Source organism: Rhinolophus ferrumequinum, chromosome 9 (genome assembly GCF_004115265.2).
Source record: "Rhinolophus ferrumequinum isolate MPI-CBG mRhiFer1 chromosome 9, mRhiFer1_v1.p, whole genome shotgun sequence".
Taxonomy (NCBI): Eukaryota; Metazoa; Chordata; class Mammalia; order Chiroptera; family Rhinolophidae; genus Rhinolophus; species Rhinolophus ferrumequinum.
This window is the reverse complement of record NC_046292.1, coordinates 33,539,215-33,610,721: the sequence shown is the minus strand read 5'-3', so window position 1 is coordinate 33,610,721 and position 71,507 is coordinate 33,539,215. Positions and strand designations below refer to the sequence as shown.

At 49.4% G+C, this 71,507-nt stretch overlaps 2 protein-coding genes across 2 annotated transcripts; both read right to left on the bottom strand.

The window, feature by feature from the left end:
- Positions 1-36,033: 36,033 nt before the first annotated feature.
- On the bottom strand, positions 36,034-38,897 carry FOXD2 (forkhead box D2). Its single transcript, XM_033113306.1, has one exon. The coding sequence runs from the start codon at positions 38,588-38,590 to the stop codon at positions 37,079-37,081; it is 1,512 nt and encodes a 503-aa protein (XP_032969197.1). The 5' UTR covers positions 38,591-38,897; the 3' UTR covers positions 36,034-37,078.
- A 21,372-nt stretch (positions 38,898-60,269) lies between these two features.
- Positions 60,270-62,007, bottom strand: FOXE3 (forkhead box E3). Its single transcript, XM_033115318.1, has one exon. It carries the CDS (start codon positions 62,005-62,007, stop codon positions 61,045-61,047), a length of 963 nt encoding a protein of 320 aa, XP_032971209.1. The 3' UTR covers positions 60,270-61,044.
- Between the last annotated feature and the right edge of the window lie 9,500 nt (positions 62,008-71,507).

The following is a 71,507-nucleotide window of genomic DNA, read 5'->3' as shown; positions in this document are numbered from 1 at the left end:
GGGGTGAGAAGGCTGGGACGAGTCACGAAGGACTTTTAAACCACTGTAAGAATTTCACTTTACTCTCAGAGGCTGGGAGGCCATGGGAGGGCTGGGGGCACAGGAGTGGCACGATCTAAAGGACATCTTAACAGACCACTCTGGCTCCAACGCTGCGAACAGATGGAAGGGAACAGGGCAGGCGCAGAGACCAGTTAGGAGATGAGTTTAACAATCCAGGAGCAAGGTGGTGTTGTGTTGGACCCGCATGGCAGTGATGGAGGCTGAGACGTGCTTGGATCATGAATAAGTTTTTGAAGGTAGAGTCAGTAGGGTTTCTGACAGAGGATCATACAGCTCTCCTGCCTGGTTATTGTGAAGTCTGGAGAAAGGTGTCTGGAGGGTCTTCATGTTTATGCCGTGCTGCCTCAGGCCTGACCCACTTAGCAGAGGTAGTAGACACTCAATAAATGGGCTATTGGGACCGGATGGAAGGCACCTGACCAGGAACAGCATTCCCCCTAAAAGCCTCTCTATTGCAGCCAAGCAAGAAAGGGGTGTCCCCTGGGGCCTATGAGCCTCTCCCCACCACTCCCTGCCCAGACAGGACCGCAGAGGCCACAGGTTACGGAGAGGGAGCTCACACCCCGGCAAAGATTGATGCCTTTTAAACAGACCCAGAGTGAGAAGGACAGAGAAAGTCAATATTTGTCTGAGCAAGCCAAACAGGCAGGCTGGCCCAGGAATGTGAGGGAGGGAGGGAGGGAGGCCCAGAGCCCAGAGAACATTATTTCAACAGACAGATATTTGGAAACCGTCGCTGTCCTGGGTGTGGGGGCAGGGGGCAGTGCACCCAGCCCTCATTTCTGCCCAAGGATGGATAGGACCAGGCTAAGAAGCCAGGGGCCGAGGGGAGGCTGGGAGAGGGAAGGCAGACTCACACAATCATGGCAGAAGAGCTGGCCACCTCCTCCCTTGACTAGAAATCGAGGTTCAGGGTGGGGAAGGGATTTGACCCAGTACATGCAGGTACTCCCGCCCCAGTGATTCTTCATATCTTTCAGGGTGAAATGCAGCCGTCTTAGCCTGTTCTATGTGGTTCTCCATGACCCAGGCCTGCCGACCTGTCTCTCTCACCCTCACACTGTCCAGCCAATCGGAGCAGTTTATGGCCCCCGAAACATTCCAGGTGCTACATTTATTTTCACCACCATCCTTTTGCACACACCATTCCTCTACCTGACACACCTTCTGTTAACTCTGATTCATTCTTTAAAACCTGATTCAAGGTTCACCTCCACCAGCCAACTTCTTGTTTTGAGGTTAAGAGTTTGAGATCTGAGACCAGGCAGTGCTAGATTTGCCCGTAACTGCCTGAATGACTTAGGCAAGTTCCTTCGCCTTCATAAACCCTAGTTTTTTACCTGTAAATTGGGGTAGTTGGCTGAATAATGACCCCCCCCCCAAAGATGTCCACATCCTAATCCTTGGAACCTGTGAATAAATTACCTTAAGTAGTAAAAGGAATTTTGCAAGTGTGATTAAGGATTTTGAGATGGGGAGAGTATCCTGGATTATCCAGGTGGGCCCAATGTAATCACAAGTGTCCCTATAAGGGCAAAGCAGGAGGGTAACCACAAGGAGAGTAGATGTGATGACAGAAGCAGAAATTGGAGTATTGCAAGGCCCACCAGATGAGAAATGCAGGCAGCCTTTAGAAACTTAAAAAGGCAGGGAAATGGATTCTGCCCTCCAGAAAGCACCATTCCTGCCACACCTGACTTTAGTCCAGCGAAACTTGTTTTGGACTTCTGACTCCAGAATTATAAGATAATAATTTTGTGTTGTTTTAAGCCACTAAGTTTGTGAATTACCAAACAGACTTGTTTGTTGTTATAGCAGCAGCAGGAAATGAATTCAGATGAGTACAACATTCAGGTCTACCCGCTGGGCCTCTTGTAAGGACCAAATAACATTCCACATCGAGACCCCATAGCATGGTACCTAGACAGAGAAAGGGCTCACGGTTGTCGGAGTAGGTGCTACCATAACTCCCGACCCCTTCACAATCCCTGACAACTTGATCATGAACGGCCTGTTTGACTTTCTGTCTGCCCCTCCAAACTGCGAGCAACGTGAGGACAGGCTCACAGTGTTTTACAGTATCTCCAACTCAGTCAGAGCACGTAATCAACAAGTGTTGAATGAATGAATGAATGAATGAATGAATGAATGAATGCTAGCATTTGTCCATATACAGTGTGGCTTTAATTGTACAGTAGACTCCCAAACAGAGTAAGACAAAATTATAGAATCCATGGGACCAAACCTCAGAATCCGACACACCAAAGAGATCTCTGGAAATAGTTGGGTCCTTCCCACATAGCAGACGGGGGATGTCGGATCACCCAGCTGGTCCTGTCTCCACTGTAGATTTCCAGGTGACTTCTCCTTGCTGACAGTGTTAGAGGCAGTGCCCAAGGACGGTTTACTATATCTGGATGCAGGTTTGCATATCTGGCTGCTGCCTCCAGATCAGAAATGGTGGCTGTCAAGGCAGCACATGTGGTAGGCAGCTTCAGGCCTGGATCGTGGTGACGGTGAAGTAGATGGTCACCATCTAATGGCCTTTACTATGTGCCAGACATGGTGTAAACTGCTTTACATCATTATTTCATTTCATGCTCAACTGTCTATGATTACTCTCGTTTATCAGGGAACAAACGGAAGTTCCGACAGGTTACACAATCTGCCCAAAGTCACACAGCTCACAAACAGCTGGACCAAGTGTCAAACCCCAGTCTTTTTGCTTCACGAGCCTGTTCTTATAACCAGCACCCTCCACTGCCTATCAGGCTGCCTGTTCTCAGATTGTGTTACCTCTTCTCTGGAAGCTGATGGGACCGCAGCACAAACAATTTGGTATAACTTGTCCGTGTCCCCCTCTGATTCATTCAACAAACATTATTGGTCAAACCTCCTCTGGGTCAGGACTTGCTCTGTTCACTGGGGACAGAGGCAGCCCAGTCCAGTGAGGGAGACAGATCCTGAACAATCACAACACAGTGGGAAGGCTTGTGATAGTAGGAACCAAGAGGTCAAGAAGATACAGGTGTGGGCATTCAAATCGGATGGGCACCAGGAATAAAGCTTCCTTGTAACAGCCAAACACATTGGCGGGGGAAGAGGTACACCATGTGAAAGGGAACTCCAAGCCAAGGGAACAGCATATGCAAAGGCCCAGAAGCAAGAGTACGGTACATTCAGGAAAACACAAGTCATTCTGGGGTGGCCAAAGGGTAGTGGATCAGGGAGTGACAAAGCTGGAGCACGAGCAGGGGCCAGGTGTAGACCCCTCACTGAGCACGCACCTGAGTTTGAGGACAACAGACACTGTGGAAAGGGTTTAAGCAAGGGAAGATGTTGGTCAAATGCTATTATACTTCTAAAATAATAACAACATCTATCCAGTACTTGTTGCGTCTCAGCCACTCTTCTAAGCACCCTGCATAGATTAACTCACTTAATCGTCACTATGACATCATTCCTAACACAGAACATCACCAATTTACGGATGAGGAAACTGCAGCACAGACAAGTTGAGTAATTCGCTTAAAGTCATACAACTGGTAAATAAGTGGCAGAAATTAAATTTGAACCCAGGCAATCTGGCAACAGAGCCCAGGTGCTCACTCTACTGAACTGTTCTCCTAGGAGGCAGGGTTTAGACTTGTCTGGATGACACCGGGACCAGCACAAGGCAAAGCAAAGAGGGTGTCCAAGAATTCTGTGCGAGGCTGCCCTACGAGTGGGGCTGGCTCAGGGAAAGGGATCCAGCTCCCCATGCTGTTTAGACCCCAGGCAGCTGATTACCTACACACATCCCAGCCTCCCTGGCACTCACTCTGCCCCAGCGCCCGCCCGCAGTGCTGCAAGTTCCCAGGGCAGCGCCTTATCTTCCCAGATTTCTGGGGTTTCTCCCAGCTTTGCGTTTCTGGAAGGCCTTTCTGCTTTGCTAAAGATCCTATCTCCCCAGCATGTTTCCCATTAGCAAAGCGATTAGCACTCATCCATTTGCATAAGCACAGGGCCCCCTACACACAGACCCGCGTGATCCGTGGCCTCTGCCTGGCTGGAAAGGGGCTCCCTCTGCAAAACCTACCCCGTGCCTTGTCAGTAGTCTCTTGTTGTCTTGAGGGGCCTCAGTTTCCTCATCTTTAAAGTGGGGTTAACAATATCACATACTTCACAAGGCTCCTGTGAGGACTGCTTGTGATGATATACATGAACAATGCGACTATACATAGGTGATGTTACTATCATTGATGTCATTGCCACTGACATCCAAACAACCATTGCAGTTAAAGAAAAAGAGGTAGAGTGAAAATTCAATTCTGTCACAGCCATTCTGAACAGCAAAAAGGAACAAAACCACATTAATCACCAAGAGGCTACTACTTGGCAGGTGGTGAACCAGGAGCTTTCAGATGTTCTCCCATCTAATTCCCACAATTTCTCTGACATAAAACTCGTCCCCACTTTGCAGATGGGAAAACTGAGGTGCAGAGATGTAGGGTCAGTTAACTGAGGTCACATACCTTGTAAGTGACTTTGAACCCAGGTCTACCTGGCTGCATAAGCCTGGACTTCCTCTACTGGACCATGCTGTCCAGCCTACTTCAGACCTAGATCTGCCATGAAATACAATGAAAGCAGTGAACCTTCGTGGAGTTGCCGCTGACCCCAGTCCTAAGACTCATAAGAGAGACTGATGAGAAGTGTTGTGCAAAAGAATACAAATGAGAGGCCAGCATTTATTAGACTCTTACTAGATGGCAGCATTCTCATGAATTCAGTTCTCACCACAACCCTGTAGGTTATCATCCATTTTGCTGATGAGGAAACTGAGCCCAGAGGGGTGGCGTGACTTACCCAAGGTCATACAACTAGTGGCAGAGCCAGGATTTGAACTTGGGTAGTCTGGCTCCCAATGACCCAGGTCACAATATCACCTTCCACTGCATTGTATCCGGATGTCCCTGGATGAGAGTACCTGGGGTATTAAGTGCCTGGGTTCCAAGGCACAAGGCTCCCAAGGCCAACTGCGAAAGGAGCCATCCCTGATGCACAGGCAGCCTCAGGGCCCCACCTCCCTGTCAGTCCTTGCTGCTAGTCAAGTACAATGGGCCTCAGATTGTGCTCGTGTTATGAAGACTTGCTGCTGCTTTCCAGAGCCCTCACCATAGTCCTTTTGTTACCCTTTAGAAGCAACTCAGGGGTCCTGGCTGATTTGCCTGGGAAGGAGACGTGTGGGGCCATAAGTCTCCCTGCACCCAGCAGGCTGTCTTTGAAGAAAGAACAGCTCTCCAGGCCTCTCAGCCTCCGCCTTTCCCCACAGATCCTGGGTGCCTGGGCCCTGCTCCTCTTTTCCAGGGACAATCTGGGAACCTGGCAGGCCCGGGAAATGCTCACCACTCCATACATGCAATGCCCAGACCTCAGGGCCATCCACTCCCATCTTCAGCATCCCAGGACCCAGGCTCCTCCCAGACTCAGGGGGGTCACCTGAGAACCCCAACACAGCAACTCCAACACGACTGGCCTTTGAAGATGACAAAGATTTCTAAGACTCCGCTTCCAGTGACTTGAGTAACTGGCAGAACTGGACAACACAGGCCCTGTCTACACAAGCAGCCCAAATTGAAAGAAGGAGGAAAAGAAACTGTCTTCTGCAGGTATAAACACAACTGCTAGGAAAATGGCCTACTAAGTGCTGAGCCCAGCAGAAACCCAGGCCTCCATCATCTCATTTATCCATTTGTTCCTCAGATGAGTGCCCACTGGACAAAGAAGCCAATGAACTGAATTCAACACAAACTGAGAATTCTAGCATCTCAGTTCTGTCACTGGCTTCCTAAGTGACCTTCAGAAGAGCCTTCCCTCCTTGGGCCCTGTGAAATGAAGTCTTGGCCTCTGCACCCTGCCAGAATTGAATGACACAAGATGTCAAGGGCTCTGGTCTAGCATGACTGCTCTTAGTATCAGCTCCAGATTCTCTGAGAGACACTCACTAGTGGCCATACACGATCATAGAAAGTGGTTCCTCCCCATCTCTCATTCCAGTTTGCCCATGTCTTGTCCATTCTGGAAAGAAAGAAAGGAGGGAGGGAGAGGAGAAAGAAGGAAGGAAGGAGAAAAAGAAAGAGAGGGAGAGAGAGAGAGAGAGAGAGAGAGAGAGAGAGAGAGAGAGAGAGAGCGCGGGAGGGAGGAAGGAAGGAAGGAAGGAAGGAAGGAAGAAAGAGTCCTGAATTCAAGATAGGCCAAGAGAAGATTCACAGGACGTCTGCGTCTGCCAGGGGGTGGACCTGTTGGCTGGAAGCCCCCTGCCCTTGAGTCAAGCAATTGTCCCCTTAATTAAAGACATGCTCTGGATTATGGAGAGAGCCAGTGGGGACTCACTCATTTACACTCAAACCATGAGCCAGGCTCTGCTGAGGAGTCTGCTCTGGCTCAAGAGAGGAGGTGGACCTTTTTATGGAAATGATTTGAGCTTTTCTCCCCTCAGGAAAAAAATGTTTTTCTGTGTGTGTAGTAAACAAAACAGGATTCTGCTGTAAATTCCAAATCAAGAAGTCCAAGTCTCATTCCAGCCTCCTACCCTGAGTCTCCTTCCTCTGTGGGAGTTCAGGCTATGGGGACAGTGGGGCATAAAAGGACAGGATTCCTCAGGTAGAACTGCAGCTCCCATAACCAGAAGCCCACAACATGTCCTAGAAGATGGTGGATCACCCCCTTCCCACGGCCCATTGCCTCAGACACCCGCTTTGCTTCAGCTCCATGGTGTCCTGCCCCCTTCCAAACTGCCATCTCTAGTCTGGGGAGGCCCAGACAAGGCCCAAATTCCAGCCTCCTAGGAGCCCTCCAGATGTCCCACAAATATCTCAAGCTCAGCCCATAAGTTGAACATATCGTGTGTCTCCACAGGGTTCCCCACTGTCCTGCCAATCACCTCAGCCAGAAACCCTGGCTTCCTCCTCAACTTCTCACTCTGCATTACATCCCACGCCCAATTGGTCCTCTAGTCCTGTCAATTCAAACTCCAACAAGCTCCAAAAACCATCCATTCCCTCCCCCCTAACAACGCCATCCTGCCATCCTAGCCCTTGCAACCTCACTTCTTGCCTGGGGCACTGCCACACTGCACTGCACTTCGTCACATCCCCTCTGGGCCTCCAACACACCCTTCACATGGGGCTAGTGGCTACGGTGATTGGGCTAAAGCCCAAGTCTGAGCAAATCTCTTCTCTTCTGAATGCACCAGTGCCTCCCCACACCCTGGAGGGATGAGGTAGAGCTGCCGCAGCCTGACAGACCCTATGGACATCTCTGTCGCTCCTGACAGGTCATCGCACTGCGTGCCCAGTAACACTCGTCTGTTTTGTAGTGCCCCCATTTCATGCTTCCCATCTTTGTGCCTTTCCACATGCTGTTACCTCAGCTAGAAATGCCTTTCTCCCTCCTCCCAGAAGCTCTATGTGCCAGGCTCTGTGTCGTGTGTATAAAAGTCAGTCTCTTTAATAGAATTACAGAGTGGGTTCAAGAGTGACAAAGTGATATCCAGCACCCAGCAAAATGCCTGGAACAGACTCAGTATTCAATGAGAACTTGAATGAATGAGTAGAATGAATGAATGATAAATGGAGTACTAAAGGTAAACTCCAGCTGTCTTTACCCCAGTGAACCTCAAACCATCCAGGAGTGACCAAATTTTAATGTCTTTATTAAAAAGTCATGATTGGCACCTCCACTGCACTTCTGTTCTTCTTTACCTGTAGCTTATAGGTAATTTGTTCTCCTAACATTGAAAACGGCCTTGCCAGGTAACCAGATTCGCTCCTGCTCCCCTGGATCCTCAATTTATCTTGTTCTTTGTAGGGATGGGGACATTCCTCCCTGTCCAGCTCCCTACCCCCTCACCTCCCTGCTCCACACAGCTGGATCTACGTGGCCTTACTGAAAAGATCTAGATCCTTCCCTGGCCTGAAACTGGTCCTTGCTGAGACAGCCGTGGAAAAGGATCTCTTCCTATATACATCCTCACAGGACCTAGCTAGGGTTGCGATAAACCAACCTTGGCATTCTTGCCCCTACTTTTCTTCAGGGATCCCCCAGTCTGACAGAGGAGACACAAGCAGCCCACCCTACGGAGAGGGTGCTAGGAAATCTAGCCAAAAACAATGGCTGTAGTTGCAGTCACAGATAGAGATGATGGGCCTTGAGAAATGAAGGAAAGGAGAGAATGGTGGGGGGAGGGCCCCTGCTCATTGAGTTCCAAGTGACCCAGGCAAGAGGCTTGCCAAGGGCCACCTCCCACTGAACGGAGCAATCAGGAGAACCACATGTGTATTTGCATAATGTTTGCATTCGATTTGCTTCTGATTTACATAAATCCCCTAGCCTGGGCCCATCTAGGGGAATATGTCCCTCCTGTCCTGGAAAGAGCCAGCCTTGTCTCAGCACCTCTGAAGGCACCTCCCTTAGCCTACCTTGTTCACCTGATACATGGGTCCGGGGTGGCTTCCCAAGGATCAAGCCTGCCAGGCTGGCCAGTGCCCTGTATGAGGACACACGGTTACGATAGAGCCCCAGGAGAGGTGGCAGGGGAGGGGAGGTGCCATCAGTCTCCACATGCCACCTCTTCCCACTTCCCCTCTCTAAGTCCCCCTTCAGCAAAGTACTGAGACAATCAGAACAGGGAGCAGAAATTCTGACGAGGGTGACAAAATCAAGGAAGATTTCAGGAAGCAAGTACTTGAGCAAAGCTTTCAAGGAAAAGTAGGATGTGAATAGGGAAATGGAGACCACAGTGGTGAGGGGCAGAGGCCATTCACCCAGTGTGACTTCATGATTCAGTCAACAAATCGGATGGATGGATAGATAGATAATAGATAGATAGATAGATAGATAGATAGATAGATAGATAGATAGATAGATAGATAGATAATAGCAAATAAATTATTGATAGATAATAGATAAATAACTGGTAGATAATAGATACAGAGATAGATGATAAATGATGGAAAGACGATGATGAGAATCATGATGATGAAGATGATGAACAGACAGATAGACAGACAGACAGATAGACAGATGCTACTGCCAGCCCAGCTCTGTGCCAGGTACCAGAAATGCAGTGATGGATTAAGCATGCTCCCTCCAGCCAGTGAGACAGACAAGCAAGCACTTAATTAAAATTCAGAGTGGTGAGTGCTAGGCTAGAGAGATGTACAAATTGTTGTGGGAGCACAGAGAGGGGACTATTAATTCACCTGGGAAAGGTGATGTGGAACAGACAGTGTCACAAGAGAGCGATGTTTGAACTGAGTGTCCTAAAGGATAAATAGAGGGTCACCAATAGGAGAGGGTGTAGGAAAGAACATTCCAGAGGAAATAAGGAATCAGAAGAAATGATCGTCTGAGACAAAACATAAAGGTATGGATGAAATACAGAATGCCAGGCATAAAGGGAGAATTCGAGAAAGAGACAATGATACTGAAACTCTGGAAAGCAAACTAGCAGCCAAGGAGGTCCCTAGTGGAAGGACAACTACAGAGTCCATAGAAACCTCTCTGAGTTAGAAAAGATGGTTACAGGTGCTTTGTGGAAGGTATCTACAGTTTCAAAGGGACATTTCTAAGTTGGAAGTCTGGGAGACTGAGGAGTCCACTCAGAGAAATGGGTTAGCTGAGGTGAAGAAATGATATGGGAAGGAAACAGGGATGGATGGATGGATGGATGGATGGATGGATGGATGGATGGAAAATTAGATCGATTATCTAGCATATCATCTTACAAATACTGGATGGATTAAACTGGTGAATGGGTCATTGCTGGTGGGTGGATCAGCATATATGATGGAGAGGAAAGAAGAGAATAAAGCAGAAAAAGAAAGAGGAGACAAAAAAGGAACAAAGGAACAAAGGAAGGCAGTCTTATTGAACAGTTGAATGTGGGTGAATGGATGACCCAGGTGTGGGAGAGGAACCTACTCATCTATAAGGAGATCTAGGAAAAGAGAAGACCCCCAGAATGATAAAGGAGTTACTTTCTCACTTTGAGGGAGATAGAGAGACCCTATTAAAAATAGAAATGGTAATGGTGAAAGTTTACCTTTAAAGATAATTCTTAAATTTGCAAAGAATGCCTACATATTTATTTTGATTCATCAAAAACTTTAAAAACTGCGAAGCTCTGGTTTGATGCCCTGTAACTACCTCAATTGGAGGTTGTGCGGCCATAGTGACAGCACTTTCTGCACTGAAATTCAGCATGCCTGGCTGACTCCAGCTCTAGGTAACAGAGTGACAACAGAATGGAATATATGACACAGGTATCATCCTGGAGAATCTTGGAGTGGTGATGGCTGTCAGCGTGGTTTTAGGCTACAACCAGTCAGTGACAGTAAAGTTCTGACCCCAAGAACCGTCTGGGGCGGTTCACGAGGTGGGATGGAGGAGGAAGGAGTGTAGTGTGTGATGAGGGTATATGAAAAGATAAGTAGAGGCACACATATACCCCCTAGACGAAGGCCACACAGAGGAGGCAGACCAGGTAAGCCTGACATGACCAGAGCCTGGCAGAGTGAACTGGGGAGGCTTCCTGGAAGAGGTAACACCTAAGGTTAGGTGAAGGATGGTGCCTTTTGCTGAGACAGGAACCCCAGAGGAGGAGCAGTTTGGTGGATGAGAGAGGTAGAGGAAGCTGAGGGGGCATGGAGTTGGGAAATTATAAATTCAATTATCGACTAATTGATCCTGATGTCGTTTCTGTCCACGCTTTTGCTTCTACTGAACTTGCCACCAAATGGACCCACCTCCTCTCCTTCTTTCCATCTGCTCCATCTACCTAAAAGTCTTCTCATCCTTGGAGCTTTCCAAGGGCAAAGATGAACTGGTAAAGGGTGACCAGGGACTGTGCCCTGGAAAAGCAAACCCACAGCTGGAGGGAGGAGGCTCCACCCACTTCATGGCTTCTGCTAGAGCTCATGTCTTTCTGCACGTCTTGGGCCAGCTCAGCTGCCTTCCCCTCTTTCTCTTTGCCAGACTTCCCAGTCAGCACTCCTGGCTGCCCACACTCCCCAGCTCTCTTGGCCTAATTGGAAAGAATTCCTGTATCCTCCCTCCAGAAAAAACAAGGTTAGCTGTGTGACTATATCCAAGTTAGGAACCTCTCTGGGCCTCAATTCTTTTGCCTATAAAACAAACTTAATAATCCCATCCCTGCCTGCCCCACAGGGCTCTTATAAGAATGAAATAAAATGCAAATTGTCACCTACAGTACATCTATTAAAGGTAAACAGGGTTTTTTTTAATATGTTTCAGTAAAAACCAAATATGAAATAATTACATTCTGCTGATTTTTCATTTCTCCTCTCTTTGCTCATGGTAGTTTTTAATATTTTTACAGTGAATAAGAATTACTTATTTAATAAGATAGGAAAACTAAAGTTTGAAAACATAAATTACACCTAGGAATTGAGAAATGTTTAGCAGTTTAAAATTATACAGGAGCATTTCCTGTTTTGCTATTTCTTGTGAAGAATCTCTTTTATAGCTATTCTTATTGTTCCCATCATCATTGATTATGGATTATTGTCATCCTCTTACAGATGAAGAAATCTAGACTCAAGAAGAAGAGGTTACTCTTCCAGACACACATAGTCAATTACTTGCTAAGCCAGAACTCATATCTTTTGTCTACAAATCTAGTGGCCTTTATATTAGAGAAAAGACTGTTGTATGCCATCTTCCTGACGTTGACAGTGCTGACATTCCATTTTTAATTATCATGTGTGTCCAATTGCCACATATCTAAATATATATAAAATGAAACTTCTTCTATCTAGAACCTTTGATTAAATACATTATTCCAGATACCTGAGCTTTTGGATAGCTACAGATTTAAGCATCAACTTTAAAAAAAAATAATCATTCTTAGAAGTTGTTCTTTAAAAATATGATATTCTTTCCCTGACTTCTTAATCAGAATATACAGAAAGTCGTGTAATCTTTCCTTAATGCCTGAAGGCAACCATTCTAATCCCAACTTGGCTTGAATGCTGTTATCTCATCATATCCCTTCCTTATCTGACCTCTATTTTCTCAATAATAATAACTAACAGTTATTAAGAACTTGCCACATGTATCGTTCCAAGTAAGCACATGTAATTGCCCTAACCCTGGGAGGTGAATGCTGTTACTCCTGTTTTATAGACAAAGAAAGTGGCGGGAGGCGGGAGGTGGGGGCAGGGGGCATCAAGAGGTTAAATAACTTGCTCAAGGTCACAGAGCTGGCAGGTCATGGTGTCAAGATCTGAACCCAGGCTGTGGAGATAGGACCCGGTGCTTCCAGTCCTGGCACGTAGGGCCTCATCTTCCAAGCCCCAAAGGCGTTGGATGGGTACAGATGCCTACCCCCAGCATAGCCACGGCTCGGAGGAGAGAGTATACCCCTTCCTCCAGAAAGCTCACCCAGCCGTCCACAGGCCACTGCAGAGACTACATGGAAATTCTTTCTTTTTTTCCCCAGTTCCCAACTGTTGCCGCAGCTGATGAGATTCAGACACCCTCAGCCCTTCTGTCCGCCCTCCCCGCCCTGCAGTTCTGAACTTTATAACTTCAGCCTTTTTCTGGCTCTTGACAAATGGAAAAAAAAATTCATTCTTAGGATTGGGTGTGTGTGTGTGTGTGTGTGTGTGTGTGTGTGTGTGTGTCTGCCATAGGAAAAAAAAAGAAGGACATTTTGGCCCTTCCCTCAATTCCCAGTTGCATAACACCGGAAAAGACAAGGGGCTGGACAGAAACTCAAGGAGGCGGCCACAGCCTCCTGCCCACCCACTCCATCCACCATGGGCCACACAGCAAACCCCTCTGCTGCCCAATCCTTTCCCCTGCCCTTCTGCAGGAATTACTGTGTCGGCCTCAAGCCCAACCTGGAAAATGTAGCATTCCTGCCCACCTTCCAACCTCATCGCCCGCAACTCCCTGGCACAAGCCCTTTTTTCCAGACAAACCAAGCTCCTCATTGATCTCCACATATGTTTCATTGCTTTCCTACCTCTGTGCCTTTGCCCACACTACTGCTCCTCCAGGAATGCCCCTCCTTTCTCCTCTCCCTATATCCAAATGTACCATCTTTCAAGGTCGTGCTGGAGACTAGTACCTACTATGTGCTGGTGCTGGGGCTACAGTGACAAATAAAGCAGGTAGGGTTCTGCTCTCACAATAGTCATTAAAAAGTAATTCCACAATTGCAAATGATGAGAAGCGTTCCCTGGTACACCTTTGCTCACATCTCCTTTGCCTGGAGTGCCGCCACCATCACCTGGGAGTGCTCAATAATATGCCAGCTTCTCTCTTCCACCACCATCTCCACTTATGGTGATGCTATTAGAACTTTAAGGCCTTCAACAAATGCCCACTTCCTCTAGGGAGCCTTCCAGAATCCCCCTGTCCAGATGCGATCACTCCCTCCTCTGAATGTATCCTCTGCTGGTTTAGGTGGACCCTTTCTGTGGGCAGCCCTGAATCTCACCATTGCACTTACCCAGGGTGTGATCAGCCCCAGGGCCTCTGAGTACAATCCCCTTCCACTTACCTCAGTGTGCCAAACAAAGACCATGATGTTCTATGTATGCCATTTTGTGGCAAGGTTTGGAAGCACATCTGTGAAGCCATGATGTTCTAGGGGCCATCTGATGTCACAATACGCTGCTGGACAAGCCTTAAATATTTGATTATGAACTGCACAGATCTAGAAGTCTGTACTGAGCAGTGTCATTCTTCTGGTTAAGTCAGGTCATTTTATAATTTTTCTATTTTGCTCAAAATTACCATCTTGGATAGTTTTTAAAAATATCTTTTGAATAATTTGTAAGTGGGTTGTTTAACAGACAAAATGCAGTGTGGCAAACAGATACATCTTCAACCAGCAAAAATCATCTTGCCATTTACTATCCGCAGAATTGTTAGGAATTGGAACAATGAAAATTTTTCATTACTGTTCAAAAAATAATTTGGTAGGTCAAGGTAAGCTCAGTGAGGAAAAGGCCAGGTCTGGGTAAGGCAGTGTTCATTGCAGAATAAATTTAAAAGGGGGTGAAAGCTAAATCAAATTCTGTAATTACAACAGGCACTAAGGAGCGGGACAGTAGCTCACAAAGATCATGAAAAGCCAGACCAAGATGCAATCATGTCTCAAGATCCTTGAAGAAACTGTTCAATTTACCTGGGGTATTATTTCCTCAGAGGAGGTTCCTGCCCAGCCCTCTTTTAAACAGGATGGATGGGTATGTGAACTGCTGAGAAATAGGGAAGGCTTTGCTGCTGAGTGGAGTGTTGGTATAGTATTGCTGCCAGCCCACCATATTGTCCTCTGATGATCCCACAAGATGACCACCCAGGCAGCTGCAGGGGAGATGCACAGGCAGCCATAAGCCCCTCTGAGGATGATCGCTCCACTCAGCCAACTGCTTTAGAAACCACTGTCCTAGTGGCAGAGCACTTGATCCCACATCAGAAGCGCAGGTCTCATGGTCTGAGGACTCACCTCCCTCTGTACACGTGTGCTTGGAATACCCAACACCCTTATCTACATGCAGAGAGTGCTCTAGACTCACCCAACTTCTGGACCTGTAACCAAAGATCCAGAAGTTGTGGAGAAGCAGAAAACACCTAGAACACCAAGGAGTCCTCTAAGATGGAAGAACTCCTTGTTGCTTCTTCCAACCAAGCACCTGTCCAAGATAGGATCACAGCAGGCAGGACTTTTCATAAGTGAATTCAACATACAAAAGCCAGTAATTGAAGAGAAGTAGTGAGATCCAAGATGGCAAAGTAGATAAACACTGTGCTTGCGTCCTTCCGTGAACACATTAAAATTGCAAATAAATTATACAAAAATCAACCTGCAGAACCATCAGAAATCTAGCCAAACAGAAGTCCTATAACTAAAACTATAAAGAAGAAGCCACATCGAGACTGGTAGGAGAGGCGAAGATGCAGAACAGGCCTAAACCTCCGTGTGGTGATTGAGAATCAAGAGGGATATCTCAGCCAGCCACAGAGGTTCCCCACCCCTGGAGGGAGCGAGGGACCCCAGCCCCATACCAGACTCCCCAGCCTGGAGTACCGGTGCCAGGAAGAGGAGCCCCACAGATCTGGCTGTGAAAAACAGTGGGGGTTCTGACTCGTCTGGGTGGGACGGAAGGCTGCGGGAAACCCAGACGTCCTCTTAAACAGCCTACACACAGACTCACTCGCTCGCAGGTACTCACCCTAGGCTCCAGCAGAGGGATGGTGACTAGGAGGGTGCAAGGGGTGCAGACTGAAGTGAAGGGCTGCGAGGGCAGGGCAGGAAGCCAGTCGCCATTTTCCCTGTCAGGGATCCTGCACAGGTGCACCCAGCACGTGGGCGCCATTTTTTCCTGTGTTGAGCCACCCCCACAGGCCACATCTGAATCTGATTGGTCTGGTGAGCTCCACTGCCCCACCCTGCTGACTCACTGGGACCCCGCCCCATCCAACTTCCCCAATGCCAGAGGCACTTTGTCTTGAACAGCCAGCCCTACCCACATGATACACTTTCTTGGGAAACTATGGGAGGCCCCAGCAGGCCCCAGGCAGCTGGCAACTGGCCTTGGTGTGCTCTGAGACTTTTGCTGAGTTGCTCCAGGCTCAGCATTGGCACCAAACCCAGAATTACATTAACCTGGTGACCATAACTCTTTCCATTCTAGTGACTCCCTGAAATCCTGCCTCACCCAACTTGCATACTGCATGAGGCTCTATCAGCAGCGGAACCTTAAGGGAGCCAGCAGGTGGCAGCAGGCCTCAGGGTGTCCTAGTTTTCTGAGGAGCTATCCCAGGCCTGGTACTTGTGACATATATCCTCGGTGTGCAGCATGGCCTCTCCCACCTGCCTCCAGGTTTAGCATAAGCAGTGAACAACTGTGCATCACTTTGTAGTTCCTACTATGTAGCCTCTGGCCAGTCATAGGCAGTGGGTGACCTGGGCCTGCACCAGAGCTTAAAAACTGGGGGGAGAGGGGAAAGGCAGCAGGAAGGGAGGCTAGGAGGGGGGGAAGAGGGAGGAAAAAAAAGTAATGGAGGCAAGCAACCTACCAGACACAGAGTTCAAAACAACTGTTATAAGGATGCTCAAGAAACTCAGTGAGAACTTCGAGAGATAGCAAGCATAAAATAGGACACAGAAATCATAAAAAAGAACCAGTCAGAGTGAAGAATACAATAACTGAATGAAGAATGCAATAGAAGGAATCACCAGCAGAGACTAGATGAAGCAGAGGATTGATTCAGTGATTTGGAAGAAAAGGTAGCAGAAAACACCCAATAGGAACAGAAAAGGAAAAAGAATCCAAAAAAATGAGCTACTCTAAGAGACCTCTGAGACATCAAGCATAACATTCCCATCATAGAAGTACCAGAAGAACAAAAAGCAAAGGACTGAAAACCTATTTGAAGAAATAATGACTGAAAACTTTCCTAACTTGGTGAAGGAAATGAGACATACAAGTCGAGTAAGTGCCAAGAGTCCCAAACAAGATGAACCCAAATAGGCCCACACCAAGACACATTATAATTAAAATGGCAAATATTAAAGACAAACAGAGAATCCGAAAAGCAGTAAGAGAAAGGCAACTAGTAACTTATAAGGGAGCCCCCATAAGATTGTCATCTGATTTCTCAACAGAAACTTTGCAGGCCAGAAGGGATTGGCACAAAATATCCAACGTGATGAAAAACAAGGATCTACAACCACTACTGTACGCAGCAAGGCTATCATTTAAAATCATAGGACAGATAAAGAGCTTTCCAGACAAGGAAAAGCTAAACCAGTATTACAAGGAATGTTAGAGGGACTTCTTAAAGATAGAAAAAAATATCAAAATTATGAAGAATAAAATGGCTATAGCTACATATCTATCAACAATTACTTTCAATGTAAATGGATTAAATGATCCAATCAGAAGACATAGGAGAGCTGAATGGATAAGAAAACAAAACCCTTACATATGCTGCCTACAAAAAAATTCACTTCAGATTGAAAGACACACACAAACAGAAAAAGTGTGGAAAAACACATTTCATAAAAATGAAAATGAAAAAAAAAAAAAAACAAACAAACCTGGGGTAGCAGTACTTAGACCAACAAAACAGACTTTAAAACAAAGGCTGTAAGAGACAAAGATGGACCCAGTAATCCCACTTCTGGGTATTTATCTGAAGAAACCCAAAATGCTACTTCGAGGGGGTGTGTGCATCCATATGTTCATTGCAGCATTGTTCACAATGGCCAAAATGTAGAGGCAACCTGGGTGTCCGTCAATGGTAGAATGGAAAGAGGAGGTGGTAGATATACGAGTATACACAATGGAATATTGCTCGGCCATGGAAGGGAATGGGTTCTTGCCCTCTGCGGCAGCATGGATGGACCTGTAAGATATGTACTGAGAGGAGTGTCAGACAGAGAAAGACAGATGCAATGAGATTTTGCTTAAATATGGAATCTAAAGAACAAAACAAAGAAACAACAACGAAAAACAGAAATAAACTCATAGATGTGGAAAACATTTTGATGGCTGCCAGATGGGAAGAGGTTTGGAGGTGTGGGTGAAAAAAGGGGAAGGGATCAAGAAGTACAAATTGGTTGTTACAAAGTAGTTATGGAGATGTCGTATAGAGCATAAGAAATATAGTCAATAAAATTGTAAGAACTGTATGGTGTCAGATGGGCGCTAAATATGTTGGGATGACAGATGGGAGGGGGTCGGGGCATAGGGTGGAAACGGTGAAGGGATTAAGAAGCACAAGTTGGCAGATACAAAATAGTCATGAGGATGTAAAGTAAAGAAAGCATAGGGAGTATAGCCAATAATATGGTAATAACTATGTATAGTGCCGGGTGAGTACAAGACTAGGCATGGGGATCATTTTTTAAATTATATAAATGTCTAACCACTAAGCTGTACACCTAACATTAATATAAAATAATAATGAATGTGAACTGTAATTGAAAAGTTTAAAAAGGGGAAGGGAAAGGGGAATAAGGGGTCCAAATTTCCAGGTATAAAACAAATAAGTCATGGGGATGTAATGTACAGCACGGGGAATATTGTCAATAATATTGTGATAGCGTGGTACAGTGTCAGATGGTTGGTGGACTTATCATGGTGATCACTTCTTTAGGTATATAAATGTTGAATAACTGTGGTGTACACCTGAGACTAATAAAATATTGGCTGTTAGCTATATTTGTAATAAAAATCTTTAAAAAAAAAAAAAAAAGAGAGAGAGAGAGAAAGAAAGAAAGAGAAGTAGGACCACAGGCAAGAGCATTAAGAAAGAGATCCTTGAAGAGAATGGAAAGCAGTAGAAGTCACGGTTATTATTATTAACTGTTATCACAATATTAGCTTGAGGAGGAGGATCAGAGAGATTCACTGCATCCTTCCAAAAGAAAGCTAATATTCTGTTGACCATGAAATAACTTGAGCCACGGGAATGAGGCTGCTGGAGAACATGGTCCCTTCCATTTCTCTATGAGCCTCCTTCCTTAAGTGTATCTGATTAAGAAACATTTAACATGGTGCAGGAGGAGGCCAACAATAAAAGCAGTACAATCACAAGACCTAGAGGACCCTGTAATAACTTGTCACTGAAATGTAGGAAAAGATGTTTGCTACAATATTGCGATCAGACGGTAATCACTATATCAGTACAGATGATGCAGTAATCCAGCTCCCAAAAAATTGAAACAGGATCTCAAAAACTGTAGAGAATAAATGAAGCAAAATCTTGATAATAGTTGACTCTAAGTGGTGAGTCTATACGGAATTCATTGTACTGTTCTCTCTACATCTGCATGTGTTTGAAAAGGTTTATAAGAAAAAGATTTTAACGAGTGGTCTAAATAATTCAGAGGCCTGATATAGCCAATGCACCTACTTTTTAAACATTGTTGAAGTCTTTGTGGTTTAGGTGACTGTTGACTACACTAGGCTTAGAACTATCCTCTTTATAGTAAATGCAAAATAAAGATTCTTGTGTACTTGCAGAAAAAAAAGAAAGAAGGAGGGAGGGAACGAGGGGGAAAAGGGGAGGAGAGGAAGGGAGGGCAGAGCCAAGCAGGGGAGGGTACAGCAGAAAGAGCATGAGCTTTTACATGAGCTGGACCAAATTCCCATGCCAACTCCACCACACTCTAGCTGTGTGACAGTGGGTACATGTGTGGGACTCTCTGTGCATATTCAACGGCAAAAGTAAGATATTGTCTTTCACGTGCTTATTGGGACATTAAACAGCGGATGCTGGCACATAGTAGGCACTCAAGACATCCTGATTATTACTATTTTATAAATATCTGTATTTTACAAAATAGACATATTCAGGAGATTCTTTGCTTTACAAAAGAATTCACCACAGGGTCCCTTTAAGCCCTCAGTCCTGCTGGTGCATTTTAAAGGGGATTGAGTTTGCAGAAAACCATTTACACATGACTTTTGAAGAACACAGCAGCCAAGGCACTAATGGAGACAGGCGGTTCTACAGAGAGAGCTCCCGGGGCAGACTCTCTTAGATCCTGTGCAGTAGGATTCTCTGAAAGACTGGAGACTAAAAACATCTTCTCTGAAAACCCACAAAGACCCACTGGCTGCCCTCTGGGAAGTCTTTTTTCCATTCATATGTGGAAGGGCTGTAGTATCTCCAGCTATGGGTCCAGCATGAAGACAGTAACAATAGGCTAACAACACTAGCGATCATTTATTGACGGTTTCCTCTGTCAGAGGCACTGTGGTAATTCCCATGCATCGTCCCGCACGAGGCAGTAAAATCTAGGGTCTATACAACCACAAGTGCTTTCAGATGAAAGAAGTTCCTATAATTCCTTACAAAGATCTCACAGGGTATTATGATCTCTGTTGGTTGTTTTATTTTTCCAGATAGAGAAACTGAGGCACAGAGCAGTTAAGTCATTTGCATAAGGACATCCAGCTGTAAGTGGATTATTAGAAGCAGTCTAGCTCAGAAGCCCACCCCGTTACAGACCCACTGCTCCGTGCCTCCTCCCCACCAGCTCTCCATCCATCAGACACAAGACTCCCCGCTGGAGGTGCTGCCACTCCCTCTGCACCCTCCCCATCTCACTTAGCCCTCCACAAGCTATCCTCAATTGCACTGAAGTATTTACAGCAACCAGCGACCGCTGACACCTCTGTCCACGTGGGCTATAATTTGATGCTCAAGTTGTTAAACAGCCGCTTTCCAGCGCTGAGCTCTTCATACATGAGTGTCTCTCCCAAGAGCCAGGCAGGCTGGCTCTCAGCCGCTCCTGATGCTTGCACACCTCTCCTGCTGACCCCAGGCGTGTGCACACATATGCACACATGTCAAATACACCATCACACAGACACCTCCTCACAATTCCCGTCACAAAATGATCCGAGTTCCCTGTTCAGGACACACACACCGACACACATTATATGTATCACAGATTCCCAACTCTCCCAGTTCACACACCTCTTGTTATCAACACACAAGACACGACAAAGACAATGGTTGAGGATATTCTGTGTACAGCAGATTGCACAAGCGAGTGGTTGCTAGTAATGCCCATCCCATGTGTATGTCCATAAAATATGCTCTCCCCACATAAGTATTTATGGAAAAATTATCTACATTGCCAACTCTGCAATAGTGTATAACCAGAAAAATACTAAATATATATTTTCACTTACTTGTGCTAAACACGGCTGTCACTTGGATATACCTATATGTGATCATTGTTTTATCTAAGTGGTGGGTGTATAGAGAGTTCATTGCACTGTTCTATTTCTGCATATGTTGGAAAATGCTCCTCCTGGTGTGTATACCTAAACTCCTGACTCTCCATCTGTGTGTCAGTGCCTGTGTGTTGTGGGGTGAGGCGGAGGACTGAGGGGTGTGCATGTGCTCACACACTAGTATATCTGCCTCTGTGTGTCTGTTTGTACAGAGCAGACCCAGCACTTCAGCTCTGTTGAAGGCCTTCTCCCCAGGGAGTCTTTGCAGAGTAGGGCTGCCCTCTGCATAACTATCCAAGAGCAAACACATAGAAACCAGATCCCCCCACCTCCTCCCATTAATGTAGCAATGGGGTGCAGTTCTGAAAGAGGCCAGGGAGCAGGGGATAAGGGGAGGGAAGGAGGAGGGTGAGGGCCATGAGAGCAGAGGAAGAAACTGGGGCCCATCAGCCCAGAGGAGAATAGATTCAGGAACACTTGCTCATCTGTAATCCCTGAGATGGCCCAGGGCAGTGGAAGGTTGAGGTGGACACAGGTTTCTAGCCTGTCTGGAAGCCTCCTGAGTCCCTGGTCTGTAAGGACAAGGATCAGCTTTAGTCCCCTTCCTGGAGGTGCTGAGGTAGGGATGCCCAGAAGGCTCCATTGGGTGGAGGCAGCAGAGTGAGCCTGCGCTGAGAAGGCACGCTGCCCATTTATGGAGGTCTGGGCCTCCTGAGACCAGAAATTTAGACTGGGCACCCAGATAGGCCACAAAGATAAATGGGGGGGGGGGGGAAGGGGGATGAACAAGGGAGGGAGGAGGATGAGAGAGGAGAAAGAATGTGAGTAGGATGGATGAGAAGACTGAGGCACAAAGGGGACCTAGGGCTACACTGAAGATAACAGACAAAAACTCTCTTGCAGCAGGAGCCAATGAAAGGACCCAGGACTAGGGTCTCTCCTGCCACCTTTGCAAGCCACTGATGAGAAGTGGGCCTGCCGCTGAGCCCTTAAGGAAGCCTTCCTGGCCCGGACCAGGCAGAGCAGGGGTAGGGGTGAAGCAACCTCCCTCAGCCACCCTGTAGCAGGACCTGACTGGAGGCCCAGGGAGCAACAGGAAGCCGGTGGGGGAGGAAAAAAAAGAATACATTCAAGTAGGGGCAGGGGAGCAAGTGGATCCATGAAGTCAGAAGGTCGGAGTTCAGTCCTGATACTGTTATTTACAGTTGTAAGCTTGCCCATCAGCCATGGACTGCACCAAGTCTCATAAGGAAAATAGTGGCTACAAGGCCCATCTCTAGGCCCTGTTAGGACTAAATAAGACAACGGGGCTGGAAATACTTTCTGGTGAGATCTGTGAGCCCTCCTCATTGATCAAGAGATTGCCAGTAGGGGAGAAGTCAGGAGATTCAGGTAGACATTAACAGGAAGCAGTTACCTGCCCCACATGGAGATTTTATTATTAATACTTATGTATGCTGTGTGGCCTGCCTCATTCCACAAGGGATTTGAGTTGGCTGGGCGGAAAAAATCACTGACAAACCAAATGAAGGACCAGATGGATGGACAGAGGTGATAAGAAGGCAAGATACCTCCAGGGAAAGAAGGTCATTCATTCATTCATTCAAGTCAATATTTATTCACTAAACATCTACAATGTTTGATTTCAAGTAACTTTACCCAGGCATAGAGGTATGGCAAAGTAAGTTTGTTCTCTCCCTTCCACACACACACTCATGGGAGCTTCTGTCATGCACCCATGTGCCACATTCCAAAAGGAGGGTCAGTCCCAGCAAATCCTGTGAAGATTGAAAGAGGAGCAGATGGACCAGTATTGGTCCATAGGCCAGTCTCCATCTGGGAATCCGACAGCCTGCTGGGAGCCAAGGCTGTTTTGAATCAACTCGCTGCCTAGGGTAGGCCATAGTAGGAGTGGAGGTGGCAGTGATTGGGGAGAGGGATACTTGGCTCTAGCAGCCACTCAGCACAGGCTGGAGCCAGAGGTCTCTGTGCCTCCTGAACTGGACTTACCGGACTTCGAACTAAGGAATAGTTCTCTTTTTCTCTGTCTTCCTTCCTCTCCTTTTCAAGATATAGGGATGATGCCCCTTGTATTTTCCAAAAAAGCCAATCCCAGTCTCTCACGTGGATCCATCCTTAAACAACTGAATGGAACAGAAGACTCAAGAAGAAGGCATGGCAGAGGCAATGTTGTGTGATCACCAAACGCAATTACTTTTCCTCCTGCACACACAGCTAGACAATATTTCCCAATCTTCCTTGCAGTTAGGTGGAGCTAGATGACTGGGTTGTGGCCACAGTAAGAGGTCGGAAGTGGTATTTACCATCTGCAGATCTGGCTCTTTAAAAAAGTCTCCCCTGGAATCTTCTGTTCTCTCTCCTCCTCTGCTAACTGACTTAGACAGATCCAGTGGACTATGCCAAGAGCTTAGAGTTGGGGTCCACAACCCCCAAGGGATCAGTGGATTTCCTTTACTTTTACGAACCTCTGAAATTCAGCATTTTATTCAATTACTAAGGGAGGCAACAAACCACAGCAGTATGCCCTATACCTGTAATTTTGCCACCCACAGAAATTGCAGGTATTTTTCTATATCATGTTAAGTTATTGCAGAAATATCCAAAGGTCATTTATATTGAACTACAATTGTGCTGGTAATCCTGTTGCTATTTTTTATTTAATTTATTACATTATTATTATATCACAAATTTATTCTATTGTTTTATCATACATTATATTACAAATTTTTTTAAGTATTTTGATCATTGAAATTCAGTACAATTGGTTTCTTTTGTAGTCCTGTGAACTGGATTGTATGCATTGAAAAAATCTTTATCCTTAGGGCCCATAGGCTTCACTAATCTGTCCACAGCACAAACAAGATTAACAACTCCTCCCCTAGAGAATGATGGAGCCCCTAGCTGGAAGGCCCTGGGCTTCTGAAAGACTGTGGAACAAAGTCTTTACCATCTCCATTACCATCACCACTGATCCAACATTTGCATTATGAGATGGATGAAAAATAATCTTAATTTGTTAATACTACAGGAGGAATGCAGGGTAGACCTCTCAGCTTAACTTTGAACTCACTCTTAGCTCTCCTAGATTCTCTTGCTCACAAAGGATGGAATGCCCTGGGTGCCCACACCTCACCTTTCATTGTCCAAACTCTCCCAAACCTTCAAGGCTCAGTTCAATTGCCACTTCCTCCAGGAAGTCTCCTTTCCCTACTTCCTCATCACAGAACTTATTGCTCCTTACCTAAAGCACCAAGAGCTGGCAACATCAGACTAGGAGCTTCCCCAGGGGTAGGAAGCTGGACATATTCCCTCCCTGCTCCCCGCTCTTACAGTGAGCCTAGTCCAGGAATGCCCACCCACAGTATGGCCAACAAATGTTTGCTGCCTGGAGGCAGGTGGGTGCTCAGGGAACTGTTTGATTCAGCTCTATCCCCTCTGACAACCTGATTCAGCTCCACGCAGAGTACGCATGTTTAAGGAAAATATATGATGTAAGGTGGTGGGGGGGAAGGGAGACTACTGCTTTCCCCACACTGGGGCCTCGATTTCCTTCTCTGAGATTATTTCTGCCACAGTGTGGATTTCGAACCAATATATTTGTCCTCTAGGTCTCTGTAGTCTGGGTAGCCAGGCAAGACTGGAAGTCATGAAGGAGTTAAAAACAAGATGAATCCTCTCCAACTCCGGTTGAAAGATACCTCCTGTGGGTCCCAGCTGAGTCAGCCTCTTTGTCCCACCCCTTGAAAGCCACTCCCTCTGCCCACCCCCTTCCTCTCCAACCCTGCCCCACCCCCTACAAGCACTTGGAGCCTCTGCCCCTGGGTAGAGAGCACTCATCTTCTCTACACAGCTCTGGAAACTCTGGTCTGCTCCCTGGACAACTACTGCACCATGGGAAAGTGGGGGTGTTGGGGAGGTGGCTCTCTGGCCCCCTCCTTCAGAGGGTACTCACCAGCCCGTGCTCCTTTTGGAATGGAGCCGAGAAAGGAGCTGGACTTGTTTGACTAAAGGCCCCCCTCTCCCTTCAGGTTGTCCTACTACCCTGCAGCTCACAGTCCCTGGCCCCTGCCCTGCATACTGCTGTGCTCACTTCGCCTTCCCCACCACACCCGCTACCGGAGACCATTATTGCTTTATTGAGTCAAACTCCTGAATAACATTAACTCCACTTGTCTTTGGGCAACGCAACACGCTTATGGAGCACTTCGAAACGGTGGTTGATTCATTCACTCATATTCCAGGACTTGTCCATGTGCTGGGCACAGAGTAATGTATTGGATTCAACTCCTGCCTTCAAGGAGCTCCCAGTCTGGTAAAGGAGGTAAAGTACCGCATTTCCCTGAAAATAAGACCTAGCCGGACAGTCAGCTCTAATGCGTCTTTTGGAGCAAAAATTAATGCGAGACCTGGTCTTATATTACATTATACTATATAAGACCCGGTCTTATTTTACTATAAGACCGGGTCTTATATTAATTTTTGCTCCAAAAGACGCATTACAGCTGATTGTCTGGTTAGGTCTTATTTTCGGAGAAACAGGGTAGTAAGCAGAATTAAATACCACAAGTTCTTTAAAAGTGCCAGGGGTTGTAGTTCAGGGGACAGGACCTAACCCAAGGTTTTGGAGGAAGGGGGCAAAGGGGAGAGAAGGCTTACTAGAGGAGGTGACACCTGAGTTGGGAGTGAACCAGTTAGAAAGGGAGAGAAGGGACCATCTGATACATACACCACAGAATCACTGGCTCTTGGGTCCATCAAAGGGCAGACTCCGACTCCCAGAATCATTCTTTTAATGAACAACTATTTACTGTGCCAGGTGCCATGCTAGGTAAAGAGCTCGCAGCATTGAAGGGATCTCATATCCCAAAACAAGCCTGGCCTCCAAAACCTGCACTTGAGGAACAGACTGCTGCTTCTAAGACCCTGGGGAGAGGAAAGGGGTCTGAAGATGTCCTTTGTGTCAAAATGAAAGGTCACTTCCTCCTGGTGGTGTTCAAGGAACTCTCTGGGACAGAAAATGGCCCAGGGAGGGGACCCTGGCTCCCTGAAGCTGTAGTGACTGGTAAGACCAATGGTCAGAGCTCTGTTGACTGGAGTCACAGAGTCAAACAGGATGGAGTTTTGGGTAATCGCCCATCTTCCGAACAAGTTCCAGCTTGCCCGAGTCAGGGAGTGATTCACCTCCTAAGTTACATCTTCTAGCTATTCTCTCTCAAACCCCCAGCTATTCTTCCTTCAAAGCCCGTATCAGTTTTAATTAGATATGCACTTGTATGTTATTCCTCTCCTCCACTAGATTGTCACCACCCTGAGGCCAGGAACATCTGCTTTGTCCACCAGTGTTTCTTCAGTGCAGGGCAGAGACCCGGCCCAAAGTGGGTAATAAATTATTGAAAAGACCTGAGACTGATGAGGGGCTATGGAAGGACATTCCAGCAAATAAGGAGCAGCCTGCACCTGGCTGATGTGCTCATTTCATTTCACAGAGAGGGACACTGGGCCCAAGAGAGAATGGAGTTGCTCCAAGACAGAGGTGCCAATGTATAAAGAGGGAGAGGGAGGGACAGGGCCTCTTGCTAGGGTGGGGACACAGACACAGGAAGGCACTCGTAGCCCTGGCCCCCAAAATGCCCCAGCCTCCACAGAATCAGTTCCCTTTAGGAATTCTCCCTCCCTGACCTCAGCCACCTTCTAGATGGTATAAACTACTTGTCCTAGAGCTGCAGGGCATGCACAGTCTTCTCTTCAAACGGAAGTCCCAGAACTGGCCTAAAGAGACAGATGGGAGAGGGATAGGGCAGCGCCCAGTGTTAGGGTGGGGTGTCCTGTTTCTGTGCCAGATCTGGGGACCTACCACAAGGACTGAACGGCCTCAGCACCTAGTCTGTGCAGGTAAGCCTTGAGAGCAAGAGCACCGAGCCAGCCCGGTTAGCCCACACACATCCCGTTAGCAAGGATGTGCCAGGGTCAGTTTAAGGGCACGCCTGTTAGCGCAGGGTCACCTTTTTAGCGCTAGATCTGCCCGCTTTGGAATAAGAGCGTCCTGGGTTGCACAGCCATCCTTAAACTGAGGGTCAGACCAGGCGGGGCGAGGTCACCTCGCTTGCCGCCGGTAAACTCCGGGTACTTTGGGGCCAGCGGCGCCCCCAGGTGGCTGGGCCCCGCCTGCGCTAGGGATCCGCATCCGGAGGGTTTCGGGAACCTCGCCCCTCTCACGCTCCGCAGGGAGTCCTGCGAACTCAGGTCCCGAGCCTCGGCCTTCCTGAATTGCTTCGGCTTCCGAATTGCTTTGTATGCATGTTTGGTGCTCTTTCTGTTCATAGACTACAACTGGGTGCGCGAGTGCCTTTGGGACCGAGAATCTTAGATGAAGGCGGAGAGGAGACAAGTCACTGGGGAAACTCCAGCCCCAGCTCCAGGGTAAGGGACGACAGAGCCCGGTCCTTCCCCTCCCTCCCTCCCCATTCCCCTGGGTCCATCTGTGGACACCCACTCTGTAGATTTGTCTCTGAGAGCGGCGGTCTGACCCTACACCCAGGCTTTGGGTCCTTTCCCAAACAACCCCACAAAATCTGAAGTTCTCAAGTTTGTCCTAAAACAACAGGCGACACTGGGAGAGAAGGCAGAGTCACAGCCCCTTCCCCACTCTGCTTGGTGACTATTCTCCTGCACATGACCACCACCACCTACACAGGTTCCAGTACTCCAGCTTCTATGGAGTGCCCTGCCTCTCATCTCCCCCTAAATACTCAAACACTCCCCAGGGCTTCCCAGAAAAGGGGTGTGGGTAGAGTGAAGAGAGAGGAGTAAAAAGGTGCTCCGGTAGAGTCTCCCAGTCACATTTTGGCCAGCCTCTTCCCTCCATACACCCTTTCCCAGTGCCATCAGAGGGACACAAATGGGCAATGTGAGAGCTCCACAGGCTGCCAGTTGGCAAGTCACCTTCATGCTCGCCCACATTCTCCATCCTCCATAAAGGAGACAGGTTCATACAGAACTGAGGGACCAAGGTGTCCACAGAGACTGACCACCCCTCTATGGCCCTGCTGGGGAAGGAGAAATCCCAGGGTCAGGGGTAGAAGCCCCTTGGGTCCAGAAAGGAGGGAACCAAGCTACCCCACCACCCCTGTATGCAGTGGAAGCCCTGAGGCAGCCACCTGGGCTGTGTCTCCTGAGTCACAGCACAACCTGTGGCAGGCCATCACTGTCCTACAGTGTACCCTCACTGCAGAGGGAGCTGAGGAAGGAGTTGAGAACTCTTCAGCAGACTAGAGAAAGGAGCTGGAAGAAGTCAGTGACCCCAGACCAGGAAGGTAAATCCAGGCTAACATATTGCAGCTCCATTTCTCACACAGAGAAACTGAGGCTCTGTGAGAGTACGAAGTACTGGGCCAAAGTCACAGAGAGCCAGCAGCCTAGCTAGAATCAGGAATCCTCTCCCCTCCTCCCCTTCTCTGCTCCCAGTATTAGATAATTCATCATCTTCAGGGTAGGTGCTAAAATGAAAACTCATAAGGAAGGGGAAGAGGCATCAAAGCTCTGGTACCTTCCAGGGTTAAATATAATTCAGAATTCCCATGGTGTGCGTATGCACGCATGTACGCATGTACACACACACACACACACACACACACACACACACTGGCCTATACCCCCAGCCTATCCCTTCAGGCCTTAAAGCTTGACCAGCACATCCGGACCCAGGAAGGAATGGCCCCAGCCAGGACAGCCTCAAGCCTTGATGGCTTGGATTTCTTCGTTTATTCTCCACTATGCGAAAATTCTAGCGTCAGATGGGGCACAGAAAGTAAGGCTTGGAGTAGCATGGTAAGCGAAACTGGCTGACAGATTCGCCCATAGCACACTTACAGAAGCAGGGAGGGAGGGGTGCTACTGCCTGGACAACTGAAGGGAAAGAGGCAATTTACTCACAAACTCGGACCATTGCCCCCCAACCCCGTTCTCGAAGCCAAGCTGGTAACCAACCTTCTGTGTGGCCTGGGGCAGGGGAAGGATTCAGCTGCCTGCCCCAGCCCAGGAACCCAGAGTAGGGTGGAGGGCAAGATGCTCTTGCTCACCCTCTGAACTGCTGCCAGCACCTTGCTCATGTTAAGAGTGACCTATTTCACGCCCTGATTTATCCAGATAATTGTCTGCTATTCCACACCTTGATCTCAACTTTCCTCCCATCCTGCCACTGGGAAGGAAGGAGGATTCAGAAGCATCCATAGCCCAGACAACACTTAAAATTTCCCTACAAGGAGAGATGCTCGGTTTTTATTTTGCTCAAAATATCTAGCCAAATGCTTTAATTATCAGTGCTGGTAGAGGCTGCAGGCTGCAACTTTCCATCTGCATGCTGCTGAGTAACTTTGGGGAAACCACCCTCACCCCTCCTCCAGACCCGGTTTCCCATCCTTCAGTGTTAGTCTCGGAACCTTGCAAGTTCTGGAGTTACAAACTGCACCCCTCCCTCGTTCACTGTGAATGGGAGGGAAGGCTACAAAGCCACTTAGGACCACTGACCAAGTCTTTGTGTGCGGGCTGGAAGGCAGGAGGTTCATAGCACCTGGCAGGAGAGCAGGTCAGAGGCCAGACAATGGAGACTCTTGGCCACTCTAGCACAACCTGGCAGAGTTGGGAGGTTGAACCCAAGGCAGGTTAAGGGAGGAAGCAGGAGCTATGGGAAGAGGCCAGCCTGCTCCACTACTAGCCAAGTCACTTTGCCCTTCAGCACCTTCATTGGGTGCTCTGCATTCTCAGCTTTGTCTGCAGTGGAGAAGGAAGGAGGAGGAAGGTGGACAGGTCCCAGTCTTTGCTAGAAGAATAAGGGAAGAGGCTCCGAACTCAGGCCTCCTCCTCTACACCCCTCCAGAGACCCCTTCCTAACCATTCCGCCCTAGTCCTCCACACCCACAGCCCTCCAGCCTCTGCCCCAGCCACCCAAGGAGAGGGGATCGCACTCTCAGAGTCACACTGATACAGTCACAAATACACATGTATAGCACAAACAGAATCACAAACACATACTGACAAATACCAGTCCCCTCTCACTCATATACATATACAGTCGCAAATACCCAAATACCCAAAAAGTACATACACGCCTGAGGACTGTGATACTTGGAACCATCACCATCAAGTGGAAATCTACCATCCTTAACCCTTAAAACACCAAACATGTTTCACCTCAAATATGGTGATAATCACTTATTTTACCTTTCCTTCAGTTCTCAACTACTGGAGTTAGATTACTTGTAATGATGCTAGGCAGACATTTGTTGCTTGTACTTCCAGGAAAATGCCCAGCACACAATAAGTGGTCAATAATATTTGTGGAAGGAAGGAGCCAGAGAGGAAAGAGATCTCCAGAGACAAATTAACTTGCCTGTGTTTGATCCTTACCAGGTAACTCCTCAGACAGGAAAAGTGTTCTTGGACACAGACTGAGCCCTGATGCTGGCCTCATATTCTTCAGATGGTCAACAGAGGGACCGAGGGACCAAGATTCAAGGTGTAGATCAGAGGCCAGAGCAGCTGCCTGGGGCGTATCAGAACCCGGAAGCAACCTCGCAGTCCGTCTGCCCTCGCATTGCTATATGGAAGATCCATGGGTTTGCAAAAAGGACACTTGGCATAGTCCTCCATCCTCCCGCCTGCCTGGACCTCCACAAAGTGTGGCTGGCTGGGGCAGCCCAGACGGCAGGAGCTGGGCACAAAGCCGGCCCACCAGTGCCTCTCCAGCCTTGGGATCCAATTCCTTGTACCGAGAGTCCAGGTTCTTGGATCAACTCCCTGGGCTCGCAACCGATCCGCTGTGTGATCTGGGCCTGGTCCCTTTCGCTCCAAAGCAGAAAGTGGAGCCGTGTGGTCTGTAAGCCCTTGTAGGCTGCTGCCATCTAGGTCCGAGGCTAATTTAAACGATAACTTCACCAGCTGCCCTCTTTGACTGGAGTGACTAGGTGCAAGCAAGAACTAGCTCAAAAAGATTGGGACATTTGCATGGGACTCGCCATTGAGACACGAACCGATAGGGCCCAGTGAAGAGGCGGCCCCAAGGGAAAGCAGAGTGGGAGTGGGGTGGAGGGGTGGGGTCTCCTACACCTGGCACATCCGCATCTGAATGGGATGGGGCATCTAACAGGGGATCCTAATGGCACTGACACCTGCTGGGGGAGAGAGGCGCACAGCGAGGCCCTCCGTAAGCGGCCTCTCATTAATTTGTACAAAAGCCCTACACGCCTGTACCCTCAGCGCCCCAATACCCCGACACACACACACACACACACACACACACACACACACAACACACATTTGGCAATGTCTACACAGATCATTTGAAATACGCTTTTCAGGGCCGCGGTGATTTTAGGGATCAAACAGACGAATCAAATGTTTTGTTTCCCCCAATAATTCGTCCTTTTCAGTCCTAAGATCCGTGCAACTACAATTTCAAAGATACTTCTAACTACGTAGACCGAAATGCCCCGGAGGTGAGGCCAGCCTGAAGCGATTTTCCAACATCGGGAAAACAAGCTGGGAGGAACAAGGCCCTGGCTCCTCACGGCAAAACGAGCGGGACCCTTCCTTATAGCAGCAGCTAAACGCATCACCCCTGCCACCCGCGCGTGCAGGTCTGACGTGCACCCCTCCGGAGCTGCGCAGGTCCGGTTAGGTGGGCGGGAGAGGGGGGTGGACGGGACGAGTGAAGACCGGGACCCTGTCGACACCCTCCAGGAGGACGAAATTGCGGCGACGAGATTGGCGTGACCGGGAGGAGGGCACCCGGCGCGGATCCCTGCCGCACGGAGAAAAGCAAAGGTGCGGACCGGAGCAACTTCCGCTTGGAGTCCGTGTGGAGCGAAAAGAGAGCGCTCCGCAGAGACCCAGGACTCGTAGTTGGGAGAGGAGCGAGGGTCCGAAACAAGCCCGGGGGGGTCCGCGCCCAGTCCAGCCCTGGGGCGCAGGCACCCAAGAGGCCCGCCTTCCTTCCTCAGCAGTCCAAAGCTTCGGGGCCTCCCGAGCCGCCGCCGCCGCCGCCGCCTCCCGCCTCGAGGCTCGAGCGGCTACGAAAGGAGGCGGTGCCCGCTCCGCCCCGCGCCGCGCCCACTAGCTGGCGGAAAATGCTTTCCCGGGCGAGAGCTGGGAACCTCTGTCCTCCTTTACAGCGTTCTGTGTTGGTACGTGTCTGTGCCGACCTTAAGGAACAGAATAATTCCGCCCCAAAAATCCAATTAACATTTGTTTTGCTCTCAAATACCCTGATAGACGAAAAGTTTAGGAGGCCAAATTATCCTGTGTGACTTCTTCCCACTTTCAGCTCTCTTTCACCGTTTCTCCAGAAATCTGACTGCCAGCCCCAGGACAATTGTGAGCTGGGTGTCAATTGAGATAGAAGTATCTCATCTATCCATGGTCCTTCTGGACACATCTCCGTGTCCCAGCCTAAACAATCTTTTGAACCACGTATCCAAATAATTTAGGCGCAAACCCAAACTCTCCTAGCTTCTCTTTGGTCGTATGCGCAGGGTTTGAATTAAACTCCGAATCAGGTCCGTAAAGACCTATATCGAGCTGCCTCCTCCCACTGCCCCCTAAGCTCGAGATCCTACAAGGCACGCTCCACTCTCAAAATCTTTTCTCTCTTTCTCCCGCAGGGTCTCTCGTTTAAACAGCGTCGGCGCCTTTATTCGCCTGACCCTATGCGGAGGAAAACCCGCCTGATCGGTCATTGTCTGGTCCGAGACCGCCCCCACCCCTGCCGCAATCAGTGTCACAAAACGCCCCTTTCAACAGATTCCAAACCCTCTTCACCCGGGCTCACCGAGCCTTCAACTTCATTAAGTGCGCGCTGCGGCGGCGCTGGAGGAGGCGAAGTTTAAATAAACCCGAGCGGAGAAGGAGGAGGGGTGAGCCTGGGGAGGGTTGCTAGTTGAAGGGGAGAGAGTGAAGTGTTTTTGAAAAGGGGAAAAAAGTCATCAGGGGAAAAGCGCTTTGTAACCACGAAGACGCGCCTGCTGTGGCGAGAACAAATTGGATATGGAGGGGAAGTGTCCGCCCCCACCTCAACTCCCGCTCCTGGGTGGTCCGGGGTGCCCCAGGAGAAAGAAAGATGGGGAGGAATCGGCGGTGAAAAGAATTAACCACTTTAATTGGGCTGCAAGAGAGAAGTGGGAAGGGGCTCACCGATGTGCCTCGATCACCCAAACAAAATACCCTTCAATAAAATAAAATAACTGCCCTTAGCGGTGGCTGAAAGAAGAATGTCAAAGTTTGAGAATCGAGGCTGTTCTCAGCCATAGAAAGTAAATCTGCAAGATGGGAGAAATTCTGCCCGGAAAGACCCCCATCCCCCTCCTTGTGGCCTCGGGCCTCCCGGCGCCGGATGAAAAGGAATGAAATTGAACGAAATTGAACGAAATGAAGTGAAATTGACCAGTGAAATTCGCCAATTTTCTTCCCCTTTAAACTGCCCGCTCTTGGCAGCACTCTCTGAACCCCAGTCCCGATTTCTTAGCATTTTTTTCTCACCTCGAGAGATGAAGGTGTGCCCTGGATATTTTCTTATTATTGTCACCGATTGTTGGGGCCTACAAGGGCAGAGGCTCAGCTATCTCCACCTAGACAGCCAGGAAACCCACAGTAGCCGCTGGAGATGGGATGGCCTATTTCTCCTCCCAGTTAGGAGGCTGGCCTCCTAACTAAGCCATCTTCCACTGAACACCCACCCTGTGCACCCACAAGGTGGGAGGGAACCACTTACAGAGGCCCTTTGGTCCAAGGGGAGGGGGAGGAAAGCTGGAGGACTCTACCAGACAAATCTGAAATTCCCTCATCCTTCTCCTTGCCCCTCCCTACAGTCCAGGTCCTAGGTGGGCTTTTGCCAGTTCCTAATGAACAGGTCACACAACCTAAAGGAGTACCAAATTCCAAACACCCTCTTCCCCTGCCTTCAGCACCCAGATCTCTCAGGAACTTTTTCTGATATTTTACAATGCCAGTTGGGCATCAGTGGCTTCTTTCTGATCCCAGGCCTCATCCATAATTATATCTGGCCCATATCTGTCCTTCTTGATCCTCAGGGAAATTCAGGTCTGAGTTATAAATCTGAGGTCCCAAGCTCCCTAGAAGTCCCTGAAAGAGTGCATCTCACTCTTCCCCAGTCCTGATTTCTACCTTTTCCTGATACAGACCCTCTGACACGCACTTAAACACCAAGCAATACATTCAGATAAATTCACACACACACATTTTCACAAACTCACACTGAGGAATACAGAAAGATCTGCTGCTTTTCCTCCTGGAAGTAGCAATTGTGGAAGTATCTTATCTCATCTATCCATCATCAGATATAAATTGTGGCTGATTTAACTTTCTCTCTTCGAGAGAGGAAAAACCAGTTGATAAAAGTTTTACTTGAAGCTTGAACCTAATATCTGGGAGTGACATATTCATGGTAAATGAGATCATGTAAGCCACAAAGAGTTTTATTGAGGGCAAACACACACGGCCACATTCAACCTTCCTCAAGTGAAAAGAAATTAAATCAAACTCAGCACCAGAAGTCAACTAAGCAGCCAGAGACCCTGATCCCAGTATCAACAGACATTCCCTCTTTTTACCATCGAATCTAGCCTTATCTGGACTATTTAATAAAATCGTGGAAGGTGGCCCACTGCATGCAATCTCCCTCCACTCCAGTCTTTCAACAAGATGGAGGGAGAGGGCACCTCACCTCTGGCAGAAGAGCTGCATTTACCACATGCACCTCGAAGCTTGTCTGTCCTCCACTGGGGAAGGGGCTGACACTTAGGAGTCCCAATCACTCTTCCTCAGCCCTAGAGTGTTCCTCCCACTCAGATTCAGATTCCTGATCCTGAATCTGACCCTCTTATGATAGGGCACTCTGTCTCTTCCTTCTCCTTTTCTACTATCGGTAATGCCTAGGAGTCTGGTTAGAGAGACCTGTATGGCTTCTCTCAGCCTGACCCTCTCAAGCTCTCTACATGTCTTTTTCCTTCTCTCTGTCACTTGTCTCCCAACGCTTGCCCTCTGCTTCTATTTTCCTTGAAGGCTTACCTGCCTGTTTTTCACCTCCATTATTTCTCCTTTCCTATGACCTCAGTTGAATGTACAGAGAAAAGAGTTACACAGTAACCATCTTTGTTTTACCCAAAACATCACCTCTCACCCAATAAGCTTGCAAACCTGGCCATTGGGAGTCCCGGGCACAGGCAGCGAGCTGGGAAGCTCAAAGGACTTATGGCAGACTCCAGCCAGTCCAATGGCTTTGCACTCAGGCAATAAGTTCTAGCCATGAGCATGGCTCCAGGGTTGGGGAGGTTTACCCTAATAGAGTACTACTGACCACACTCTATCCTTTAGCACATACTGCACCTCTTACTCCTCAGGCTAGAAAAGCGAAGGGTTTCACAGTCTCCAATTCAGGCCTTTCACTCTGACTGTTCCATGAGGGAGGAGAGGAAAGAGGATCAAAGAAGGCCCCACAGTGGCCAAAGAGAAACCTCTCTCCTCTTAGGGACACAGAAAGAGACAGTGACAGAGAATCACAGAGTCACACGTCCACGGACACACATAGAAATAAACACATAGATAACCTGAAATACAACTCACCCCCCCAACCACCAAAAAAAGGACAATAAGGCACAGATAAGTGATGACCCAGACAAACAAATACAATCACAAGCTCCATAAAAGCCTCCACACACACAAGCACACAGAGGAATACGGAAAATACATCAAGAGACACAGTCATTTAAATTGTACTTAAAGGGTGTAGTGTCCACGATCACTGGACACTAAGATCTGCCCAGGCCATGCTGAAGTCTGAACTTGAAGGAGATGAGACTCCCCAGGCGCAGGTAAAACAAAACCTCTCTGCGGAACCCCAGGCAGAAACCTTCCTGGAGCAGAGCGAAAATGAAAGTGCTAGAGGGGTCACAGGCCTCCCAGAGTCCAGGCCCATTAACAGCGAAGGCCAAGGCCATAGTGTACCCTGTACCCGACAAGCCCCAAACCTCCTCTGCCTGCCTGGGCTGCTCAGGGCCCTTCTCAGTCCACCTCTGCCCCAAAGCAGGGGATCTTCTGTGAGAGCCCTGACTGGGAAAAAGAGGAGTGCAGGCAAGCAGACAGAGCTGGTGACGGCTGGAGTTCACATACATTTATTCAATTGACACCAATAGGGAGTCGGGGGAGACAGATTTTTCTTTTCTTCCACACAAACCATCAGACGATTTCACAGAGTCTCCCTGTAGTGGAGAAGTCTAAATCAATGCACACCCAGTGGACAGAGAACGCAGATAGCAGCCCGCTATACAGATATTTACACATAATTACAGGACCCCCTGCCACAGGATGTGCCCTGCCCACCCCACCCCCACCTCTCCAGTCCCTGACCCAGACCCTCCTCTCCCACCCCAACCTCATTGCCTTTAGCTACAATAAATATCCCAGGGCCTGGGACAGAGCAGAACGCTGAGAGGGCTGCTGGCCCTGGTTGGCTGGACCCAGCCGGCCACGGGAAGGGGAAAAGTTCCTTCAAAAGCACCCCAACATAAAGAGGATGCTCCTTAGTGGAGTGAGATTCAGGGTTGCCGCAGGGATTGTGCAGACCCCTGGCTTCACCTCTCCGTTCAGCTTCGCCTGTGTAGATACAGCTTTAGGCTTCAGAGAGAACGAACTTTCTTGGAAAACAGCGGGGGGAAAAAAGTTGAAATTTTCTTTTAAGCACGAAGCGAATAATAGGTGTCTTTAAATTATAATATTGGACAAGCAGGGCCTCAAAGTCGGGGAAGGAGGGAGAGGCAGAGAGGAAGACCTCTTGGCGCAGTTGGTGTTTCTGGCGGGATCCTCAGGGCCGGGACAGGCATCTCTCCGGGAAAGCATTCTTCCGGGGCTACCAGAGGTGCAGAGTCTGGGAAAAAGCGAAGACTCCCCCCTCCCCCCTTTACTGCTCAGACTGGAATGGGATCATGGCTTGCGACCTCGTCGCGTAGACCCGGGCCTCTCCCTGAGAGATGGAGCCCGCTTCGTCCCAACTATCAGATTCTGAGCGTGGAGCTTGAAGTGCCAAGTCACGCGCGCCGGCCCAAGGTCTGGAGACTCTTCATAAATAGACTCCCTGAGTTCCGCTGGGACCGCAGTTCCCGGGAGACACTGAGGAGTGCGGGCCTAAGTGGCCCTGAGCACGAGGCAGTTCAGAAGTGGCAGCCACTGAGACCCGCGACTTTGCCGGTAAACGGGGACCCTGAGGACAGGAGCGCGTCCCCGGGGTGCGAGAGGCGGATGTGGCCGGCCACTGGAGCCAGGGCCGGGGCAGTCAGCATGGCCAAGACCTGGGCTTGACCCCCAGGGCCCGTCGCCGCCGCGAATGGCGATCCCGGCGAGCCCTCACCTCCGCCCGGGGGTGCTGCCCCGCCGCCACCGTGGCCCATGATGTGGTCTATAGAGAAAGAAGGCCTCTGACCGGCCCCGGCGCCTCCGGCACCCCCGGAGCCCGCACCACCGCCCGCGTCCGTCTTGAGGCCCTGGCGCAGGAGTGCGGTGGACAGACCAGCCGCGGTGCCGGCTGCGGGAGGGCTCAGTGACGCGGGATAGAAGGCTTTGGCGCAGCCCAGCTCCGCGCCCAGGAAGGCGGGCAGGCCTGCGGGACCCGGACCCGGGCCCGACCCTGTGCCCGGGGCAGGCGCAGGGGCCGGTGCAGAAGCTGCGCCTGCGAACACCGCGGCTGTCGGAGGTCCGGGTGGAGGCGCAGCGGCACGACCTGGGGGGACCGACAGCTGGCAAGGGGCGGCCGCGGCTGCGGCGGCGAAAGCAAAGGCGTGCGGGTGCGGATGTGGATGCGGGGCCGGGCCTGGCGGGGGGGCACCGTAGGCAGGGAGCGCCAACCCATAGCCATAGCCGTAGGCGCCGTAAGCGGCGAAGCCCGGCAGGAAGGCTCCGGGGTCCCCTGCCGCCGCAGCCCCGCCACGCAACAGCAGCTCCGGGTGAGGGTGCGTGTGTGGATGCGGCGGCGGTAGCGGCTGCCGCTTGAAGCGCTTGCGGCGCCGCAGGAAGCTGCCGTTGTCGAACATGTCGGCCGACTCCGGGTCCAGCGTCCAGTAGTTGCCCTTGCCTGGGTTGCCCGGCTCGCGGGGGATTTTGACGAAGCAGTCGTTGAGCGAGAGATTGTGGCGGATGCTGTTCTGCCAGGCGGGGAACTTCTCCCGGTAGTAGGGGAAGCGGCCGCTGATGAACTCGCAGATCTCGCTCAGCGTCAGCCGCTTCTTGGGGCTCTGCAGGATGGCCATGGTGATGAGCGCGATGTACGAATAGGGCGGCTTCACCAGTGGGCTCCTCGTCGCCGCGCCCCCCGACGGCGGTCCGGGCCCGGGCCCCGCTGAGCCTCGGGCCCCCGCCGCGCCTGGCCCGGGGCTTCCTGCTGCGGCCGCCGCCCCCCGGGGCGCTAAAGCGCGGGGCTCTCCGTCCGAGCAGCCGCCAGACTCTTCGTCCTCAGCTGCGTCTCCTTCGGCTTCCTCCGAGGGAGGCTCGGGGCCGTGCGGGAGCACGTCCCGGGGGGCGCGGGGCCCGGAGCGGGCAGGGAGCTCCCCGCCACCACTGCCGCCGCCGCCGCCGCCGCCCACCACGTCTATGTCTGCGTCGGCCTCGGACAGCGCGGCCGGGGAGCTCTCGGAGGACATGATCTCGCAGCAGCAGCTGCCCAGGGTCATGGTGCCGCCGCCGCCACCGCCGTTCTCCGGCTCAGCTCCGGCCGCGGCTCGGGCTCCGCTGCGCTGCCTCTGGGGCGAGTGTTTTGCGCGCGGGCGGGGAGGGGGCGGGGGACTGAGGCGGGCAGGGAGGGGTGTCCCCAGCTCCTAAGCGCCCCCTCGTGGCCCAAATCGGCCGCTCTCACCTCTCGGTGAGCACCCAACTAGCGGCTTTTTCCGCCGCCCCGGGAGCCCGAATCGGGCCCTTCACCCGGGGCGCGGGCGGAAGGAGCTGAGGCCTTCCCCTCACCCTGACCGTTCTCGGCCCCGGGTCCCCCCTGAGGTGGCGGGCGGGCGGGTTGGGGGGGGTCAGGGGATTTGTCCCTCCCGCCTAGCTGCTGCCTAAGGCGGAAGAACGCGAGCCCGGGGCGGAGCTCTCTGAGCGGGGTGGGGCGGGCGGGAGGGGACTGACTGAGTGCCTCCGCGGAGGGGCCCGGCGGGAACAAACAGCTGCCGCGGCGGGAGCTCGGCTCGGGTGGCCGGAGGCGGGTCCTCCTCTTCCCCGCAGACTCCGCAAACCCTCTGTTCCCTGGAGCCGCTGCCTTCAGTGCGCTCAGCACCTGGATGTTAAGGTTCACGCGGGCGCTAGCCAGAGCCGAGAGAAGGATCGACAGCCCCCACCCTTCATCTCTCCCCCAGGCAGCGTCCGGACCAACACCGTGGGAGCAGGGCCCGCCGGAGCCGGAGCGGCTTCCGGCCCAAGGGAGACGCACTTGAGTGATCGCGAGGAGCAAACTTCGAGCTCTCCCTGGGCCTCGGAGAGGTGAGAGATTCCGACTGCATCCCGCTCCTCCCTCCGAGGCCGAGACCCAACCACCAGTCCCCTTGTCGCGCTGCAGAACTCTGGACGCGGCAGTGTGCGCAGGGAGACCCGGGGAGTGCGCCGCCTACCCGTCGCTCCCTTCCCGAAGCTTCTCTGCGGCACTCGCATTCCGGGAGCGTGGACCTGGCCATCGCTCTGAATTTGCCTGTACTCCAACCTTTTTCTGTCTTGGTATCCATTTGTCTCCAGTTCTGTGACTCTGTCTTTCTCGCCCTCGGTGAATCTTTGTTGCCGTTTTCTGTGGAAACCTTGCATTTGCTTGGAAGTCTTTTCGTGGGTCTGGGAATCCCTCGCTCAGTTTTCCCCTCTCCCCCACTCCTAGTCGCGCTGAAGGTCTGCCTCCCAACTTTCTGGCGGGACTTGTAGGCTCTACAGACAGGCAGCAGGACCCCCACGGAGACCTCCCTCAATGAACCCTGACCACAGCCGGGGCCAGTTTAGCCTTCATCTCAGGATCCTGTGCACACAAGGTTGGTCCTGTGCCTTTTTTCTCGCCAGCTAGGTTCCTTCCATCCCATTAGGCCTCTTTCTCCTCCTGGTCTCCCTCCAGGAACCCAGCAACGAGTAACACCAGCACAGACTGGGCCCATCTCAACCTCTAGGGAGGGGAAAGGGAAGATGGGCACTGGACGCGGTCGAGAACTGAGCAGATGGACGGGTTGCTGCCCCGACAGCGCCGCGCAGTGGTCAAAGCTCGGGCACGTGAGGCCTGAGACCCAGCTGCGCTCCACGGTCACAAGGCTGTATGACAGTCAACAGGTTACTTCCCCTTCCCAGCCTCAGTTTCCTGCTCTGCATAGTAGTAAAGATTTGGGACCCTGGAGTCAGGCTGCTGGGAATCCCAATCCTGGCTTCACTACTTACCAGCTCTGTCACCTTGGATAAGTTTCTTAACCCTTTGTGCTTCTGTTTCTAACTCTGTAAAGATGAGATTAAAAACACTTTTGTCATGACTAATATGCAAAAGTAAGTAACTAAATCACTCTGGGCTACTTTTGAAGAGGGTATTGGAGCATTTTACAGACTCTTGGCAAGAGAGAAGGGGGTTATGGATGGTGTAGTCTCCCGCCTGATCTCAAGCCCTGGTCCAGTCCCCCACTGGTTTACCACAGCCATCTCCAGCCATTGTGCTGAATTAGGTCCCCTGTAAATAAGCATTGAGAGCAGAGTGGGAGGGAATTTGCAGCCCCTGCAAGCTGTATCTCAGCAAGAGTTTATGTGAGGGTGAATGAATTCTCCCTTTCATCCAACAGCAGCCGCTAATCTATGGAATAATCTAATGTAAATCTAACTCCCATTCCACAGGTGGGGCAACAAGGGCCCAGAGTGGGGAAGGGCTTTTCCTAGGCTTGTCCAAGACAGAGCAGGGCCAGGTGCAACCCTTGTCAGGGAATCCTCATGATAAAGTTTTCCATCCTCCCCAGCCATTGGAAGGTGGAAGGCAGGTCTGGTTGCTCATATCCTGTGAGAGCAAGTCCTCTGCCCTACCGTCCCAGACCAAGAGAATCCAACTAGTGTGCTCGGCCTGCATAAACACTGTCCCTGGGAAAAAGGGAAGAGGTCCAGTCTTTAAGCCACGGACAAGAAATTGGGCAGGGACTAGTTGCCATGGAATTGAAATTTCCTAGGTGATAGAGCTCTCCAGAAAAAAAAAAAAGGCTTTGGAGAGAAGTTTCCTCTTAATGAGTCCAGATAAACTCACATACCTAGGGTTGCTAGATTTAGCAGATTAATTTTATCTGGCAACTCTACACATACCCCAAGCTTGCTTGTTACTGTATGAAGATCTCTGTCACTTCACAGACACCCCACAGTCTACCATATACCGACTCCAATCCAGCTTAGCTCTGCTAGTGTCTTAAGTAAACGGAGAGAAAAACAGGTCTCGCACAATCCTATTCCATCTCGCCTTCACAATGTCTTCATTTATAAAATGTCAAATATGAATAAGTAGCCTCCTTCCTTGCCAGAGCTCTCCTGGTTCCCCAGGCTCCAGGCCCCTCCCCAGCTTCATGGTAAGACTGGCTGAAGCATTGCTGCCCAGATATCCTGGTTCTAATGCTCCAAGCAGAGCTCTACAGAGCAGTTGCAGCCGTCAGCCCCTGTCTCTGCCTGGCTCAGCTCCAACTGTGTTGCTGCTGAGACGCAGGTTGGTGAAAGGGGATACAGACACCCCGACCCCACCCAGCCCCTGTTCTGCAAGATGGGGGTGGGATGTGATCTTAAGGAATCATCCAGACCCTTCAAACACACACTTTTACAGAAGTGGAAATCTAGACCCAGGAAAGCATCTGACTTGCCAGGGTTTTGAAGGGCCCGGGTTGGGTTGGATCCAGGTGTGGGGACTCCCAGCCCAGACCTGATCTGCTTATCCAAATGACTGCTTAGCCCCTGACCCAGCTCCGCTCTTGCCCTAGGAGAGGTGTTTCTGGGAGCCTCTTATCCCTCCCAAGGTTCTGGGCCAGTTTGTTTTGAACAATGCCAGGAGTAAATTAACTGAGCGCTGAGAGAAGGGAGAGTCGGAATTCGTTTAGTTTCCGCTTTTCTCCGTGGCTCCAGCCTTTCTCGCCTCTGCGACCCTGCGTGAGTCTGTCAACTCCCTTCTGTGAAAACCTCGGCGCTTTCCCAGAAGCTTGGGTCTAGCACGCATGCCTACAGCCTCCAAAGAAGCAGGAGGCAACAGGCTCAGTTGATGTTGGTTACAGTGTCACTCACTGGTCTTGCCCAGCCTCTTCCTTAGTCAGCCTCACTATTTGGCAACCTCCCTTGAGCGGGAGGGGGATGTCTCTTGAGGAGTTTTCTACTCCAGTACGTTCGGGTAACCGGGGAGCTGTTGCGTGTTTATTGAGATGCGTTGCTATCAGTGGCGTCCCTCCCAGTATTGTTCCTCCCTTCCCTTCTTGTAGTCCCAGTAAGCGTGCTGTTCTCGGTTGGAAATGAGAGCTCTCAGATGATTACGAGAATATAATTAAGTCAGTCGTGAACCGGGTGAAGAGCGGCACTGAGCTAGCTAGAGCGGAGGCTGAGCGGACCGATCGCACGCGGCCTTCCTAGGGTTGGAGTTCCGCTAGCGCGGAGGTCCGCCCCTCGGTGCCGCCCGGCGAGGCCTGAGCTGGGCAGGGGTACACCAGGCCTGCACACTTCTCTCTTTTTTTTTTTTCACAAACCTGGCCCGCCTCAGGGAAAGCGGTGAGACCTGCGCAGCTACCGCCTCTTCCCTCCCATTTACGGGGCTGCAACTCTGGAGCCAGCTGGTTGTTTGCAGCAGCCGCCACAATGCCCAACCCCAGATGTTCGCCTGCTACAGAGCAATCGGCGCCTTCCTCCCGGCTGGGAGGCAGGAGAGTCCAAATCGTAGGACCTGAATCGGGCTTCCTGGAGCAGGACTCCGCATCAAAGTTCAGAGAAAGGACGGGCCCTCTGCAAACAGCACTGGCAGGGGCTCCATCGTGTGCGTCTTCACCGCCAGTCCACCTGCCCACCCTCATGAGTCAGGCACCTCTACAGCAACTCCCATAGCTGCGTACCCTCCACTTCTCGGAGGAGTGTCTCCTTACATTACACCTGGCCACGGACCCCTCCCAGCCCCACCTATCCTGGGACTATGTGGTGGGGGACTCGCACCCTACGGCAAGAGCACTGCGTGGCGGTGGTTGAGACCACGGCGAGCTGCGGGGCCTGTCGACTCTCCTTCGTGGGAAGAGGGTTGAGGGCTCAGGAGACGGTGAAAACAGCGCAGCTCCCAAAACACCGGATCTGGGGCAGGCTTCGCAGCGACCGCGGTAGAACAGGCTCCACGCTCTTGGGGGACGTGCAGGGGGCAGGGGAGTAGGGGACGCTTCCAAGTGCGTTGGAGAGGGAGCCTCAGGTCTAAGTGCCCCTGATGTCTAAGTGCGTCCTGGATTTCCCGGTCTGAGGGTCTGTTTCATTGTCCGTGTGTGTGCTGTGGGTCTGCCCATATGGGAGACAGTAGATCTGGATGCCTGAGTATTTCCCTGCGCGACCGGCGCAAGTCCTGAGTCTTTCCCGCCCGAATGCACGATCTGTGCCGGGGAATGCCCCGAAGGACCCGCCTTTACCCCAGGGCCTGAAGAGACTCGACCTGCTCGAGGAACTGCAAACCCGCTCCCAGCCCGCAGCGAAACCCCGGCAAAGGAAGAAGAAGGTGTGAGGGTGCGAGCCTGGGTAGGGGTCTGGGACAATGCCGAGAGAGGCGGGAGGGCGACGGGGAGAGCGTACGGGGACGGCGCTGCAGACAGCGGACTGTCGCAGCGGCTTCCTTGCGACCGATTACACGCCGCCTACTGGAGCAGCAAACCTCGGGAACCCGACGGCCTTCCGGAGCCTTGAATTAGAGCAGGGCAGGAGGGGGAAGATCCGTCGGAACCCAGCACCCTAGGCAAAAAAACACCACACACACACACACACACACACACACACACACACACACACGCCGTGGCTTTTAGCCTTTCGGAGCTCCAGGCAGGGTAATCCGTAAGGCTTGCCTGGGCGGGGAAACACTGCGGGCTGCTCGAGCCCTCCGGAGAGACGCCGAGCCGAGTAAGCCCCACAGAAGCAGAGCAAGGGACCGGCGAAGAGTCCTAGCTTTGCGGCGCTGACGCTAGTGACGGATTCCTGGGGAACAGCGCCCTCTGGAGGAGCCGCACATCCACGCAGAGTCAGGAACTGAACCACCACTTCTGGGACCAGAGTTTCCCTTCCCCACCCGACCCCTTTGGCAAAGTCATCCGGAGCCTCTTAACCTCCGGACCACTCTTTGCGCATGCTTGCTTCTTTTCCCAACCGGTACCCATGCTTCAAAACCCTGCGCAAGTCCCTCCTCCAGAAAGAAGCCTTCTCAAGAGCCCAACCCATATTCCCCTATTCCTGCTCTGAGCATCTCAGAACCTAAAGCCTGAACCGTCAACTCCAGTGCTCGCAGCCTGCACTGCAGAGCCGACCTTCTTCCTGCCTTGCCCTTCCCCAAAGAGACAATTCATCCACTCCACCCACCCTTTGCATTGCATTCTGAGTGTGTTGCCCCCCACACACCCTCAATAAAGTAAGACTGAAGTCGTTTATCCCAAAATGGGACATTTCAAAGTTTGTTTTCCATATGGGGAACTTGAGACCCAGAGAGGAGGCTGACTTGCCCAAGGCCATACAGAAAATTGGTAGCAGAGGTGGGACTAGATCCCTACTCTTCCGTTTCCCAAACAAGTCCTCTCTATGTCACCTAGATGGGGAGCAAGTAATGTAGGGGAGGGCTCATTTTAAGGGGTGAGGACTGGTTAGGGGAGTTTTGATATAGGAGAGGGGAAATGCAGGAGGGAACTTGTGGGGGGGGGGTTTCACTGCTCTAAGATAGGAGCAGCAAGTAAGGGAGAAGTTTCACCAGGAGGTCAGACTGTTCCTTCTCCCAATCCAGGCCAGAGCAAGCTACTTTGAAGGGCTCCAAATTTCAGGGGTTGGCTGAACGTCTTAATAGGCAAGTCAACTGGAGGCTGGGAACAGCCTCAATTCAGGGAAATGGCACCCTCCCCTCTGTCATGGGAAGGGAGGGATGGGCTGAGAAACCTCTGCTGCTAATACACACTCAGAAGTTACTGCTGAGATGCTAGATCAGCCTGATGAAGCCATCTTGTTCTTGCAATGATAAAGTTAAGGGAGATGCTTGGAGGGTTATTTGCATGTAATTTGCATGCGGCCTCAGTGATACCTGCCCTGCAGTTTGAAGCCTTCTCAGAGATGCTTCTAGTGTTTGTCTGCACAGACTACCAGGCAGCCTGGCCCCTGCATGCATGTCCAGCCTTACCTCTAACCCCTGTACTCCACTCACACCTGATTTGCTCTTTCTCACCTCTTCACTTTTGCACTAGGCTCACTCCTGCCTGGCCTACTCCTACTAATCCTCTGTCCATTTTAAATGTCAAGCTTTATGAGCTGCTTCCCCCAACAACACTGTACACTGGCCAGGCTGTGAGGGGCTCCTCCCTCTGCTTCCAAAGACAACTCCCTCTGTTGTCATGATTTGTTTTCAAATCTGTCATCCTCTGTCAACTGTGAGCTCCTTCAGAGGTCTTCATCCTCATCTTTCCTCTACAAAATGGGGGAAAGAATTGTACCTATGTTACTGAGTGGTTATGAGGATTAAATGAGATAATGTGTATAAAGCACTTAGCCTAGTACCTGAAACTTTGAAAGAGCTCAATAAATGTTTCTCATCATTCTCATCCTTATCATCATTATTAATCATTCTACCTTCTGCCAAGCACAAAACCCAAAACATAGCAGGTACTCAATAATTCATTCATGTGGTCACATGAATGAATGAATGAATGAATGAATGAATGAATGAATGGTGTGACATATCTCTTCCTCTTGTCTGAGATTCCCCAGAAAGCTAGCTTACATCATCAATAGAAATATGTGTTCTCTGAGGACAGACATTAAACGTTTCTCCCCTATCAGTCCTCATCCCTGAAGGGAGAAAAATATGTCCCCCTGTCAGAGAGAGTTTGTCTATGGTCCCTGACCCCAGCAATCATTGAATTTCTCTCTTGTGCTCTCTGCCTCAGTTTCCTTCTTTTAAAATGATAGTAACAAACTTCCAGTTGTAAAATAAGTCATGGGGATGTAATGTACAGCATAGGAAATCGAGTTGATAACATTTGTAATAACTTTATATGGTTACTAGACTTATTGTGGTGATCACTTTGTAAGGTATATAAATGTTGAATCGCTATGTTGTATACCGGAAACTAATATAATACTGTATTTCAATTATAATTAAAAATAATAAAGTGTTTAAAAATAAAGTGTTTGTACCAATTGTACCAGTCAAACCCTGCCAAAATCTCACAGGAGCTCCCATTGCTTATAAGATAAAACTCAATCTCCTTTGTATGGTGAGCTGAACATGTTTACAATTTTGGGGTGTCCCACCTCTCTGTTGGGTAAGACCTCCCGTATTCAGTGTCATCCTGATGAGAATGTCCAATCTCTGCCCCTCTCACACGTACCTCCAGGAGCAGACAGGTAAGCTGGCTGGATTGAACATAGCATTCCAAGTCCGAGGCCCAGTGATTGGTCGAGGCAGCAGTAAGTAACCTAAACTGAGCCAATCACTCCTACAAGATTTGATGTATGGCCTCTGGGACCCGGATATATGGATTCTGGAAGGGGTGCTTCTACTTTTGGATCAGAAGATAAGCACACAGGCTTAGCTCCCAGAAGCCATCCTTCCTGCCATGTGGAGAGTGCTGTTTGACATCAGAGCCCAACCAAAGAGGGAAACAGCCTCAAGAGAGACAGAGCTTAATATCAGTGTTGAATCCCCCAGGTTTGCTGAAACTAGAACTCTTAGACTTTCCAGACATTCTAAAGATATTCCCCCTTTTGCTTAAGTTAGGTTGAATTGAATTTCTGTTAGTTTGAGTTGAATTTCACAAACAGCAGAGCCACAAGAGAGAAGGATCCTGGGTCCCTGAGACCACTGAGGTGGCATACCACCCTGAACTGCCTGCATAGACTTTTATGTGAAAGGGAAATAAACTTCAAACTTGGTTAAGCCACTGTTATGGAATTTTCTTTGAGAGGTATGCGGAGTCTGTTACTCACACTTGAGCTTAACCCTAATTAGTACAGGCCGGGATGGGAAGATATCCTATAGACACAAAGGAATGGTCTGGGGTTGTTAGCCTGGAGAATAAAGGGCTCAGTGTTGACATGTCCACCATCTCCAAATCTGTACAGGGTTGACCTGGAGCAGAGAGAACAAGGCAAAAGGGAGCCTGAAAGTTGTAACGAGACTCCATTTCTGTGACTCTGTTGAAGGAAAGCATCCCAACAGGGCTGCCTCTCAGAGCTGCAATAGTCTACTTGATGGTAGTGAGACTCCATCACAGGAAATATGTGATTAGAAGCTAGGTAATCGCTGGGTAGGAATCTTAGAGGCATCCAGGTGCAGCAGAAAGAGTATAGATCTTATGGGTTCAAATTATGCTCCCACCATTAATCTCCGACAAGTAACCTCTTTAAGCCTCAGTTTCCTCATTTGTAAAGTACAGACAGCTGGGTTGGAGACAGAGACCAAGGAAATTTCCTAGCTTGCCACCTCGCAGGGACTTGTGAGACCTAGTACTCTACTTAAAACCAATATGGGTTAGCATGCCTCGGTGAGTTCCTCAGTCTCCTCTCCAACCTTGACATTTTTGAGGGTGCCTGCTCCAACCTGCCAGGAGAATGCCCCTCCCCTGATTTGTTCATATACCTGGAGAGGAGCGGTGGAGCCTGAATTGAGAGGCTCAGGATTGACTTCCGGTTCTGCCTCTTCCTTCCTATATAACCTCAGACATGCCTCTGCCCCCCACACCCCCCAGATCCTCAGGTTCCTCATCTGTCATGTGAGAAGTAGATCATCTGTCTGGACAATCTGGCTTCAGAATCAGGGCTCTTAACTACTGTGCCCAACCTACAATTCCAAATGGGTCACTTGCCATTCACCGCAATAATAATAATCATGTTTCTGCACAGCCTTGCCCTGCCTAGGCACCTGCTCATCCTGGCCTAGGTCAGCTGACCTCACAGGTCTGGGTCAACCCAAAGGTTCTCAGGCTGCTGAGGGCCTTGTTTGCAGCCATGAGGTTTGCCTCCCTCTTAGTGACATGCATGCCGCTAACAGGGGGCTCTGCTTGTTGTCCCCTGATCCATTTCCTCCCACAAAGCAAGGGCCACTCAGGTTTGGGGAATTAGAGGCAATAACATGGGAAATCCAAGGCCAGAAAGGAGTGGATCTTAGAACATGATTCTCTGATCAGCAGAAGGGAGTCATAGTTGGGGCCCTGGATGGGGCAGGCAGGGAAGAGGAGATGGCAGCGCTTGGCAAGAGGCCAGGCAGTTGAGATCAGAAGAGGGAGCTCTTTCAGACCTCAGCTGCCACTGACGCCCAGAGCTGTGGAGTAGAAGGCAAAAGGAGCCGTCACCTTGGTTGATGACAAGGGCACAGACCCCACCCAGGATGGAGGTGGCAAGTGCCCGGGCTTGCCAGACCCAGAGGCCAAAAGAGCTAGTGAGAGACTCTGATGGAAAGGCCACTGCGGAGGGAGGGTAGTGAGGTTTGAGAAAGTGAAATTCAGACCACGGTCAGCAAAGGTCCCTTTGAGAAATAAAAGAGGACAGCTGCCAAAAATGTTAGTGTGAACACACAGGGAGCTTGGTGTCCTGACAAAGGCTGCGTGGAAATACACTTTAGGAATTTTTTCCTGCAGATGTACCTGCACACGTGATATATGTACAAGGTCTCACTCACTGCAGCTGGTTTGGGAATGTCAGAAGATTGGAAACAATGTAAACGTCCATCAGTAGGGGGCTGGTTCTTCAAATAATGGCACATCTCTATAAGGGAACAGTATGCTATGTAAAATAAAATAAAGAAGTTCTTTGCATATTGATCTGGAAAGAACTCCAAGATCTATTGTTAAGTGGGGGAAAAAAAATCCAAGATATATAACAGTGTAAACATTATGCTTCCAATTTGTGTGTGTTTAAAAGAGAAGATAATGTATATGTGTTTGGGTTTGTATATACAAGAAAAATATCTAGGAGGGTGAATAAAAACTAACTGATTATCTGTTGAGACAAATGAGGAACAATAATGGAAAAGAAACTTTTCACTGAGTACTTTCTTATACTTTTACAACTAAGTGACTATATTACCTAGTCAACAATTAAATACATACTTTAAAAGAAACAATGAAATCATTTGAATAAATGAGTTTGAGTGTGCAGAACATAAAATAAAAGCCATTACTATATGCTGAACACAGTCTATGGGCTCCAACCCGAAAATAGGGCCAGCAGCTGTCGTGTTGAAGGCAGGGCCATGAAAGCCCGACCTCGTGGGTGCCTGTGAGCCTTGGTTTGCTGCCTTTCAGGCAGGAAGTAGGTGAGTCTGCCAGCTAGGACCCCAGATTTTCTACCTTCTGTTATTCTTCTTTCTTTGGCTCCTCTTTTGGTCCCACCAAAATTGCTTTAGAAAAAAGACTTTTTCAGTCTGCCAAGCTGGACAGGGATTAGGATGGAGGAAAGGGGGTTTCATAGGAACTGGAGCAGCAGGCTCTCTGCTCCCTTCCTTCAAAACCTAAACCAGAGCTCACCTTCTTCAAGAAGTCTTCCTCGTGAAGCCCACAAAGCCCCTAGCCTCTCCACAACTCAGAGAGAGAAGCTGATGCCCATTGGGGGGCCTGTGTCTCCCTCAAGCAGAGTCCAGGCCTCTTGTCTCTAATTCTTCTTCACCCCCTAAACCCCACGTCCAGCCTCCATACAAGGAGAAGCTTAGGCCAAAGCCTGATGTGCCCAGCCCAGCCAGGCTCCCCAGTGAGGGAGACAGTGGACAGAGAAGACACAGGCCCTGTCCTGGCACACCTGCCAGCGGGGTAAGGTAGAATATACTGACCCCTTCTCACAGTGGTTTTAGCAGTTACGAAGGCCATCCCACACAGGCAGAGAGGCCAGGGCACATTCTCCTTGTTTTAGAGGCGGCTGAGGCTGAGCTCGGCGGAGGCCGGAATTGGTGAGTGGCCAAGGTAACCTAACAGTTCCGTCATCTTGTCGCCACTCCGCACACTACTCTCGCCCACTAATATTTGACTGCCTGAGCAGGGTAAGTGTCGGATGCATCTCTGAGTCGTCAGCTGGGGAGGGGCACGTAATCAAGGAGCTTAGAGAGAGTTGTGAATTGCTGTGAAGGACAGACAAAGGAAAGGCCTTGCTTAAATGTTTGACTGAGAACTAGACCTGAGGTTTCATGACCCCAGCCCAGCACACTTTCCTCTATTTCCCTCTTACGTAGTAGATAAATTCTCTGCCCACCCCACTCCCATTCCACCCCGTTTACAGTGGGGCAGCTACCAATAGCTGCCAAGAAGAATAGGGGAGGACAAAAGATCTGGGAGGATTCCCAGGGGAGGTGGGAACAGCAGCCAGTTTTCCGCTCCCACACCAAATAATTGGGTTCCACATTGGAACAAGTGCCTCTCAGCCAGGAGAAGCCACCCCAGCCCAAAATAGCATCCAAGTGGATCCTAGCTTCATTCCACTGATTTCCTGCTCAAATCAGGTGCACTCAGGTGGCCAATAGGTGGCGCTTTTGTCTCCACAGAATTGATGAGCAAAGAGGCAGGGAGCAATGAGTACATAGAAAGGGGACCAAGAGAGGAGGAAGCATGGAACAGGGAGGAAGTGGAAAACTGAAAGAAAAAGGACACCAAAACCTGTCACTTGGCTTAGAAAAAGTACCTTTCCAGATCCGAACTGTGGGTGTGGTGGGTGGGGGAATGTTGGAAAGAATTGAGGAATTTTATTGGTACCTGGAGCTCTCCACCCAAGTTTTCACCTCCACTGGCCTCTTCCTCAGAGAAAGAGAATGATTTTAGAGTCAGGCCCACTTGGATTGAGTTCTGAATTAGTCGTTTTGTATCTTGACCTGGGTAAGTCATTTAGCCTTTGTGAGCCCCAATTTCATCATCTATAAAACGGATCTAATAATTCTAATAATGCCACATTGTGTTCCAGGAATAAACTGTATTTGATCATGCACTTCTGTAATACACCACTGGATTCAGTTTGCTGATATTTCATTAAAGAATTCAGCATGTTCTATATGTGAGAATGGCTAGATTTTGTATGCTTAACCCTCCTTTATCAGGTCTTGATAACATAATTAAATAGACAGAATTGGGATGACTTCCATTTTACTGTGTTTGGGAACAATTTATATAACTAGAAAAATAAGTTCCTTGATGGTTTAACAAAATTCGCAGGTATAACCAGCTGGCCGAGGTGCTCTCTGGTGGGGTCGATGGAGGAATGGTCTCTGACAGTGTTTTCTGTTTGCTCTGTACTAATAGATCTATTAAGATTAGTTACTCCTTAAATCAGTCAAACCAGACCAGGGTGTCTACCCGCCAAATGACCACCCCCAAGCTCTCAGGGTCAGTGACATGAGGCTATGATTAAACGGAAAAATTTGTAATCTCTGTAGAACAGGAGGATTTTTAGCCAAGGGCTGATTGTTTCTCTACCTTTGAATATCTGCTTTTCTCTATTGCCACCACTACCTCTCTATTGCCACCACTACCTCCGGCAAGCCACCATCCTTTCCTGCCTGGATACTGCAGTAGCCTTTTAATTGGTCTCTCCACCCCACTCCAGGTCCCCTCTAATGGCATATTTGGGACTATGAAATTTTGTCTGAGCCCAATTCTGACTGCATCCTATGGATCTTAACATGTATTGTTCTCACTTTTCTTAATTTACAAATAGTCTATAATTTCAATTTTCCTCCAACTTAAGAGTTAGTTAGATAAGCTTTTTAAAATTTTCAAGTGCTTACTTCAAAATGTGATCCAAGAACATATTCTTATGCATATAGGAATTTGTGAACATTTTTTGAATGTAGATTTCATTGCAATAATAATGTTATAACACATTTATATAAACATTATTCTGGATCACTTAGATGACCTCCTGATATCATAAATATCACAAACCAGATATTTAGTGTCTTCATTTGCATTTGTTATCAAGTAGGGCTACTTTAATCTTGAGATAAGGCAAAAAACAATGTGGACTTTATAAGTAACTGCTGTATTTGGGTCAGTTCGTGGCATGGCCTGCTATACGAAGGAATGCTGGCAGTTCATTCAAAAGAAAAACAATGGTGGATGAATTTAATCATCACATAGCTCAAGGCATACCAAACCCAAAAGACCTGAGATGAAGCAGTCATTCAAGGTACAAGTGATTTAGTTTCAGTAAAACAGTGTCCTTTTTTATATTTGATTAATGTTATGAATTTGAATTTTTGTTTTGTAGCTGTTTGAATTTAATTTATTTTTTAAAACCTGTTTTATAGTTGCAAAAGATACAAATCTAAGGAATTTATACCTGCCCATACTAAATGACATTTTAATTTAAAAAAAAATGAAGTCAATACTAGAGGTCCACAGAATTTTTTCCTTTAAAAGGAGACTACTTGAGCTTCCTATATCTTGCAAAACCCTCCTCGCAACCTCACATTTCTAGGATCTGCCAAAGAAGTACTTCACAGAGGCTTAAAACCAACACAGTCAATGTAGTGGAGGGTTTTCCAAGTGGCTCATTTTTCCTTTTCCCTTCCCAGGTGAAGCCCACAGCCCTCAGAAGTGCCTGAAGGAGCCTCTCTGTTGTTGTGCTTCCCGGGTCCCTGCCAAGGATGTCACTTTCCTATGTTCCATGTGCCAGGGTAATACTGGCCACTTTTCAGCAGGCCCTCTAACCAGCTCAGCACCATCCTGGGCCCAAAGCCATCCTTCCTGTGCTCCAGGTCCCCCTAAGTTAGGAAGCAGCTCCCTCAGCTCACTGACTCCTATAAAGAACTCGTCCCCTGCCTTTATCCTCCTGCCAAAACATGCACCTATCATTTCCATAACACTGAGCTTAGCTTCCTGGGAGTTAGTGCACACTGAACCCAGAAAACAACCTCCTATTCTCCTCTTCCTCAGTCCTCCCCCGACTCAAATAAAAGGCTACAAAAATACAGCTTTAACTCAACCATTTCATTGCCAAAGTGCACACTTAGCTTCTCATGCTGAAATAATTATTTTAATTTCAGATGTGCAAAATTCTCCCCAAAATTGAACTTGACTGAAACAAAGAAATAAACCAAGAAAAAGGAAGATATGGAATCCAAGAAACAGAGAATCCAACGTAGTATAGAGATGGAGGGAATTTCAAGAAATTCCAAAGAAAACAGTGAAGGGAAATTACAGGTCCACATCTGTGCAGCAGACATGAAGAGCAATTAGCCCAGAGTGGGGCTGGAGGACAGAGGGCTAGGGGAAAGGTGTTCCCAGGAAAGGAAAACACAACCACTAAAAGTAACGATAAATTTCCTGATAAGTTTGAAATAAGTGAAAATTGTACCACACTGCTATTGGAAGATACAGGAAGATTTAACCATCAGTACAAAGGAAGGCAAGCAAATGAAAAAAAAAAAAAAAATAAGGCATTAAACAGTGGGGAAAATTAAAACTTCCACCAGCCCCCCCCCAAAAGAAAGGAGTTGTAGTCATGAAATACTACTAGCTTATCAGAGAATAATATTTATATAGCGATAATACGTAAATGCTAAAAACTAACTTAACCAAAAGTTGGTCATTTGGGCGGGCATAGGAAGAGATGGAGATTTTAGAGGTAAATGATCATCCACCATAATAGGAAGTTAGTCATTACTGTTTCAAGAGAGGAGTATAAGCATGGAAATATAGAAGTATATTCCAAAAGAGACAGATATGAATTGAAAGTAGATGCTTCTAAGAACAACTCAGAGTCCTGAGAATGGGACAAGACACCATTAAAAGCCTTTCATCGCTATTTGACTTGTTAGATTATATGTTTGTTTCAATTAAATAAAAACAAAAATTAAGTGTTAACAATGTGTCTTCAGAGTAAAGATGACTTCTAGGTTTCTACAAGAACGAAAGGGCAAGTATTTGGGCAAATATTTCTGAAGATTCCGTTTCAATTATTTTCTCCCCCCCCCCCCACACACACACACAAAGAGGAGGGGATGGGATTATTATTGAAATCTTGCTTCCAGATAAAAAGTGCTTAGTGCTTTGTAAGACAGAGTTGGAGTAGGGCTCTGTTTAGTGTTTTCAACATCTACCCAAGTGTCACCATTCTTCGGGCACCCTATGACATATAGGTTTCCAGACAGTGATATTTGAGGGCATTAACAGTTGCACTTTGTATCTGTATGGGCCTGAGAGTCCAGCACAAGACCTGGCACACAGTGAGCCCTCAATGCTGTTGAATGAAGTAAAATTAAAGAGACATTTCAAAATAAAATCTTTGTGATTTTCCAGTTCAGCAGTGACCTTTCTAGTATTTCCATGCAGATACTTCCCACCCTGACCACATTGTACCAAGATCCCAGGGACAGAGACCTGCAGGGTGGTGGGAAGAATAAAATTCAGAGCTCAAGAAACACTTCCTGGCTTCAGCAGAGTGAGAAGTGTCCTCTCCTTCCCTGGAAATTTCTTGGATTTGAGAGGGCTTTATCAACAGGTGCTCTGAGGCAGGAGGAAAGGCTGTAACATCATGTAGAACAGAAAAATGTTTGTGTTTGATCTTTGCAGAGCTCTACTCCTTAAAGGATGGGGCTAGATCTTTGCTACCTGCTGGGCCCCAGGGAGAGGTCATTTTCTCATCAACAAATGGGGAAATAGCTTCCACCTCCACCTCCTTTACAGGTGACAACTAGGATTGCAAGTGAGAATGGATAAGAATGTACCAAAGTAGAGAGATCCAAGATGGCAGAGTCGATAAACACTGTGAATGTTTCCTTGTGAACACACTAAAATTACAACTAAATTATAGAACAATCAACCTGGAGAATCATCTGAAGCCTGGCTAAACAGAAGTTTTATAACGAAAGATATAAAGAAGTCGTGTCAAGACTGGTAGGAGGGATGGAGATGCAAAACAGGCTGGCCCCAAACCTTCATGTGGCAATCGAGAATCAGAAAGAATATCTTGGCCACGTAGGTTCTCCCGGAGGAGCCAGGGACTCCAGCTCCACCCCAGGCACCCAGCCAGGAGTACTGGTGCCAGGAAGAGGAGCCCCCACAACATTTGGCTGTGAAAAACAGTGGGGATTCCGACCATCTAAGTGGAATGAAAAGCTGTGGGAAACCCAGATGTCCTCTTAAAGGGTCCACGAACAGACTCTCATTCCCAGGCACTCACCCTGGGCTCCAGTGGAGGAACGGTGACTTGGGGTCATCAGAGACATACAAGGGGCAGACGGAAGTGTGTGGATTCAATGCGAGTGCTGAAGGACAGTTTGCATTTTCCCTGTGTGGGGTCCTTCTCTTGTGCAGCAGGCAGGAAGGCACCATCTTTCCTGTGTTGAGCCCTCCCCTAATGGCCAAATCTGAATCTGATTGGCCTGGAGAGCTCCGCTGGGACCCCACCCCACCCAACACCCCAACGCCAGAGGCACTTTCTCCATGAGCAGCCAGCCCTGCATACATTGCACTCTTTCTTGGAAAACTATCAGAGTCCACAGGCCGCAGGTGGGTGGCTACTGGCCTCTGGTGTGCTCTGAGGCATTTGCTGAGTGGCTCCAGGCTCAGCACTGGAAACAAACCAGAGTCTACATTAACCTGGTGACCACAAGTCTTCCCACTCCACTGATTCCCTGAAACTCACATACCACACGAGGCTTTATCAGTGGCTAAACCTTAAGGGAGCTGGCAGGTGGCAGCAGGCCTTGGGATGTCCTGGCTTTTTGTAGAGCTGCCCTAGGCCCAATACTGGTGGCAGCCATCCTCAGTTCACTGCGAGTCCTCTCCCACATGCCTCCAACTTTAGCACAGGCGGCAAACAACCTTGGATCTCTTTGTAGTTCCTATCACGTAGTCCCTGGCCAGTCACCAGACTGGACCTGCACCAGAGCCCCTCCCAAGAGGCCCCAGAACCAGCATATTTGGAGGTTGGCTTCAGACCACCACAGGGCACTGCCCAATTAGCCCCACAAGTAGCAGACACAAAGGGCAGTCCCAACAAGCACCAGACCCTACTGGGAAGAATCCCACTCACTGCAGTAAGCCCCCTTCACAGCAGCCCATAAGCTGTGGATGTGGCCAAACCCCATGGCCAGTCAGCCTGAAGAGCAATCCCACCCACTCATGTGCCAATAGTAATCAAGGCTCAACTGTAACAGGAGGGCACACACAACCCACAAGGGACACTCCTGGAACACCCAGAGCAGGAGACTGTGTCAGGGCCCCACAGGGCACCTACTACATACGGTCACCTGGCCAAGACGGGGAGACATAGCAGATATACCTAATACATAGAAACATACACAGAGAGGCAACCAAAATGAGGAAACAAAGAAATACCTCCCAGATGAAAGAACAGGAGAAAACTCCAGAAAAAGAACTAAGCGAAATGGAGTCAAGCAACCTAACAGATACAGAGTTCAAAACAGTGGTTATAAGGATGCTTAAGAAACTTAGTGAGAACCTCAACAGAGAGATAGCAAGCATAAAGAAGGACATAGAAACCATAAAAAGAACCAATCAAAAAGTGAAGAATATAATAACTGAAATAAGAATGCACTAGAAGGAATCACCAGCAGACTAGATAAAGCAGAGGATCGAATCAGTGATTTGCAAGACAAAGTAGCAGAAAACACCCAATCAGAACAGCAAAAAGAAAAAAGAATCCAAAAAAAAATGAGGATGGTCTAAGAGATCTCTGGGACAATATCAAGTGTAACAACTTTCGCATCATAGGGGTACCAAAAGGAGAAAAGAAAAAGCAAAGGACTGAGAACCTATTTGAAGAAATAATGACTGAAAACTTTCCTAACCTGGCAAAGGAAATAGACACACAAGCCTAGGAAGCACAGAGAGTCACAAACAAGATGAACCCACACAGGTCCACACCAAGACACATCATAATTAGAATGGCAAAGTTTAAAGACAAAGAAAGAATCCTAAAAGCAGCAAGAAAAAGGCAACTAGTAACTCATAAGGGAGCCCTCATAAGATTGTCAGCTGATTTCTCAACAGAAACTTTGCAGGCCAGAAGGGATTGGCATAAAATATTCAAAGTGATGAAAAGCAAGGATCTACAACCAAGACTACTCTACCCAGCAAGGCTATCATTTAAAATTGAAGGACAGATAAAGAGCTTCCCAGACAAGAAAAAGCTAAGGAGTTCATTACCACCAAACCAGTATTACAGGACTATTAGAGGGTCTTCTTTAAGATGGAAAAAAATCAAAATTATGAAGAATAAAATGGCAATAGCTGCATATCTATTAATAATTGTAATGTAAACGGATTAAATGTTCCAATCAAAAGACATAGGCTGAATGGATAAGAAAACAAAACCCTTATATATGCTGCCTACAAAAGACTCACTTCAGATTGAAAAACACACAGAGACAGAAAGTAAAGTGATGGAAAAATTTATTTCATGAAAATAAAAATGAAAAAAACAAAAAAATCTGGGGTAGCAATACTTATACCAGACAAAATAGACTTTGAAATAACGGCTATAATAAGAGGAAAAAAAGGACCTAATAATCCCACTTCTGGGTATTTATCTGAAGAAACCCAAAATGCTTCTTCAAGGGGATGTGTGCATCCATGTGTTCATTGCAGCATTGTTTACAGTGGCCAGGATGTGGAGGCAGCCTGGGTGTCTGTTGATGGAAGAATGGATAAAGAGGAGGTGGTACATATGTGCAAGGGAATATTGCTTGGCCATGAAAGGGAATGGGTTCTTGCCATCTGTGGTGGCATGGATGGACCTGCAAGGTACTATGCTGAGTGGAGTGTCAGACAGAGAAAGACAGATGCAATGAGATTTTGCTTATATATGGAATCTAAAGAACAAAGTAAACAAAACAAAAAACCCAGAAAGCACTCATAGATACAGAAAAGATTTTGATGGTTGCCAGATGGTGGGGGGCGGTTGAGGATGTGGGTGAAAACAGGGGAAGGGATCAAGAAATACAGATTGGTTGTTAAAAAGTAGTTATGGGAATGTAGGGGATAGCATAAGGAAGATAGTCAATAATATTGAAATAAGTATGTATCTTGTCAGATGGGTACTAGATTTGTTGGGAGTGATAGATGGGAGGGGGTTGGGGTACAGGGTGAAAAAGGTGAAGGGATTAAGAAGTGTAAATTGGTAGTTACAAAATAGTCATGGGAATGTAAAGTATAGGAACTACAATCAATGATATGGAATTACGTGTAGTGCCCGGTTGGTACTAGACTAGTCAGGGGGATCACTCCTCATATAAATGTCTAACCACTATGCTGCACACCTGAAAGTAATAAAATAATACTGAAGGTCAACTATAATTGGAAAATTAAAGGGGGGGAAAGTGAAGGGGAATAAGAGGTCCAAATTTCCAGGTATAAAACAAGTAAGTCATGGGAATGTAATATACAGCATGGGGAATATAGTCAATAATAATAATATAGCATAGTACAGTGTCAGATGGTTGCTGGACTTATGGCGATCACTTCTTTAGGTATACAAATGTTGAATAACTATGGTGTACCCCTGAAACTAATACAATATTGTATATTAGCTATATTTTTAATAAAAATCCTTTTTTAAAAGGAGCATGAAAAAGAATAAAGAATGTGCCAAAGTATTGTCAATCCAGTCATTATTCAGTAAGGCAGGCACGATAGACACTAGGCATTCATTCAGTTCGCCAGTAATTCAACAAATATTAAGTGAAGGGCTACTATGCATCAGGCAAATGAGATCGGACTCTTGCTCAAAGGGGTTCACACCTGGGGATGGAATCTCTCCAGGGCATTTCATACCAGACTGCGTTCCTACTGCCCTACCTCCAAAGACAGCCTTCCCTGTCTCCTCAGATTTCCTGCACCATTCTCCTCCATGAGCTGCCTGCTTTCCACCCTCACCCTGCATCACCACCCAAGAGCTTTAAACTCCTGTATCTAAGAGAGGTGCATCAGGCATGTCCAATATGCAAATCACATTCACGCTGGACTCAAGGCACATTGGTCCCCTCCCCCGCCCTTCCCCACAGCTAATCAGGGCCCTACTAGACCAGAAGGCCGGGGCAGAGGAGCTTGGCAAAGCCTTTTGCTTAGCATTTGAGTCAGCACTAGAGAGTAGGACAGGGTTAAAGGCCAACTCCCTTTCTCATACCACAACCTCTGAGTCTCTGCTCAGTGCTGCCCTGTCCTTGGTGCTGGGGACAGTCATAAACCAGCTCAGGTCCCTGCTGCCTGAGCTCCCAATTTAGCAAAGGAGGTAAGACGGGTATAGCTGATGGTGCAGGGCCCAGCTCTAGTGCAGAGAGGGATGTGTGTTCTGCAGTCTGGTGCCACTCTTTAAGTAGGGAGCTTTAGCCTGTTAAACTGAGTCCCCAGCTTTGGCCCAGTGCCTTTCTTCCAGAATGCTGTGCATAGTAATCACCTGTAAATTTTGTTAATATGCAGAATCTGATAATTCGGTGGGTCTGAGGTGGAGCCTGAGATTCTGCACTCCTAACAAGGTGATGCATTTCATCTCAGGAGCTGGTAAAGGTCCATGGACTCCACATTGAGTACAAGGCTCTAGAGCACTTACCATATCTCCTTTCTCTGTGATTGGTAGTGTCTTCCACACTGGTCCCTAAGCACCGTGAGGCAGGGATCTTGCACATTTGCTTAGTGATGTATTTATTCCCATTGTGTCACACAGTGCTTGGCACATTCAATAAGTACTTGCTGGAGAAGCTGAGAGTAATCCCACACATCAGACAAACACTGGCCAAATACACTCATGTGTACACCACGTCTCATCTCTACCAGCCTCTGGGATGTAGCAGGTGATGGCATTTAGTAGGTCTACTGCAGTGGTACCTCGGTTTTCGAACGTAATCTGTTCCGAAAGACCATTTGAGTTCTGAAACACTCGAAAACAGCCGACAGCTAGGCCTCAGGATCTTGCACTCAGTAGAAGCTGTGTGACATGTTTGACTTCCGAGGCGTGTTCAAAAACCAATGCATTTACTTCCAGGTTTACTGCGTTCATAAATCAAAATGTTCGTCAACGGAGACGTTCGAAAACCAAAGTACTACTGTATATATACAGCTATGGTTTAATACCATCCTAATCCTACTTCATGAACCTCTGCCTGACAGCTCACAAAGGGGCTCTCGCCATGTGACAACCCAAGACCCTGAACAAAGCTCAGCCACTATCTCCCCCAGACCACTCCTCCAAGTCACCAGCCAGCACACCAAGCTGAGGGGGAGATTTCTTCTTTCTTTTTAATCAAACCAGCTTTAATTTAAAAAATAATGTAACAAGTCCTAAGTTTCCCAGATGGCTCGTAGCCCACTAACTCCCCTTTCCGTCCGGAGCCCCTGATGCTGCTTGTCTCAGAAATCAAGAAGAGCTGTCTTCAGGGCTTGGAACAGCACAGCCAGGTGTGTCTGCGGAAGCGGGGCAACTTCCCAGTAAGAAACTGAGGACAGACAGCAAGTGGGTTCGGGGATGCACTTGGGGGAAATGAAGGGAAGCCATCGAGGGAGTCTCGAACCCAGGAGTCTGACCGCTAATGTAAAAACCAGGAGGGAAGGTTGAGGAAGAGAGGAGCCAGTTGGGGAGGTGGCTTGAGATCTAAAGTCTGGCTTCTGAAGGCTTGGAATTCACCAGAAACCCGGGCTAGGGGCTCCCGGGCGGTGGTGATCCAGCTCAGGGACATGGGATCAACAACGGCGCCGGGCTTACACAGATGAGGGCTTATAGCGGAGGGAGAAGAAATGAGCTCACACATCCAGGTGGGTGGAGGGTTCAGTCCAGTGGAAAGATGGTGGGAGTCTCCCCTGGGATGGGTGACAGAGAAAGAGGTATCAGGTGTGCTCAGTCCCAGAGGCAGAGAGGTGAGTCCCAGCCGAGGGGTGGGGGCAGCACAGGGAGGGGGCGCTCCCAGGCAGCGCCCAGTCCTGGGTGCTAGGGGACCCCCAGGCGGCCCCTGACGGTGGGGAAGGGCTCACAGGTAGCGCTCCAGCCCCGGTGCGTAGCCCGGGGGCCTCAGGTAGGCCTCTCCCGGGCCGAGCGGGCCGAGCGCGCCTGGCGGCCCCGCCAAGGCCAGCAGCGGCTCGGCGGGGAGCGGGCCGGGACCGGGGCGCGTCGAGAGTAGCCCCACGCCGTCGGGGGCTGGCGCGTAGAGTGGCGGGGAGGCGGCAGCAGCGCAGGGCGGGAAGGCGGCGTCGGGCGCGGCACAGCAGGGCGGCTCCGGGGCGCCCAGCGCCGCCAGCTCGGGCGGCAGGCCCACCAGGCTGTCCACGCTGAAGATCCGCGCGGGCGGAGCGGGCCCGGGGGGGGCGGGCAGCGGCGGCGCACGCAGCCCGGGGCCCGAGGCGAAGGCCGCGTAGGGGCAGGGCGGCGGGCCCGCGGCGAGCACGGGCGGGGCCAGCGCGGCGGGCGCGGGCGGCTCCGCGCGCTTGAAGCGCTTGCGGCGCCGCAGGAAGCTGCCGTTGTCGAACATGTCGGCGGCCGCCGGGTCCAGCGTCCAGTAGTTGCCCTTTCCCGGGTTGCCCGGCTCGCGGGGCACCTTCACGAAGCAGTCGTTGAGCGTGAGGTTGTGGCGGATGCTGTTCTGCCACTTGCGCGGGCTGTCGCGGTAGAAGGCGAAGCGCTCGGTGATGAAGCGGTAGATGGCGGCCAGCGTGAGGCGGCGTCCGGGGGCGTGCGCCAGCGCCATGGCGATGAGCGCGATGTACGAGTAGGGAGGCTTCCCGCGGTGCAGGGGGCGCCGGCGCCGCCGGCCTAGGGCGGGGGCGGGGGCGGGCAGGGGCTCGGGTTCCCCGCGGCCCGCGGGCGCCTCCTCGGGCCCCGGACCGGGCTCGGCTCCCGCGAGCGGCGACGGCGGCGGCCCCGACGGCGCGACCGAGGGCAGGACCGGGAAGTCGGAGAAAGCGGTGGGCGGCTCCATGTCGCTGCGCCCAGTCATTGGGAGTCAGCAGTCCCTGCCCACGCTGCCCGGAAAGCAGCGGCCGCTGACCCGCCTTATATGAACACAGTTTCCCCTCCCCTGCCCCCTGACCAGGGCAGAGGCCTCGGACCTTCCGGACTGGCCGGCACCACCCCGCTCATTGGCTTTTCCTATCCCCTTACCGTGCTCCTACTCCCCCGCGCTACATTTTGCTCCTCCCATAGTGTCCTCCCTTTGGGTCAATCTTTCTCAGACCCAGCCTCATTCCTTCCCTATCTCCATTGGGTCTGGCCCTAGCCCTGACCCCATCCCACCGGCTTCAATCAGCTCCCTTCCCTTTCCACTCCTCCCTCAACCTCTTCCTTTTTGGGTCAATGCCAATCACAAATCAATCCGCTCAGTGCTCTCTGGGCCCCCTCCCCATTATGCTTCTCCCGCTGCTGCCACCGAGTCCCATCCCCTACTCTTCTCTCCTAGCCTCCTCCCTGTCGTTCCAACCCCAGCTGGGGCAGAGATGAGAGCCACCCAGGGACACCTTGCCAGCCCTCAGCATCCTAACGCTGTGCTGGTCAGGCAATGGAGAAGGGCAGGGTGGGAGAGAGGGCAGAGCAAACAGGCCAGCTTTGTCTCAGGGGAGGATGTTTGGTGGTTACAGAGTCACCAACTCCTCTCTTTCCTACCTTCTCCACAACCCTGTCCCATCCAGGGCACTGTGAGCATCCTTTGAAAGGACAAAATCTTGAAAAGTGGTAGAAGAACTCCCAGAAAATCCATAACTTGGAGTTGCCTTTCTGGCCGCCTCTTCTCCATGTCTCTTCTGTTCTAGAAAAAGGGCTCCCTCACCCCCCACCCTCCTAATCCCCCCTACCCCCGCCACACACACACAGCAAGCACACTTGGGAAGGTGCACAGAACACAGGCCTTCACAGCCCAAAGTTCCAAGGAGCAGTTACTGGGTCAGAGAGAGACCTCCCAAGTGCTGCCACAGATTAGAAGTCTGAGAGAGCTGACACAGAAATGCTACACTCACATCTCATTGGGACTGAGGAGGTTATGTGGGGGTGGGTCTTAGCAACTTTTATTAAAAACTCACTCTGGGAAACGCCATCCACCACCACCATCCAGAGGCAGATGCCACCTTGAGTCTATTTCGGGAAACTTCTCCAAAGTGACAGGAGAGCCAGCCCTGGCTTGGAGGAAACCAAAGGGTGAAGGAGCCTCCTCTTAAAGAGGCTTGTCTTGGGGACAGGCAAGGTCAAAGGAGCAGGGGTAGAGGTAGTTCAGACAAGTGCAGTGCCTAAGGCCTAAATTTAAGGGGGCACTCTGTCTCAGGGGTGGTGCAAGTGCAGGGTCAGTACTTGAGAGCCACGGTCTCGTTAAGTTTGGGGCCCTGGGCACCTACCCTCAGTTCTGGGCCTGATGTGGAATGCCCCTGCGTAAGTAGGCCTGTGGCCTAGGGCTTCAAAATCCAAACTCAAGGCTTAAGGGCCCCACTCTCCCAGCTCCAGTCTCAGTGGATAACATAACAGCCACCATTACTGAGCATTTTGTACATGGGACACACTTTATACCCATTATGTCACTTAAGTGTGAACACCTTCTGAGGCAGGTACTATTATGATCCCTGCTTTGCAGATGAGGAAACTAAGGCTCTGAGAGGTTAAGTGACTTACCTGACTTCACACAGCTGGTAGTTGGCAGAGCTGGAATTAAACCCAGAGTTCAGAGCACCATGACTTCTAAGAACACCGTATTTTAAAGCTGAAACTAAAAATAATTTAGCCTAGATTTCTTCCAGACCTCACAACTTCAGCTACAAAGTTGATGCCTAGCCTCTCTCCTGACCTCCAGGTCAGCATATCCAAGCGTCCACTACATATCACCCTCAACCTAGCATATCCCCCAGCCCCAACCTGCTCCCCTTCCTTCTCAGCAAAGGACCCCTTGTCCCTCACCACTCAGAGCAGAGACATGGACATCATCTTGGGCTCCTCCCTTCCCCATCACTCCCCACATCCACGCAACTGCAAGTCCTGTCAATTCCACATGCACTCCAAGTCCATCCCTCCTTCAGCTCTCCTGCCTCAGCAGTCACCCAGCACTTCTGAGCCAGGCCCTTTGCCAGGAAAGATGGAGATGAAGAGACTCACTGTCTGGTGGAGAGAAGGACACACACAGACTGTTACTGCTATGAGAGAGGGAGGTGGAGGGGGCTGTATAAGCAGAGAGGAAGGAGAAGATGACACTCGCAGATCTAGAGACAGTCACCCACCCCACAACAGTGAAGAGTAAGCTCAGTTTACACACAAATAGGTCCCACCTTATACTTTCTTCACCTTGCACGCTACTGCCTGAGCACAGTGAACACAAGACAATGCTCTCACAATGAACAGAGAAGGAAGCAAGCCAAGCAAATGCAGAGCAGGGGATCCTGCTCCCAAAGCTGAGTGACCTGGAGCCAGTTGCTCATTTGCATCTCAGTTGCCTCACCTGTCAAATGGGAACAATAATGAGCCCTCTCAGCGTTGTTACATTATTTTGCTGTGTATAATATGCATTTTTTTGGCCCAAATTTGTGATGGAAAAATAAGGATGTGCATTATACATGCATAGTACTAATTGATATCTACATAAATGTTTTTAATTCTTTTACTTATGCTTATGAAATAAAAGTGTAACTCTAGAAATCAATAACAATATCCATATGCAAAATAATACCCTGGAATATGACAATTAGTTTTGTTGAACTTATGACGAACTTGCAATGAGGAAGAGTTCTTGGCCTTCTATGATGTGTAAATATTGTAAATTTGTTACCAGTACATAAAGTTTCCTGTACCTTATATCTGTTCTTGTGTTTTGTAATTATTTATTACACAAAAGTTCTTGTACCATAATACATTAAAAAAATAAATGTTAAAATTCCTTTATAATACAAATAAATACCTAAATGTAAATAAATAAAAATTTGAATTAAAATGAAAGATGTTTTCCCTGAAAGTTTGGGCCCAAAATGTGGGTGTGCGTTATACACGGGGTGTATTATACACGGCAAAATACGGTATATGAGATTCAAACAAGACCATGTATGAAAGGACCTGGCCCACACTGGCACTTTATTTGTTTTCTTCCTACTATACAACTAGCATTTCCAGAATTAAACAGGAGGGAAAGAAGAGGCAGAGCCAGAGAAGTGATTTCAGAGCCTGCATATTCTCAACTAACTCAACCAGGTGCAGCATAATCCTGCAGCTAGACTTAGGCACAGATCCAGAGCAGGCGTCTTTCCCACCTTCCCTCCAAAGCCCCCTACCACAGCCTCTGTCTCTCACCTCCAGATTAGGGGTCGGGGGAAAGTAGCTCTTATTATCTCTCATGGCAGACTGCAATTTTCTTGTACTTTCAATTTTCTGGTCCATGAGTAGAGCCTGGGACATAGTATATGTTCAATAAATGATAATGTATGATTGGCCGAGCTAATCCTGGGGGGAGTGGGAGCAGGGAGCTGGGCCAAAGGCGTGAGAACCCAGACTTTACCAGTTCTCTGTGCCTGCCTGGCCCCCTCCATTGGGACTGCTTCCCAGAGCCAAGCAGGCCAGTGACAGAGGGTAGCCCAAGGGCTAATCCATGTTTTCAGCGTGGCTGGGCCCTCTTTCACAGGCCCTGGGCCGGATGGGACGCAGCTGAGCATCCAGGCATAAGACGGCCAGTGAAGGCGGCCCCCTTCTCATGGGCCTGGATTCCAGGCGGCCCAGTGTCTGAGTGGAGCCCCTGGGGCGGGAGGAACACAGTGTCTGGGCTGTGCAGTCCTTTGTCTGACCATGCCGGGTGGATATTCAGGCTGGCAGGAGGGATTAATGGCCAGGGATTGGCCCTGGGGCCAGCCTTCCTACTGCCCTTTGGAGGCCAAAGGCCCAGGTCAGGGCACATAGCATTGATGGCTCCCGAGATAGGAGTGGAAATTCCCACCCTGTGCAAAGCTGTTAGCATTAGCCCGCAAGGCTCCTTGTCCCGCAGCCCCACCTCCACAGAGGCACCGCAGCAAAGATGGGCTTCGAGGCAAGGAGCACAGAGGTGGGGGCCAGAGCTTCCCAACCACTCTACCTGGGAGAGGGTTCTGGGGCTGAAAGTCAGGTCCAGTTCTTGCCCCGAAATTTGCAGCCCCTCTATGAGGGATGATTGCCTCTCCAGAGCTCCGGCAGGGATGCTGGGCCCCATTCTTGTGTAGCCTTTTCTAACCAGGATGCTCCTAAACTTGGGATGAAAGCAACAGCTGAGGCCTTATCTGCAGGGCCTGACCCCTGTGGGGTGCCCTCTAGACCAAGGGGCTTGAGCCCAGCTCAGGAAAGGGGACAAGGGTAGACCTGATTCTGGGGAGAGCATTAGGGAACAACCCAGGAGGAGGATGCTCCTCCTTGTGACTCTCATTCCGCAAGAGCTTCCATTCAGCAAATTCTAAGGACCTATGTCCAGGCTGCCCTGGGTGTGGGTCAGTGATGCGTCAGACTGTTCTCTGCCTTCTCTGTGCTCAGGAGGCAGTCACTCCCCGTCCAGAGTAATCAGTGTGTGCTACAGGCAGAGAAGGGATTGCAGGGGCACAGATTGCCGGGCCTCATCCAGCATGGCAAAGTCAGGAAGGCCTCCTGGAGGAGGAAAGCTCCAGCTGACTATGTGGGTCAGACCCCAGGCTGGTGTACGGGCTCATTCTCTGTGTTCCCGTCACATCTCTGTCACTGCACGTACCTTACTTACTCTTCATGTGTCTGTCTCTGGCAATAGACTCTGTATGCATTGAAGGCATACATGTCTTACTTAATGTAGTGCCAGGCACAAGTTGATGGTTGGTAAATAGGTATCAGATGGCTGGAAGGACAGCTGGGTATCAGGACCAGAAATCTGGGTGCCAATGTCTGAAGGCAAGAGAGGATGTGGTCCATTTTGGGAAGTGCAAGACTTTCAGTGTTTCCACTAAGAATGACGTGAGCTAATATATGTAAAGTTCTTAGGATATTGCTGCATGTATCAATGCAGGGTGAGTGTAGGCTGTTGTTTTATTACTAACATTACTCGCCGTGGCTAATGTAAAGGGGCAAGGAACTGAGACAAAGAAGACAGAGAGGGTCAGATTGTAGATGACTTTATTTGCCAACCGAAGAAGCTCAGATCTTTCTAGAGGCAACAGGGAACCTGTGAAAATTCTTCAGCAGGACAGTGACATGAGCACGTCCATCTCAGATGGCTTAAATATCGAAGGTCACACAGTCCAGGGACTGGCCATCATCCTCCACTCCTTTCTCTCTCCGACCACCTTCAGTCACAGAGACCTGTCAGTTCTCAGAAATTTCTCTGAAATCTATTCTCTTCTTTTGTGCCCTGTCTCAGGCCATTCATCTCACACTGCTGACTGCAGTAGCCTCCTGGCTGGGCTCCCTGCCTTCTCCTCCTCCAATTCCTTTTCCACTCAGCAGCTAGCATGATGTCTCATCCGTTGCTGCCATTTAAACACCTTCAAGGGCTCCCCATCACCTCAGGAGTCAGACCAAGCCATTAACACGGCTGGCAGGTGCCACACTACTTGACCTGCGTTGTTTCTCACCAACCCCCATGCCCTGTTTCCCCTGCAGCACACACATGTCCTGTACAGAGCTACTTTCAGCCAAAGGCCAGGTCCTCTCCCACTCTGAGCTTTTGCTAATCCAAATGAGCACAACCCACTTAGCCAGCTTTAGATACAAATACAGTCTCATTTATTTTTCCAACCAGCCCCTCGACCTCCTAAGATCGTCATTAACAAGAAATCTAACCTGTCCCTCTGAAAGATTCCACCTCCAGATTGTCAAACAAACAACAAACAAGCAAACGAAAACCCTGAGGGTTCCCCATCCAGACGCAGAGAAGGAACTCACCCCTTCTCCCACCTGCCCCTATGCCAGGAGCTCCTATTTTCCCTGACCTGCCTGGTGTACTCCTCCCTGTCCTTTGAGAACTGCTCACAGAAAATAACCACTTTGGAAAACATTTCCAAATTTCTCCTTCCCCAGGAAACAGTCCCGCTGGCACCTGAGGCCTAACGGTACCCAGAGAGACGTCAGCACATACTCTGGTCTGTCTCTCTTTGTGCCCAGTTTGTCCTTGGACCCGATGCCAGATTGCAGAGCTGCACAGCTCTGAGCATTTGTTAAGTGACTGACTACCTTGCTGAATGAATGAATAAATGAATAATGAATGAGTGAGCTAAAAAGTGCCCACATGTGGCTGGAAAGGCAAAGGGTCCCTGTGCCTAATTTCCAGCTAGAAGCCTGCTTCCTGCCCTCACTGCCTCCCTGCTCAGCTCTGTGACCCAAGGCTTAGACCCCGCCCCCCCATCCGGTCCTTGCCTTAGCAGAGTCCAGACTCAGACTCAGACAACATTGGCTCAGCCCTGAGGGTGTAATTCCAGCTGCTCCTAAGCCGTACACCTGGCATCTGAAGTTTGTTCTGTGTCATTTTGGGCTGTCAAGTGTTCTGTGTTCTGCCATCTACGTCGGCCTGCATTCTAGGCAATCTCAGAGCTCTCAGGCCTCCCTGCTTCTCATTTCCAGGGAGGCTGAGGGGGAGTGATACTGTCAGGCTGGCTGAGCCAAGGGTGCCCAGACTGGAGGGAAAGGCATTTGAATCCGCTACTCATTTGCTTTGTGATCCTGAGCAAGTTGCACAACTCCTGGGGCCCATGTTAGACACATCAGCCTCTAGTGCCTGAAGAACTCTGAGAAGATCTAGGCCAGTGAATCCCAACCGACAGGTGCCTTAGCGAAAGCCAGCATCTGGAAACCACACAGCGCCCAGGGCTGTCTGAAAAGGCATGCACAATGTGTCTCACACACACGGTATGAATGGATGTCAGTGCTGCTGTGACTGCTAAGTGCCCACATGTAACAGCTTTGCAGTCATTTTTATTTTTAATCCATCAGTGGATACTAAACACATAACTACTATCATATGGAGTAGCTGAGAGATTTTTTTAATCCCCATTCTTCAACTACTGCTTTAGTCCAATATGCTGTCTTATAGTTTTGGATGTTGAGGTCCAGAAAAAGTAGCAACTTGCCTGAAATCCCAAGGCAAGTCAGTGAAAAACCAAAAGTGGAGCCTAGGGCTCTAGCTCCCAACCTCCTCCTTCTCCGCATTTATTGAACAGTTGTTTCTAAGTACCTGCTATGTGGCAGACTTATAAACCAGTGATGAAGACCAAGGGCCCTGCCCTCAGGGGCTGACATTTGTGTAGGAGGGGATAGGTATTAGGCAGAGAGAGGAGACATTGAACGAAGACTTTATTCTAACTGCTAAAGGAAGCCATCAAAGGACTGGAATCGGGAAGTGATGTGATAAGATTCCTGTTGTATAATAACCACTGCATTTGCAATATGGACGGTGGACCAGGAGGGTTTTATCATTTAGGATGTTTTTGGATTCGAGTAACAGAAAGCCTCAACTCAAAGCAAGTTAGGATGTAAGGAAATATAATTTCTCCCTAACAAGAAGGTCAGAGGCAGGATGGATTCTCTTGGCTCTGCTGTCCCTCGTGTGTTGGCTTCATCTTCAGGCTGGTGGCAAGATACTTACAGCACCCAGAACTACAGTGCCTGAGTTCCAAGTATCCAGAAGAAAGAGGAGTCTCTTTCTATACCTATTTCTTAGGAGAGGAAAGCTCCGCTTCCCTTCACCCCAAAGTCTCCTTAGCTCTCATTGGCCAGAATTAGATCACTTTCCCATTCCTAAACCAATCACTGTCAAGGAGGAAAGAGTTACAGGTTTGACCAGTATTAATCAGAACCTACGTACTCCTGGAACTGGGGGTGGGTCACTTTCCCATCTGTGTAGAAGAGTGGACACCGGAAAAAATAGGTTCCCTTAGGAAGGAGGAAAGAACCCTCAGCAACATCTGCTACAAAGAGAGAAGAGAGGAGGCTGGCAACCCAGACTGGAATAGGGCAGATTCTGTGGAGTGCTTACCTTTTTGCCTTGTATAAACCGCTCACAGATGTCTGCCTCCCCACTCAGCTCTTAGCTCCTCGAGGGCAAGGCCTGGGACTCATCCACTTGTGGATCCAGGTGCAAGAGTCCTTGAGTGGTTAGAAAAGACAGGTATTTCCACAGTAGGAAGCATGGGTTCCCATCTGAGAAGTGCCCCAAGCAGGGACCAGTGAATAATACCCTGTGAAAGGTCATCTGGCTGGGTGACCTGGGCAATCATCTTGACCAAACTGAGCCTCAGTTTCTCCTTCAGAGAACTGGGAGAGGATGATCCTGTTCTTCAGTACCAGTCACCTCTCACGAAACGTTCAATCTGTGTTCTATCACCTTGGATGAGCCTCAGGGCGGGGACGACTGGGGAAAGGTTAAGAAGAGAGCAACTGAGCAGATCGAAAGACAAGAACTGGGGTGCTGGAGCCAGAGCTGACCGGCTCGTGAGATTATGTGCATCTCCAAACTCTACTTTTGGAGACATGTTGGTAGATGGAAATCAGCCATAGTGGGAGGTTTTACACCACAGAAATTGACAAACACTACAAATCAGAACCTCCCCCCACCCCCGAGATCTAGCTGTTAAACAGTCACCAGCCTACCACTTGGCAATACTCCAATGATTCAAATACTAAAGCTCAGACAAGACCAAGACACACTTTTGTGGCTGTCAGGAGGCTCCAGGGAGGGAGAGCCTAGAGGACAGGGCCTCTCAGAGGAGGAAGAGGCAGTCATTTTCCCATCCTTTCTCTGGGACCCCTTAGGTCACACTCATGGAGCATTATGTCTGTGACCAGCACTAGACCAGAGCCTCATATAACATCTCTGACACAGAGGCTCTACGAGTTAGGCTTGCCCCTCCCTGTTTCATCCTGGTTCTAATGCAGTCACGGGTCACTTAAAGATGGGGGTCTGTTCTGAGAAATGCGGCATGAGGCGAGTTCGTCATCATGCAAACATCATACATAGAGAGCACTTACACACCTAGCTGGTACAGCCCACTGCACGGCTGGACTGTATGGCACAGCCTACTGCTCCTAGGCTACAAGCCTGGACAGCATGTTACTGTACTGAATACTGTAGGCAACTGTAATACAACGGTAAATATGTGTGTATCTAAACGTACCTAAACAGGAAAAGGAAAAGCTACAGTAAAAGTACAGTGTAAAAGGTAAAAACCAGCACACCTGTATAGGGCACTTCCCACGAATGGAGCCTGCAGGCCCGGAAGTTGCTCTGGGTGAGTCAGTGAGTGTGCAGGCCGAGGACATGACTGTCCACTGCTGTCCACTTCATAAACAGTGTCCCACAAGCCCTCCCCCTGCTTCCTTCTGACTGGGTCAGAAATAGATCATTGAAGAGGTGCGTGCAGCTCCATGAACTGGGAGTGGGCTGGATTGATTGGAAATATGGAGGAGAAAGCGGCTGGGTACGGCCTAGATCGCCGTAACAGTGACTGTCAGGAGGGATTGGAATGGTGGCCTGAGGCTCAGTAGGAATAAGAAACCAAGATG

What these genes read in the sequence shown, in the direction of transcription:
- FOXE3 (XM_033115318.1), bottom strand. Translation starts at nt 62,007, where the DNA reads ATGACTGGGCGCAGCGACATGGAGCCGCCCACCGCTTTCTCCGACTTC.
- FOXD2 (XM_033113306.1), bottom strand. Translation starts at nt 38,590, where the DNA reads ATGACCCTGGGCAGCTGCTGCTGCGAGATCATGTCCTCCGAGAGCTCC.